Source organism: Dreissena polymorpha, chromosome 1 (assembly GCF_020536995.1).
Source record: "Dreissena polymorpha isolate Duluth1 chromosome 1, UMN_Dpol_1.0, whole genome shotgun sequence".
NCBI lineage: Eukaryota > Metazoa > Mollusca > Bivalvia > Myida > Dreissenidae > Dreissena > Dreissena polymorpha.
The window spans coordinates 190,518,285-190,590,373 of record NC_068355.1 but is presented as its reverse complement, the minus strand read 5'-3'; the positions used below and the strand labels follow the sequence as shown (position 1 = coordinate 190,590,373).

At 39.7% G+C, this 72,089-nt stretch overlaps 5 protein-coding genes and 3 pseudogenes across 5 annotated transcripts; all 8 read left to right on the top strand.

The window, feature by feature from the left end:
- LOC127864328 (uncharacterized) overlaps positions 1-1,149 on the top strand; it is a 2,616-nt pseudogene extending 1,467 nt beyond the window's left edge.
- A 774-nt stretch (positions 1,150-1,923) lies between these two features.
- LOC127864334 (histone H4-like) lies at positions 1,924-2,239 on the top strand (annotated as a pseudogene).
- Positions 2,240-2,935: 696 nt separating this feature from the next.
- Positions 2,936-13,164, top strand: LOC127864329 (histone H2A-like). The gene is made up of 3 exons (XM_052403981.1): positions 2,936-3,092; positions 8,625-8,634; positions 12,763-13,164. The coding sequence occupies exons 1-3, from the start codon at positions 2,936-2,938 to the stop codon at positions 13,148-13,150; spliced, it is 555 nt and encodes a 184-aa protein (XP_052259941.1). The 3' UTR covers positions 13,151-13,164.
- Positions 13,165-15,313: 2,149 nt separating this feature from the next.
- Positions 15,314-27,543, top strand: LOC127864336 (histone H1-delta-like; annotated as a pseudogene).
- A 692-nt stretch (positions 27,544-28,235) lies between these two features.
- Positions 28,236-28,547, top strand: LOC127865235 (histone H4). The gene has a single exon (XM_052405255.1). The coding sequence runs from the start codon at positions 28,236-28,238 to the stop codon at positions 28,545-28,547; it is 312 nt and encodes a 103-aa protein (XP_052261215.1).
- A 672-nt stretch (positions 28,548-29,219) lies between these two features.
- On the top strand, positions 29,220-29,672 carry LOC127864333 (histone H2B-like). Its single transcript, XM_052403988.1, has one exon. It carries the CDS (start codon positions 29,248-29,250, stop codon positions 29,620-29,622), a length of 375 nt encoding a protein of 124 aa, XP_052259948.1. The 5' UTR covers positions 29,220-29,247; the 3' UTR covers positions 29,623-29,672.
- A 570-nt stretch (positions 29,673-30,242) lies between these two features.
- LOC127864332 (histone H2A) lies at positions 30,243-30,666 on the top strand. Its single transcript, XM_052403987.1, has one exon. The coding sequence runs from the start codon at positions 30,266-30,268 to the stop codon at positions 30,644-30,646; it is 381 nt and encodes a 126-aa protein (XP_052259947.1). The 5' UTR covers positions 30,243-30,265; the 3' UTR covers positions 30,647-30,666.
- Positions 30,667-32,058: 1,392 nt separating this feature from the next.
- On the top strand, positions 32,059-32,458 carry LOC127864331 (histone H1-delta-like). Its single transcript, XM_052403985.1, has one exon. It carries the CDS (start codon positions 32,075-32,077, stop codon positions 32,456-32,458), a length of 384 nt encoding a protein of 127 aa, XP_052259945.1. The 5' UTR covers positions 32,059-32,074.
- The last annotated feature ends 39,631 nt before the right edge of the window (positions 32,459-72,089 follow it).

Genomic DNA, 72,089 nt, shown 5'->3' with positions numbered 1-72,089 from the left:
ATATTTCCTTATAGAGGGGAACTTCTGCGGGTGGCTCTGCTAATCCAGCAGAGTCCGTCACCCTCGAGCCGGACGTTCCCGTCTTCCACACTGCTGGGATTGCTGTCTGCTCTTCCCAAGATGCAGCGGACCTTGTTCACCCGTCTGTTTATCGTCGAGAGTTCGCCGCCCGAGGACCTCCTGCCGAGGTCCCGTCGGAAGAGGGCCGGGGGCAGGCGGACAGCGAGACCACCGTGTGGGGGACACGACGGGACGGACCTGGGTTTGACATACACCCAAAGAACATCGAGGGGGGGTGCTTTAAAGAGGAGACCCCGGGACAGCGGTACTCAGTACGCTGCAACGCACTGGGGAACTGTCTCGTGGATGAAGACGACAGCCGGTGACAGCGAGAGGGGCCATAAAGCAGGAGCTGCTTGCTTGCAACTCCTTTGGTGGAGCTGCGTACAGACAAGAATTTGTCTTTGAATTGTCCAAACTATACCAGTGCACAATAAGGTCTCATTGGCCACCGTGCACGGTATATTTGATCTAATATTATATCTTGGGCGAATACCCGGGAAACCGGGGTAAATTTGACCTACTTTGGCTCAAAATTAATCTTCTTCCCTGAAAGGTCACAGGGGAGGTCGGACCATAAAGACCTCATGAAGGGGCCGGTAGGACCTGGAAATAAACTCTGATCCAAAAAAAAAAAAAACAATGTCGAACATTACTGTCTTACAGCAGCAACGATGGCAAGAACAAAGCAGACCGCTCGTAAATCTACCGGTGGAAAGGCTCCACGCAAACAGCTGGCTACCAAGGCCGCTCGCAAGAGCGCACCAGCAACCGGCCGGGTGGTGTCAAGAAGCCTCACAGATACAGGCCAGGAACCGTCGCCCTTCGTGAAATCAGAAGGTACCAGAAGAGAACCGAGCTCCTCATCAGGAAACTGCCATTCCAGCGCCTGGTTCGTGAAATCGCTCAGGACTTCAAGACTGACCTCCGATTCCAGAGCTCCGCTGTCATGGCTCTCCAAGAGGCCAGCGAGGCTTACCTGGTCGGCCTTTTCGAGGACACAACTTGTGCGCCATCCACGCCAAGCGTGTTACCATCATGCCAAAGGACATCCAGCTCGCACGCCGTATTCGCGGCGAACGTGCGTAAGCTTTTGTACTTGGCTCTCACACAAACAACGGCCCTTTTTAGGGCCACATAAATATTGCGAGAGAATATCTTTCAGTTGTAAAAGTCAAGCAAACTTAGCCTTACCCAACAAATCATGTTGCTACACGTATCAGCAGTACCCCGCAACAGTACCCCGCTAACACATATATGCGTCAGGGACGCTATAGTGTACGTTCTTTCATGTCTGCATCTCAATTCATGTTCGTCAGATATGCAATGACCCTTCACGTTCAATCATCTCGTTATTACTCTTAAAGGTTCAATTACGAGCCGCGTCGTTTATAAGTCATTCACCAAAGTGACATAAAACACAACTAGATCATAGGTCTCGCGTATTATAACCAGCTCGGTGACAAACTCACGTGTGAAGTGGCCAAGATTGAGACTTTTTCAGACCAAAATCGCCCCAGACCTCAAACTTTACCGTTACGGTACACAGTCATGCACTCAAGGCAACACAACGTAAATGCACGCATCAAATAACGGGCCAGATATTCTACACATTTCAATCAAGAAACACCGTTCAGTATCTTATAAACGGACATAATTTACATCAAACTCGCAATGCACACGCAATCGGCGTTTCACTGATTTTCTTCGACCAATCAGATTCGACCACCGACCAATCAGCGTTAAGCAGCCCGAAAGTAGGTTAGCAGGTCACATCACAGTGCTCTAACTGCTCTTTGTGTTTAAATAGCCGCAAAAAGACCCAGTGAAAGCATTCTACAGCTAGTACCTGATAGATACAATATGTCTGGACGTGGTAAGGAGGAAAAGGACTCGGAAGGGAGGCGCCAAGCGTCACCGAAAGGTTCTGCGTGATAACATCCAGGGTATCACGAAGCCCGCAATCCGCCGTCTCGCTCGTCGTGGTGGTGTGAAACGGCATCTCTGGCCTCATCTACGAGGAGACCCGAGGTGTCCTCAAGGTGTTCCTTGAGAACGTCATCCGCGATGCCGTGACATACACTGAGCACGCCAAGAGGAAGACCGTCACTGCCATGGACGTCGTCTATGCCCTCAAGAGACAAGGCAGGACTCTGTACGGATTCGGCGGTTAATCGAACCTTCTGTACAGAAGCTACAAAACGGCCTTTTTAGGGCCACACACACATTTCGAAAGACTTTTCTTACAAATTGTCACAATATACTAGTGTTACGTTAAAGCGTCAGATTGTTAGGTTACTGCATTCATGCATTAGATACACACACTCTGGTATGAGTCGTATGGTTCATAAGACCTAACGCAATGTCCCGAATTCATTACTTCTTTACAGTGCGGTCACACGCTCAATTATCCAATATTAAGCCTAATTTTAGGGCATTATTTCGTTCAACCCATGTACCCAGTTTTATAAGGCGAAACTATCATCATTCGCATTTGAATGTTTCTGTTACCGGACATGCGGCCTGGCGGTGTTTGCGTTCATTTTTTTCTATTACAGACACCATTGACGTAAGCATGTGCATTAGGTTTCATATTGAACATTGTGAGGACTTATTAATAAGTAAACACATTACTTAGTCTTAATAGATCATTAATAATTTGCGATGCAAACATAGGGCTTCGACAGTATTGCTTTAGCCTTCGTAAACACGTTTAATACGAACGCGCATGCGTTATAAAACTGCAGCCAATCGCGACGAGCGCGCTGTACAACTGCATTGGAAGTAGGTCAATCCGTTTTCGAGAGTGAGTCGTTCATATAAATAGCAGTTGAAACGCGTTGCAACATTCATCTCTGCATCGATTTAGGAAATCATGCCGACCAGGGTGTTGTCAAGCAAGGGCTCTAAGAAGGCCGCCACTAAGGCTAAGACCGCGCGCTCCACTGACAAGAAGAAGCGCAGGAGGAGGAGGGAATCCTACGCCATCTACATCTACAAAGTCTTGAAGCAGGTGCACCCCGACACCGAGTGTCCAGCAAGGCCATGTCGATCATGAACAGCTTTGTCAACGACATCTTCGAGCGCATTGCTGCCGAGGCTTCACCGCCTGCCCACTACAACAAGCGATCCCCCATCACAAGCAGAGAGATCCGACCGCTGTGCGTCTCCTGCTGCCTGGTGAGCTCGCCAAGCCCGCCGTGTCCGAGGGCACAAAGGCTGTCACCCAAGTACAACCAGCAGCAAGTAAACAACTTCTGTGGTGCTTCAAAACAAACGGCCCTTTTTAGGGCCACCCAACTTTCTTACGAAAGAATTGTCGTTATTGTCACACGAACATAATATCATTGCTTAATATTAGTGACAAATCGTAAAAACAAACAATTTTAAGTATATGCAGAGGTTTGTTTTGATGCCCTTTACACTATTCACGCAATAGAACGTGTTCAGAAGTACAAACTCTACATAACATAAACGTTTCAATAAGGGCCAAATAGTGTTCCTCCGTGAGTGTGGTCAAGTGTATAATCAATAGTCGTACGTGTATCTTAGAAGTAACAAATGACGCGACGCATCAGACAAACTCTACCCCCTCAAAGGTCAATCAAACCCTCAATGACAAGCCGGAGAATGTACCTAATAAATCTCCCAGGCCTCAGTCCACTAGGCAATCCAACAACTATGACCCTGGACAGGCAATATGGCTCACCCCTCTGCCTTGGCACTGTCGCAGCGATCTTCCCGCGCAACAAGGCCAAGGCAATTGGTGATGCTTTTGTGAAGTTCGTTGGATCAGAACAAACCAAACCGCTTAAGGAAGTTAAAACCGGACTGCTATTTAAAATAAGAAAGACGCGATCAATAAAGCACATCAATTCTCCTTTGGTAACTACGACTTTAAACTGACCGAACAACCAAAACTAGGCAAAGGCATAATTCATGTCCCCCTAAATGCGAACATCGAGAAACTAAAAGAATGAACTAAAATCTAAACTAACGTAGAGCCGTCCATAGTGGAGCAAGAAACAAATTTATAACAGTTACGTTTAAATCCGAAAACGCGCCAACCAACATCCTAGGCCACAACGTTAAGCCCGCACTATTCGCCAGCCTACGGTGCTTTAAGTGTCAGATGTTCGGCCATGCATCGCACGTTTGCAAAAACAATGCGAAATGCCCACACTGCGCGGGTAACCACTCGCACGCGTCGTGCTCATCAAGGAACACTAGGAAGTGCGCAAAACTGTGGTGGAGGCCACAGCGCGGCGTATAAGGGGTGCCCAGTGTACCTCAAGTACCAAACCACTATTAACAACAAAAACCTTCAACTTACTAACAACTACCTTAATAACATGTCTACAACAATCAGCGCCCTAATCTAGAACAAATTGCTAAACAACTTGTAGGTAAATCTGAAGCTGAAATACTAACTATTCTCAAAAATAAATTCCCTGAAAAAGAGGCTGAGCAACTCATCATCAAACCAACACCGCCCGTGCAACCATCACCAACGCCCGTTCAACCCACAAAACCAAAACAGGTTATGAATCCTCCTCCCACAACAACAACAATCACAGCAAGCAAAAACCCACAACCAACCAGTTAACGCTAACAACCCGGTCACCCCCAAACAACAACAACAAACAACCACTACGCACACAAATCCAACGCCACAACTGGCAACCTAAAAAAACAATGAGAGCTCGCCTCTACACATCCATAGGAAAAAAACTTAATTGAACCGATACACGCCCGAATCCTATCATCATGCGACATAGCCAGCACAAAAGCAAGCGCTCGCGACCGCCGTTCCCGATATACCTTCCGTCACGCGTACGGTCTATATTAATAGAATAACTTAGCTTGTGCAATCTCCCAATACAAGCCCCTCAATGGCTACGACAAGCACCTAATATTACGTCAAATCTAACCGTATGTCGTGGAACGCCCGAGGGGTTGGCTGTCATGAGACAATAACAAATTGTATGCGCTCCAAAACTATGTAAATAATAAGTGAGATCCATGTTGTATGCATCCCAAGAAAAACAAATTTAGAAGCAAAAAAACAAACAAGTTCAATTAAAAGGATACCAAGAACCCGTGAGATCAATAGAAGGAAAAAGGCAACGGCCACGGGGTAGCTATATATGTAAAATTGGGAATCCCATTACTGAAATTAAGATTAACCAGGATTGCCCGATTGAATCGTGTGCTATCACACACTCTACCTCGAATAAAAACCTGTCCTTTCGTATCCAATGTGTCTACGCTCAAACTGTAGAAAATACTCTTAAAAAACTACTCAAAAAATTTTTAACTCACTAGACCATAGACAAAACAATATTATCATTGGCGATTTTAAACCTCAAACACCCCTGCTGGAACCCCGAGGGCGATCCGCGATGTGATGATCATGCGGAAACTATTACAAATTACTAAAATTACTAAATAACACAAGCCTCAATTCTTCAACGACGGGCAAGTCACGAGACTACCGACCGCGCCGGCCATTCCGACAGCGCGATCGATCTCGCCCTTATATCAGCTAAATTACAAGCGATAAGCGACTTTAATGTACTCGACAATTCATTTGGTAGCGACCATCTCCCTATCGTGGTGAATTTAAAACTGAAAATTGAACACACCCTTCCGTCAATACAACATAAGTGGAAAATCCATAAGGCTACACCTGATCAATGGAATAACTTTAAAGTTCAATGCAATAACGAATTTCTGCCCAACAAAGATAATACTGACTCTAACACTCACTTCCATTCCTATCTAAATAAACTCACGACAGCGCTAGACAATTCTATTCCTATAGCCACAAAAAACCTAAAAAAATTAAACGCTCAGTACCTTGGTGGAACGAGGAATGTGAAACCGCTATTAAATACCGAGAAAAATGCAGGAAAAAATGCATCAGAATCAGAACGGGCCCCAAATATGAAAAACTTAAAGAAGCCCGCGCTAAGGTAAAACAAGTAATTAAAAAAGCAAAACTAGATAGCTGGAACGAGTTCTGTAACAATCTCTCGTATAAAACCACTAGCAAAGAACTTTGGTCTCAAGTACACCGTATGCAGGCAGACCGCCTCCTATAACTCCGATATTCCGCATCAATAATGAAATACTTGTAACAAACGCAGATAAAGCTACGGCCTTAGTACGCCACTACCAAACGGTAAGCAGTGACAAAGGCTACTCGCGAGCCTTCATAGCGCGAAAACTTAAAACTAAAAACGAATTTCCAGAATGGCTCGAATCTCATACACAGACCAAAACTCACAAATACAATTCGCCTTTTAGCTTATTCGAACTAGAAACAAGCCTTACTGACTTGTAAAAACGGCGCGCCAGGCGATGATAATATACATTACAAAATACTGAAGCAACTCCCTCTCTCTGCAAAACAAGAGCTCCTTGCCTTATACAATAAATCATGGGCCGAAGGCACCCTCCCGGATGAATGGCATGAGGCAACAATTATTCCGATCCTCAAACCTAACAAACCCAAAGAATCTCCAGCCTCATACCGGCCGATCTCGTTAACATCACGTTTACAAAACTAATGCAAAAAATGATTAAACCTCGATTATGCGCTTATCTTGAAAAACACAACCTAATTTCGAAAAATCAATCAGGGTGTAGAGCCCACCACTCGTGCGAAGATCATATAGTGCGCCTCGAAGCCGACATCAGAAGAGCTCAAAATCTAGGCCAATCGGTAGCAGCTGTTTTCTTAGATCTCACTGCCGCGTTCGATAAATTATGGAATGAACATGCGATCTATATGTTACATACATTAGGTATAGAGGGCACCATGCTCAAATGGCTCGCAGCCTTCCTCACAACGCGGAAAATAAAAGTAAGACTACATGACGCGACCTCCGAAACGGTCGACACAACAAACGGCTGCCCCAGGGAAGTGTCCTCTCCCCCATAGTATTTTCCGTTACAATGAATTCGCTAGAACGCACGATTCATAAACATAATGCACAAAATAAAACAGACCTATTGATCTTTCCCTCTTTGTAGATGACAGTGCCATATGGACTACCTCATGGTCGCCTAAACTAGCAATTGATAAAATTCAAAACGCACTGACTGCTATAGAAACTTGGAGTGCATCATACGGCTTTCAAATTAATCCCTCAAAAACTCAAGCAATTGTTTTTTCTAACCGCGCATCCAAAGCAACTTCTAAAAAAATCTCAGAACTTCCGCAATTAAGACTATGTGGCGCTCCGCTTCCGTACCTCGACAAAATTACTTTCCTAGGAATGACATTTGATAAATACCTAACATGGGAAGAACACATCCTCAAATTAACAGTGCGCTGCCAGAAAGATCTTAATTTTCTCAAATGCATTCAAAAAAATAACTGGGGCACAGACAAGAAAGCACTGATGAGTATTTACAAGCCACTATCTGGGCAAAGATAAATTACGGAAGCATAGCATATAACTCAGCCAGCGATACACTACTAAAAAAACTACAAGTTATCCAAAACACGGCACTCAAAATAATCACGGGCACACGTAAAACCACAAGCACCGTCCTTATCCATCTCGAGTGTGGAATGCTTGACCTGGACCATCAAAGGCAAATAAATCAAATGAAGTATTACGCGCGCACTAATCCTATGGAAAACAACCTACCGATCAACTCAAAGGTCACCGAAGACCCGGCCTACCGTAAACCTAAAAGTCGCATTGAGTCCCGTACGCGCAAAATGTCCGAGCGCTTAATTTATACTATAAAATTAACGAAATTGAACTCCAACCACCTACCTACTACAGCCTTAGTGAAATAGTAAAACCCGACATCGACTTTCATCTATCAACACTGATTAAAAAATCCGAAATCGACTCCAATAGCGCAACCATAGCCTTAAATTACATAAATAATACATACGGCGGGTACACACAGATTTTCACAGACGGTAGTAAAAACGAGGATTTAAAATTAGCCGGCGCTGCGTACGTAGTATACAACCCTCAAAATGTCATTATCCACCACAACAGATTAAAACTTAAAAAAGAACTCTCCATATTTGCCTGCGAGCTAGCAATAATTAATGACGCAGTAAGTTGGCTTAACACGCTTAACACTCACGAACAGACTAACTACGCGATTCTAACCGACTCTCTTAGCGCATTGCAAGCACTACACGCAGGATCCTCGAAACGCGACCAGATTTGATATACGCAGCTCTAAAAGGTATCACAAAACTGACTAATAAAAAACATATCTCTTAAACTTATTTGGATACCTAGTCATGTAGGCATCCCGGGCAATGAATACGCAGATAAACTTGCCAAGTTAGGATCCCAAGACGGCCTACTCTCTGAGCTAAAACCCAGCACACGCGAAATTATAGCCATTATAAACCAAAAAGCGTACAATGAACAGGACTACAAATGGTCAAAATACTGCACTGAGCATGATTTACCACTTATCACTAACCCCAGCCATAAGATCCATATCTATAGCCCCATTAAGCAAGAAGATAGGGCATATACACGTATGCGCTTAGGGGTGACTAGGTTACACGGTGATAGCTACGAAACTGTTCTGTGCCCCAAATGCAGTGTCCCAGACACCTTCGAACATTTGTTCTTCATATGCCCTCAACACGCGGCCCAAAGACTAGAACTAAGTGCAGGTATAATAGCAGCATATAACAATATTTCTGTTATAATCGATCGCAAGCCTACTGTTAATGCCCCCGAACAAGGTCGGATCAGTTATACGACAACATGTTTTTAAATTTTTGCGGGATACGGGATATCTCAATAAAATATAAATACAATAATTACATCGCATATTAGACAAACAGTTAAAATACTCCGATAAGCGAGCTTCCACTGCGTATGCCTTATTAAAATAAAATATAAATATTACAAGTTAAATACACAAGATACATTTTTCCTTAGCAATCTAAATATTATAAATATTACAATATAAATACACTAGATAAATTGTTTCTCTAACAAACTAAGTATTAAACAGTAGACCCGAGTGGGACGCCGCGTTGGTGCGGGAGACGCCGCAGGGGAGTGGGGTTATAATAGTATATATATGTATTTGATTTATCCCAAGATATTATACAAACATCATATATCCGTAACAATATCTCTTCGTCCCCATACTAATAGTAACTTAAGGTTTAATTCCCATATATATTGCAAAACAAACAAAAATATGAACGGAAAGGACTATTTTTACGAACTTTGAGTATTTCTATTATCTCCCTTGCAAAAGCAAGATATAAGGAAAATCGCATTACAATCAAAATTAAGGTAAAACTAGATGCATACCTGCACTTAATCTATAAAATAAATCGATACAGTAGGGCATACTAACTATCCAGAGTCGTCTTGCATAAACTATCTTCCTTAGGCTTATCCGAAATAGCAAAAATATGCGTATAAACAAATCGCGTAACTTACAAAAGTGCGAATAAAGCGCGTACCGGTGCCGGACTAAAAACACATTTAGGTAACTACATAACATCTACCCTGTCTGCCGGACCCCGTCCGTGGACTATAGCCATAAGGGAACCCTCTGTGCGGGCACGGACGACGGTCACTTCCGTATGTCACTGGGGCTGCTCGCCCGGGCCCGCATTGAGTGAACCTACGGTATTATCACGGCCTGAGCATAACGCGGATATGACAACCGACCTATAGTTATTCGTCGCAGGGCATAGCCAACGGGTCACACCTGGTGTCAGTGGGGCCCCCTGGTCTGTGCCCTGTGACGACGCCACGGACGGGCAAGGGCTGACAAGCTAGCCAGTTAAAACATCAACAACACTCTCTTACTAAACGACGGAAGGGATTACGGTACCGAATATAACTGTCGACCAAATCATGTAATGTATCGGCCGCCTGCCTCGTTAACAACCGCGACCGTACAACATAAACGCATCTAACCCTAAGGGCACGCTACCAGAATCAATGACGGATAGGCAACGCTTGATAAAAATAAAACGAACATCTGTAACCACTATGTAAAGATATGGACAAATCTAAAATCCCCCCTTTGTAAACCAAAAAATCGGGCTAACAGTATCCGGGTTCCGCGAGACCCTCCCCCCCCCCCCTGTGCTGGTCCTCGTTATTTTAAATTTTTGCCGCTGCACCCGCACGCAGCAGCCGACGACGACTGTAGTGGGGTAAGCACGCAGACACTACACCTCCGCACAGAGACGGAAGCCGCATCAGGTGCGCACTAAGGTAACTCAATAGAGAAACCTTCAGTACAACCCCTTTAGATGTAGATATCACAACCATTTTATATATGCATTATATTTAAAAAAAAAAATGTTGGATGGAGCGTGTCGGCTGGGTGGTGAGGCGCCCCCTCTTCGCACTGCGGCTCTGTCGACACGACCCACCCAAGATTACCAAAAAAAGAAAAGTGATGATAGTTAGTATATATGTTTCTCAGTGTATAGATAAAATAACTCATTGCAGTCCATTTATTTACTAACCATTGAAATAGCCACAATAGCACATAGAACTGCTGCCTCTGATATCATACATAACCCGAACCAGTAAAGCGCGCACTCTCCTAATACCAAACTACCATAACCCACAGCCCATCTCTTCTATCATCAAATAAATGATCTATCAAAAACAAAGTCTGGCCCTCACAACACCACAGTGCCACAGGCAATCACCTCAGAAAGAAGAAAGAAAATCTCGAAATTGTCAAAGCCCACAAAACAAAATAGTCATCTTGGTCCATTTACACACACTCAGTCCCTCTCTTCTATCATCTAATACATGATCTGTCAAAAATCTAGTCTGACCCTCAAATCAACATACTACCATTACCCAAAAAAGCAACAGAGAGTGCCCAAGCTACTATCACATATGACACAAGGCAGCAGATCTCTATATGTACCTTACTAACACTATATACTAATATGTCCTCAGCGAGAGACGCTACATGCCGTCCCTCTTGAAAAATACTGAAAAGAATTACTGTTTGCAGTTCATTGGTACACTAACCTTTATATGTTCCTATGTAGCCGGCTCGAGCCCTTAGCTCGACATGCCCTAAACCAGACCACAATACTAAACCTGGCATATTACACAAACACATAGGAATGCTATCTTTGCTTTTATAACCAGTAACACTAACGTGTGCGCTCTCCATAATACCAAATACACTCAAACTCAGCCCCTCTCTTCTTTCATCAAATAAATGACCTATCAAAACTAGTCTGGCCCTTACAACACCACAGTCTCACAAGACACTTAACACATCAATAAGAAGAATTTACAAAAAGATTGTCTGCCCCCAACGAACTAGTCATCTCGGCCCAATCAAACAAACATAGTCCCCTTCTTCTATCATCGTATACATGATCTTTCAAAAACTAGCCTACCCTACGCAATAACATCCAAACTACATACCAAATAACAACAGAGAGAGCCCACGTTACCGCAAGCTATGGCACAAAACAGCAGAACTACACATGTATATAAACACCAATACTAACACTATGTACTAATATGTCCTCCGCGAGGGACGTTAAACGGGGGTGCAGTGTATCGGTGCTATACACCGGGCACTTAAAAGAACCAGGGGCGCCTCTGGAATCGGGGCGTTTCCTGTATCCTGCTCGAACCCCCACTAACACCTCTCATGGGGCGGAGAGCACAACAACCACACTTGGGTAAATGAAAGCTAGAGCACAGGACATAATCTATAATACCATGAGTTTTACAAATTAACATAAAACAAAAATAAATCATAAGATATATCAACGGAGATTTTAGATCATTTATTTACTTTACCTATCCAATTATAAAAGCAAATACAACATAACAGCAAAATTAATACATCCCAGCTTGATACACGGTCTGGATGTTTGGCAGGCGGGTGGGAGGAACGATGGTGACTCTGGATAGGGCTTTGGATGGCTCCATGGTTGGTTCTCGACTGATTTGTTGTCGCGCGCAGCAAGTGGGTGGATGAGGGTGCTTGTCTCGGGGGTCTTCAGCGGTTGGGTGCTCGGGCCGGGGCAGTATGCGGGGCGCGAGGGGGGGCTCGGGCTCGCTCGGCGTGGGTGCGCTTGTGCGGGGCGGCGGGTTCTGCGATCTGGGAACTGCAACAATATACAACCCTTCACGACTGACCGACAACCGTAAATTACTGACAGACACCTCCTCTTCCGCTCCAGACAAATGCACAACAATCACATACCACACACTATACACAACCATACACATCACCACCAAGGAACCCGGAACGCACGGGCGTGGCGCTCTCATACGCGCCACCCGTAATGAGTGGGTGTGTGAGAGCGATACGTGTGTGTGTTCCGGGTCCTATGTACCGGGTGGTGTTGGGTTGTGGATCGCGTTGAGTGTCTTGTACATTAGTAATGTGCGGGACACTCGGCGGGATTCCGCTCCTCATCACCACCTTTAGGTAGCTAGCACATTAAGGTCTCATTGGCCAACGTGCAACAAACTCTTTTAAAAATTATAGTATTTGGCGAATACCCGGGAAACCGGGGTAAATTTGACCTACTTTGACTCTAAAATTAATCTTTTTCTCCTGAGAGGTCACAGGGGCAGGTCGGGCTACCGTAACCTCGTGAAGAGGCCAGTAGGACCTGTAAATAAACTCTGAAACACACATTGCCGATGTATTTTCTGTTGCACTCACAACCGAAAGCACAATCATGTCTGGACGCGGAAAGGGAGGAAAGACAAAGGGGAAGGCAAAGAGCCGCTCATCCAGGGCTGGACTTCAGTTCCCAGTGGGCAGAATCCACCGTCTCCTGCGCAAGGGCAACTACGCCGAGCGTGTTGGAGCTGGTGCACCCGTGTACTTGGCTGCCGTTCTCGAGTACTTGGCCGCTGAAGTTCTCGAGCTGGCTGGCAACGCTGCCCGAGACAACAAGAAGTCAAGAATCATCCCTCGTCACCTGCAGCTCGCCATCCGCAACGACGAGGAGTTGAACAAACTTCTGTCTGGAGTCACCATCGCTCAGGGTGGTGTGCTGCCAAACATCCAGGCCGTTCTTCTGCCCAAGAAGACCAAGCAGGCTGGTGGCAAATAAGCACCTTCTCTGGCTTGAAAACGTTACGCAAACGGCCCTTTTTAGGGCCACCTAAACGATACTGAAAGAAATATCTCGTGACATTGTCAACAACTTATGCACTAACCAAACACTCATTAGCCGACTGACTCACTCACTCACTCACTCACTCACTCACTCACTCACTCACTCACTCACTCACTTGCCTGCCTGTCCGCCCGCTCGCTCGCTCCCTCCTTCATTCGCTTCCCTAACGATTGGGGAGTATAAATACATCGGTATAACATACAAAGAAATACCATTTTGGGTGCTTACCAGCCCTCTCTTCCAGACCACTGACGTAAACTAACGTAACGTAATAGGTCCACGCAGGCTTTAGGGGCCTTGAAGACAGAGTAAGTCACACGTGTATTCGCTTGTTTTAGGCCATGTTCGGAAACATTTTCATCCTTGCTCAGGCGGTTACCTACACCACCCAACCGGTCAGGCAACGCCGTGGATAGGGTGCGTGGGCTTCATAGCCAACCTCGTTCGGAAGACAGCAATGACCCATAAGCATCGCAGTATTACATTCCGGGTAGCTGGGAATGGGAGAGCAACCCACTGCTCGTACTTGGGGTCGAGTTATTGTGCAGTTTTCAAACACTGGCAAGGGCCCCACCGAAAATCCTGGTACGAGAATTTGCTAGAGCACTTGCCTTAAACAATAGCCTCTCATACGCACTGACTGACACTACCGAACGATAGCCGATGCCCTAACACTGGTATGAGCCAAAACCATGGCTAAATCACGATTGTGGAAAGCTTAAGGGCCCAGGCTCACACTATGTGAAGGTTACTGATGCTTAAAGAGTCGAGGGACGCACGCCGGGTAGTTTTGGGGACACGTACTGGTACTGCACGCATGGTGTTTAGTGCTTTCTTACTCTGTGTTTCTCGTGTGTTCGTTTTTATCAAGGACTTGGTGTTTCTCTGTACTAGGGACTTCCACAAATATACGTACTGTATGGGCAGGTCATATTGTGATGCGATTCAAGTATGAACAACGATAGGAAGAGGACTATGCAAGTGTATTGTCGCTGTTTTAACCCATAAATATCTGTCCACCGTGCTTTTGTGGCGACTTGTGTGACTTGTAATACTATTTTCGTCGTTATTTCCATGCCCAATCCTTATAAAACCTGGTAGTGCTTGAAGATCTATCTTTCATCTACGTACCTATGTTCATTCGCATCAATTTACACAAATGATACATTAGAAATATGCAATAATACAAGCACGAAGAAACACACGAACATAAAATTTCTGCGCGCACCTGCCGGTATCTCTATCACGTCCGCGCGATCAAATACCAACGCTGGTGACCTACTTTACATATAAAGACTTAGGCAGCCGGTTTTCTATCATTCTACTCGGTCAGCTGCTGGAGCGTGCGCGTCGCGACCGAGGCGAGAGTCGCCCGCAGAAGATTTTCTTACTATAGAGGGGAACTTCTGCGGGTGGCTCTGCTAATCCAGCAGAGTCCGTCACCCTCGAGCCGGACGTCTTCCACACTGCTGGGATTGCTGTCTTCTCCAAGATGCAGCGGACTTGTCACCCGCTGTTTATCGTCGAGAGTTCGCCGGCCCGGACCTGCCAGAGGTCCCGTCTGAAGAGGGCCGGGGGCGGCGGGACAGCGAGACCACCAGTGTGGGGGACATACGGGACGGACCTGGGTCTGACATACACCCAAGAACATCGAGGGGGTGGCTTTAAAGAGGGACCCCGGGACAGCGGTACTCAGTACGCTCAACGCACTGGGGAAACTGTCTCGGGGATGAAGACGACAGCCGGTGACAGCGAGAGGGGCCATAAAGGCAGAGCTGCTTGCTTGCACTCCTTTGGTGGAGCTGCGTACAGACAAGAATTTGTCTTTGAATTGTCAACTACCAGTGCACATTAAGGTCTCATTGGCCACCGTGCACTGGTATATTTGGATCTAAATTATATCTTTGGCGAATACCCGGGAAGCCGGGGTAAATTTGACCTACTTTGGCTCAAAATTAATCTTTTTCCCCTGAAAGGTCACAGGGGCAGGTCGGACCATAAAGACCTCATGAAGGGGCCGGTAGGACCTGGAAATAAACTCTGATCAAAAAAAAAAAAAAAAAAAAAAAAAAAAATTCTATCATTCTATCACTGAATACCACATCATCAAAATGGCTGATACCGCTGTCGCTGCTCCCGTCGCTGCCCCAACACCCGCCAAGGTGAAGAAGGCTGCCAAGCCCAAGAAGCCCGCAAGTCATCCCAAGTACAGCGAGATGATTGCCGCCGCACTTGGTGCCCTGAAAGAGAGGTCTGGCTCCTCAAGACAGGCTATCCTGAAGTACATCCAGGCCAACTACAAGGTCGGGGATAACGTCAGTGCCGTCAACGCCCACCTGAAACTGGCCCTCAAGGCTGGCGTCAAGAGTGGAGCCGTTAAGCAGTCCAAGGGCACCGGTGCCTCTGGATCCTTCAAGCTTGGAGAGGTGAAGAAGGCCGCAAAGAAGGCTGCCAAGCCTAAGGCTGCCAAGCCCAAGAAGGCAAAGGCCCCTAAGAAGGCCAAGACAACCCAAGAAGGCGGGCGCCAAGAAGCCTGTAGCCAAGAAAACCGCTGCCAAGAAGGCCCCAGCCAAGCCAAAGAAGGCCAAGACACCAAAGAAGGCTGCCGCTGCTAAGCCAAAGAAGGCTGCTGCCAAGCCTAAGAAGGCTGCTTCTAAGTCACCAAAGAAGCCCAAGGCACCCAAGAAGGCAAAGACACCAAAGAAGGCGTAAAAGTAAAAGGCTTCCCAAGTGTCTCACAGACTTCAACTCAAAGGTCCTTTTCAGGACCATTCATCCTATTTTGAAAGAATTGTCTTTGTCGGCTGTCGATTTGCCATTTGTATACCATACAAAATTACTCGCAGGCATAAAATTCAACATTTGTCTTTATGTTAAGCTATGAACCATACACGTGTAATGTTTTGGCATAGAGACAGACATAGTGGACAACGTGTACCTGTTAGCACAAAGGTAGGTCTGCAGATTTTGAGTTTCATGTTACACTAATATTAGCAAGCAGCTATTTTAACAAAATTCCCCAACTTGGAGACAAAAACAGTCACAGTGAATTAATTTGTTTTGGCTACTTTGCTAAGTTCATATGTGTCTTCTATATTTATGCATGTATGAGCTTCATAAACATCACATTGGACTTGATTTAACTCCAAAATATACATGTTTAGGTTTGTGTAGCTAGCCTTTCATAGGGCTATTTTACATGCAAAATACTCAAAGGTTTAACACGCCACGGCCTTGTCCATGTATATACTGTTTATATCAAAGACATAATTTTAAATTGTGCAGCTTGTTTCATACACATTGCTTTTTCAAAGCTATATTATCGCTTAACAAAACGTACATAACTCGCATATTTACAACAGTTATTCGCACCAGCCTAACCCGCGATACTATGAGCGTTTTGATTGGCTGACGCTGTTTGTCACGCTGGCGTTGATTTGTTAATTTACTATCCGTTTTCAGATACGAAATTTGCAACGCGGATTGTAGCCAATCGACTGTCACTCGCACACCGCTTGTTTCGTTATATTAGCCCGTTTTTTCAGTTGTCGAACATACTGCATTCGGATCGTTACTCTCGCGGCGAACGGACGTGCTTCTTGCTAAATCGGATTTTTGGATTATATTAATTAATTGCATTTCTTATCAGGCGTGTTTCTAGTCTAAGTCTATCTACCATTTCATACTGAATTCAGGGTCTATCTCTTGAAGTCGTACTTCGGGGAAAGAGCTCCGCTTGCAATAGGATCTAAGAGGAGTTGTTTAAGTGGGTTAGTTTTAGGAAAGGAAAAAAAAATAAGTTAAAGAATTTAAATCGCAAAGGTTAGCTTATCCCTACAAATTTACAGTGTCTTCTTAGGAATAAAAGCATTAATAATAATAAAATCATTGTCTCATTAATAAGTTCAGTGCTAAGTGGAACAGAAAGGAACTAAGATAGGGAACCCAATCGGATCATAATCAGGTGTAATACTATCTCTCTTAATTGTGCTATAGTGGGGGTGGATCTGTTTCACAGTGGGTGGATTTGGGAAAAGAAGGGCCGCGGAAAGTAGTAAGTCTTGTTAAGAGCTAACCCTAACATTATTTACCTTCCCCAACCCTTACAGCTAATCCTCTTACCAACTAGGGTTATTGTTTGTTGATAGGGTAGTGATTTTTCTCCTGATTTCAGTAATTTTTAAGTGAGCTCTTACCTACGTTATTCCTGAATACATATATTGGACTTACGATACTCAATCATTAAACTTAATATTAACAACTGGAAATAATATCTCGCGACAATTCGTAAAAACCAGGATTTTTTATTATCATATCGCTCTCTCTCTCAATTAGCGCTAGGTATCCTTAATTTCTGACTGAGACCGTGAACAAACACAAATTATTCGCCCTTATATTATATCACCAGTGTCAATTACACAAAGAATAGCTTAGCAAGGCAGTGCGAAGTGCTATAAACAACACCTTTCACCCGCCGCGAACAAAGATCCCTAATTAGTAAAACCGCCCTTCTCAATCACAAACTAATTTCAATTAGTAATAGGCAGATAATTGATTGAAACGCGAATATATTACAGACATTCATATTATCCGTTTTGATTCTCTAATAACGACCAAGTTAAACATACGGTATAGTACAATAGCGCACCTGCTGGTACCTCTATCACGTCCGCGCATTCTAAAATAGCGACACTGGTGATCTACTTAAGAGTTAAAGTTGTTTTTTGCTTTTTGCCACTGATAGTGCCCCGATTCAAAATAATATACTAAGCGTTAACAGTAATTAGCAAAGTTACAAATAAATACAATTAACATAGCAGAATCGCAATGGAAGACGCGAATCGGGTAACTAAACCCAGTAATCCAAAGACGTACGCAGACGCCACTGCGTCGATGTTGCAAACGCCAAAAATAAAGAGGGCAACTTTCCGAGTCCAGGACATATCCTTGGACTCGGAAACGTTCTCACCGTTCACTGTTCCACTAACCCCTCAGCAACTCCTTGACATGCTAAACAGTAAATCCCCTGAGGAACCGACGGTTAACGGAAGCCCGGATACTGCTCCAATCTCTCCGCTCTATACGGCCACTCGTATTCCAAACTACAACTTACTCTCTCAAACCTCTCCACCGGCAGAGAGAAATATCACTAGGCCATTAGAGACATCCCCTCCTAGGGATACTAACACTTCCGGTACTCAATCCGTCAGGCCACCCGCTCCCAAGCAACGTCCTACGCACGCAATATGGCTCACCCTTTGCCTGAGCACTGTCGCGGCGGTTTTTCCGCGGGACAAGGCTAAGGCAATTGGCGATGCCTTCGTTAAATTCGTAGGCGCGGAACAGGCGAAACCGTTCAAGGAGATTAGGTCTGGTCTGTTGTTTAAAATCCGCAAAGACGCGTTACCTAAGGCCCGACAATTCTCTTTTGGTACTTTTGACTTTAAACTCACAGAAAAACCCAAATACGGCAAAGGAATTATCCAAATACCGAAACACGCGAACGTTGAACAACTCAAAAACGAGCTGAAAGCCAAGCCTAATGTTGAAGCCGTACATAGTGGCACCAAAAACAGCTTTTTAACGGTCACTTTTAATACCGAAAACACTCATACCAACATCATAGGCCTCAACGTTAAACCGGCACTTCTCGCCACCCTCCGCTGTTTCAAATGTCAGATGTTCGGACATGCATCCAACATATGTAAAAATAATGCGAAATGTCCTCACTGCGCCGGCAATCACGCACACGCATCGTGCAAAACAAAGAACGTAAAGAAATGTGCCAATTGCGACGGAAAGCACAGCGCGGCGTACAAGGGGTGCCCCGAGTACCTTAAGTATCAAACCTTGATAAACAATAAAAACCTACGAGTGACCAACCAATATATCCATAACATAGAAGTAAGAAATAAGAGAACTAATCTAGAACAATTAGCTAAACAACTAGTCGGAAAGTCGGAAGCCGAAATTTTAACCATACTCCAATATAAATTTCCCGATAACGAGGCGGAACACCAAGCTACTACAACCACAACCAATCCTAAACAGCCCGTGCATCCAAAACCGGCCGATCAGTACATAACACTTGACAACAATAACACACAATCTACCAACAGACAACAACAATCCAGTCAGCCACCCAATAAAACAGCCTCCCTAGCACCTCCGAAACAACAACAACAACAACGTCAACCTCTACGCTCACAAGAACAACGAACAACAAAGCAACAACAACACAAACATAGCTCGCATGAAAAACCAGCGCGTTCAACCCAGCACATACCTAGGAACCGACCACGTATAGGTCGCTATTGCTCGACCCCCATTAAGCATTCTAGATACAACAATAGATTCTCGCTCGCGCCGCCTTTCCCGGCCTGCTTCCGGAACGCATATGGCTTTTACTAATCAACACCTATATATACCTATAGCTCGTACAACGTAACAACACACATCCTTCAATGTCTACGACAAATATCAACACTATTTCTAATCTTACCGTTTTGTCGTGGAACGCCCGAGGGGTTGGCAGTCATATTTCAAATCACAAAATGTATGAGCTACAGAACTATGTAAACAATCACGAAGTCCATGTGGTATGCCTCCAAGAAACAAACTTTAAGAGTAAAAACAAGCAAGTACATCTAAAAGGTTATCAAGACCCTGTAAGATCTAAAGAAAGGGATAAAGCCTCGGGCACTGGAGTAGCCATCTATGTAAAATTAGGCATCCCATTTACGGAAATTAGCATCAACCAAGATTGCCTTATCGAATCGTGTGCCATCACACTTCACCTTACTAAACATCTTTGTTTTCGTGTACAATGTGTCTATGCTCAACCCGCAGATAACACTGTCAAAAACTATTCCAAAATTTTCCACTCTATAGAACATAGAAACAATAATATTATCGTTGGGGACTTTAACCTTAAACACCCTTGCTGGAACCCCGAGGGCGATCCACGATGCGACGATCATGCAGAAAATTTGCTAAAATTTATGAATAACAACAGTCTCAACTTCCTAAACGACGGACAGGTGACGCGACTGTCCGACCGCGCCGACCACCTAGATAGCGCGATTGACCTCGCCCTTACGTCGGCTAACTTACAAGCTATTAGCGAGTTTAATGTTATTGACAATTCGTTTGGGAGTGACCATCTCCCTATAGTAATAAGTCTAAAACTAAAAATAGAGCACACCCTTCCGTCAATGCAACACAAGTGGAAAATCAATAAGGCTTCACCTGAGCAATGGAACAACTTTAAAGCGCAATGCGATAATGAATTTACCCCAAACCAAGACCCTACTGACTCTAACACCCACTTCCGATCATATCTAACTAAACTTAAAACAGCACTAGACAACTCAATCCCTGTAGTTAACAAAAAACCTAAAAAGATTAAACGCTCTGTCCCCTGGTGGAACCAGGAGTGCGAAGCAGCCATTAAATACCGTGAAAAATGTAGGAGAAAATGGAACAAAATAAAAACAGGCCCTAAATATGAAAAACTTAAAGAAGCTCGCGCAACGGTAAAACAAATAATCAAAAAAGCGAAACTCGACAGCTGGAATGATTTCTGTAACAATCTCTCGTACAAAACGACTAGCAAGGAACTTTGGGATCAGGTACACCGTATGCAAGGTAGGCCGCCCCCCATTACTCCTATATTCCGTATAAACGGCGAAATTCTTGTAACCAACGCCGATAAAGCTACGGCCCTAGTCCATCACTATCAAGCTGTAAGCAGCGACGAAGGCTACACCCAAGAATTCATAGAGCGTAAACTTAAAATCAAACAGGAATTCCCCGCCTGGCTCGAAACTCATAAACAAGATGCAAACCATAATTATAATGCCCCGTTCAGCCTCTTTGAATTAGAAACAGCCTTACTAACGTGTAAAAATGGCGCACCAGGCGATGATAACATCCATTATAAAATTCTCAAACAACTTCCTCTCTCCGCAAAACAAGATCTACTCGCTCTTTACAATAAATCATGGACCGAAGGCACGCTGCCGGAGGAATGGCACGAGGCCACAATTATTCCGATACTCAAACGTAATAAGCCTAAAGATGACCCAGCCTCATATAGACCAATATCCTTAACCTCAACATTTACAAAACTAATGCAGAAAATGATTAAACCACGTCTATGCGCTTTCCTCGAAAAAAACAACCTAATTTCAAATAATCAATCAGGGTGTAGAGCCCATCACTCATGTGAGGATCATTTAGTGCGCCTCGAAGCCGATATAAAGAGAGCTCAAACCCTCGGCCAATCTGTGGCAGCCGTATTCCTAGACCTAACGGCCGCGTTCGATAAATTATGGAACGAAAACGCGATTCAAATGCTAAATAAGCTAGGAATACAAGGTACTATGCTAAAATGGCTTGCAGCTTTCCTCACAACTCGCAAAATCAAAGTTCGACTGCAGGACGCGACCTCCGAAACGGTCGACACTATAAACGGCTGCCCCCAGGGAAGTGTTCTCTCACCGATTCTATTTTCCGCTACAATGAACACGCTAGACCGTGCAATCAACGAGCATAATGCTAAAAATGAAATCGATCTAATTAAACTCTCTCTTTTCGTTGACGACAGTGCTATATGGACTACATCTAAATCACCAAAAATAGCAATTTCCAAAATTCAAAAAGCTTTAACTACTATTGAAACTTGGAGTTCAACATACGGTTTTATAATTAATCCTACTAAAACTCAAGCAATCGTTTTCTCAAACGGCACCTCCAAAGCGACATCTAACAAAATTGCAGACCTTCCTCAATTAACGCTCTGTGGCACTATGCTTCCGTACCTTGAAAAAATTACCTTCCTTGGGATGATATTTGACAAATACTTAACTTGGAAAGACCACATCCTTAATTTACTAGTGCGATGCCAAAAAGACCTTAACTTTATAAAATGCATCCAGAAAAATAACTGGGGTACAGATAAGCAAGCGCTGATGCGTATTTACAAAGCCACTATATGGGCAAAAATAAACTACGGAAGCATAGCATACCACTCAGCCAACAACAATCTACTATACAAGCTTCAAGTAATACAAAATACAGCACTAAAAATTATCACGGGCACGCGTAAATCCACAAGAACCGTTCTCCTCCACATCGAATGTGGGATGCTTAAACTGGACCATCAAAGAGAAATTAATCAGCTTAAATACCACGCGCGCACAAAGGCTTTAGGAAATGATCTCCCCATCAACTTAAGCGTAACCAAGGACGACCCGGTCTACCTTAAAGGAAACAAGAAACCCTCGTACGCGATGAATGTTCAAAAGCTAAACGAGTATTATGCGATCGATAATATTAAAGTACAGCCACCTACTTATTATAGCCTGAGTGAAATATCCAAACCTAACATCGACTTTCACCTCTCAACACTAATTAAAAAATCCGAAATCGACTCCAACAGCGCAACCATCGCTCTAGACTATATTAATACCACATACGGCGAACACACTCAGATTTACACGGACGGTAGTAAAAATGAGGAATTAGAACTAGCCGGCGCTGCGTACGTAGTTTATAACCCGCAAAATGCCATTATCCATCACGGCAGAGTAAAACATCCAAAAGAATTGTCCATATTCACCTGTGAACTATCGATCATTAACGACGCAATAATATGGCTAAATACGATTGACACTCACGATCAAACATACTACGCGATTTTAACTGACTCTCTTAGCGCATTACAAGCACTAAACGCAGGTTCATCAAAAACGCGACCAGACTTAATATACGCAGTCTTAGAAGGTATCACGCAATTGACTAATAAAAACATATCTCTGAAATTAATATGGATACCGAGTCATGTAGGCATCCCGGGCAACGATTATGCCGACAAACTTGCAAAAATAGGATCACAAGAGGGTATACTCTCCGGGTTAAAACCCAGCGCACGCGAACTTATCGCCAATATTAACCAAAAAGCGTATACTGAACAAGATCACCACTATTCAATATACTGCGCTGATCATGATTTACCATTTATCACTAACCCCAGCCACAAGATTCATATCTATAGCGCCATTAAACAAGAAGACAGAGCATATACGCGCATGCGCCTAATGGTGTCTAGATTACATGGCGATTACCACACAACAGTTCTCTGCCCCCAATGCAACGTTCCAGACACCTTCGAACATTTATTCTTTATATGCCCTCATCATGCGGCCCAAAGACTAGAGCTAAGTGCAGGTGTAATAGCAGCATACAGCAATAACACGGTAAATATTGATCGCCGTCTACTGTTAATGCCTCCGAACAAGATCGGATCCGTTGTAAGGCAACATGTTTTCAAATTTTTGCGAGACACGGGATATCTGAGCAAAATATAAACGCTAATTACATCGCGCATGAAACGTACAGATAAACACTCCGATAGCGAGTTTCCAACGCGAATGCCTTATTAAAATAAATACTGCAATAGAGATATACAAGAAATACCGTGTTCTTTACAACCTAAATATTATAATGACTGTTGAAAGCAATGGTCCCGAGTGGGACGCCGCGGTGATGCGGGAGACGCCGCAGGAAGGAAAATACATTGGTAGAATGTATCGCCTCATCCCAAAATTATACAAACATTATATATCCGTAACAATACCTCTTTGTTCTCATACTTATAGTAATATAAGGTTTAATTCTCATATAACTTGCCAAATAAACACAAATATGTACAGAAAAGACTATTTTTGAGATTCTAACGTATTCTAATTATCTCCCCTGTAATAGCAAGTTATAAGGAAGATCGCATTATACGAACATTCGCAATCTTAAACCCTTATTGCTACAAATTCTGCTCGTTTATGCAGTATGTCCTGTCAAAATTCAATTCAAAACTAGATGTATACCTTCACTTAATCTTTAAAAAAAGCGATACAATAGGGCATACTAATCAATCTAGCGTCTTATGTATTAATTACCTCCCTTAGGCTTATCCGAAAAAGCAAAAATATGCATATAAGCAAATCGCGTAATAAATAAAATAAAGCGCGTACCGGTGCCAAAATAAAAAAAAAAATACACTTAGCTAATTTTATTACACCCTGTCTTCCGGACCCTGTCCGTGGACTATGGCTAATGAGGGCCTCCCCTGGGCGGGCACGGATGACGGGTCACTTCAGTATGTCACTGTGGCCACTCGCCCGAGCCCGCCCAGAGAAGGCCTACGGCAGTATCACGGCCCGAACGTGGCACGGATACGTCAGCCGACCTATAGTTTCCCCGTCGCAGGGCATAGCCAACGGATCACACCTGTGTGTCAGTGGGGCCCCCTGGTCTGTGCCCTGTGACGACACCGCGGACGGGCAAGGGCTGACAGGCTACACAAAGTAACAACAGTACAACAGCAACAACACTCTCTTATTACAATGACGGAAGGGTTTACGCTAACAAATATAACTGACACCCAAACCCACGAAATATATTGGTCACCTGCCTCGCTAACAACCACAACTTAGCAACATAGACGCAATTTAACGCCCCCCCCCCCCCCCCGTGAGAAACAGTTAGCAATTGAGATAACAGTATCCGGGTTCCGCGAGACCCCTCCCCGTGCTGGCTTTTTAACTCTCCTTTTTTCCGCTGCATGCAGCACGCAGCAACCGACGACAACGTAACAGGGGAAAGCACACAGACAACTCACTTCCACAAATTAGCGGAAGCCGCACTAAGTGCGCACGTAAGTAACTCATAACTGGAGATATCTACAGTGCAACCCCTAGGTGTATATAGCATAACAGTATCATACTACCATATTTTTGTCATTATTTACATATGTATATTATAAAACTATGTTGGTTGGAGCGTGCCGGACGGGATAGATTATCTATGACTCTGCCGACACGACCCATCCAAGATGACCAAAAAAAAGAAAGGTAAATGTATTTATTATTTGCTCACCATCCTATATCCCAGTAGTACACTAACCGTTGTATTTGAATACTCTTATGTACCTATATAGCCGGCGTCGCCACAGAACGTCAATTACGACGCAGGAAGTAGCTCCGCTACGGCCAATCAAAATAGTACATAGGGCTGCTGCCGATGTCACCATAGATAATATAACTATAACGTGCGTGCTCTCCTAATACCAAACTACTAAAACACAGCCCCTCTCTTCTATCATCGAGTAAATGACCTATCAAAACTAGTCTGGCCCCCACAACAACACAGAGCGGCAGACCACCACCTCAGCAAGAAGAAAGAAAAATCTTGATATTGTCTATGCCCACAATTACACTAGTCATCTCGGTCGAATAAAGCATAGTCAGGCCCCCTCTTCTATAGTTAAATAAATGATAAAAAAAAAAAAAAATTATAAAAAAAATAAAAAAATTAATAAATAAATAGTCTGGCCCATACTACCATTTTCATAAAAATAACAGTGAGAGCCCACGTCACCATAAAATATGACACAAGGCAGCATAGCGATACTTGAAAAATAACTAACACCATGTACTAACATGTCCTCCGCGAGGGACGTTAAAAGGGGGTGCAGTGTATCGGTGCTATACACCGGGCACTTAAAAGAACCAGGGACGCCTCTGGAATTGGGGCGTTGCCTGTATCCCGCTCGAACCCCCACTAACACCTCTCTTGGGGCGGAGAGCACAACAACCACACACAGTCAGACAAAAACGGGTTTACTACAACATAATAATAACGTCTAACTAAGCTCTAAAAACTCCTTATAACATAGTACATCACTTCACACCTAAATATAAACACAAACACTACGTAACAGTAAATATAATTTTAATTATAAAACTGATGCATGGTCTGTATGGGGGACAGGCGGGCGAAAAAAGACGATGGTGGCTCCGAGTGGAATGAGTGCTGCTCCTTGGTCGGCCTCTAGGACTGATCTACACACAACCGCACATACATAATCACCTAGAACTCAACTACATAACACCCATTTACCCAGCACCCCCAAACAAACTAGTACACCGAACACACCTATATAACGCCCACATACATACAACACTAACCTACACAACACCCTAAGCAAACCAATACACAGAAAACCCCTACATAACAAACAAATTCACACTACTCATGCACACAGCATTACACCTAATCACAAAATCATCACCAACAATACAGTACAGGGCACATTAAGGTCTCATTGGCCAGCGTGCACTGAACGCTACTAAAACTAAAAGTAAAAACCTTTGGCAAAACACCCGGACACCCGGGGTAAATCTGACCTACTCTGACTTAAAACAACTTTTATCTCCTGAAAGGTCACAGGGGCAGGTCGAACCTCAAAGACCTCGTGAAGAGGCCGGTAGGACCTGTAAATAAACTCTGATTCAAAAAAAAAAAAAATGCAAACATAATCACCTAGAACTCAACTACATAACACCCATTTACCCAGCACCCCCAAACAAACTAGTACACCGAACACACCTATATAACGCCCACATACACACAACACTAACCTACACAACACCCTAAGCAAACCAATATACAGAAAACCCCTACATAACAAACAAATTCACACTACTCATGCACACAGCATTACACCTAATCACAAAATCATCACCAACAATACAGTACAGGGCACATTAAGGTCTCATTGGCCAGCGTGCACTGAACGCTACTAAAACTAAAAGTAAAAACCTTTGGCAAAACACCCGGACACCCGGTGTAAATCTGACCTACTCTGACTTAAAACAACTTTTATCTCCTGAAAGGTCACAGGGGCAGGTCGAACCTCAAAGACCTCGTGAAGAGGCCGGTAGGACCTGTAAATAAACTCTGATTCAAAAAAAAAAAAAAAAAAATGTCGAACATACTGTCTTACAGCAGCAACGATGGCAAGAACAAAGCAGACCGCTCGTAAATCCACAGGTGGAAAGGCTCCACGCAAACAGCTGGCTACCAAGGCCGCTCGCAAGAGCGCACCAGCAACCGGCGGTGTCAAGAAGCCTCACAGATACAGGCCAGGAACCGTCGCCCTTCGTGAAATCAGAAGGTACCAGAAGTGCACCGAGCTCCTCATCAGGAAACTGCCATTCCAGCGCCTGGTTCGTGAAATCGCTCAGGACTTCAAGACTGACCTCCGATTCCAGAGCTCCGCTGTCATGGCTCTCCAAGAGGCCAGCGAGGCTTACCTGGTCGGCCTTTTCGAGGACACCAACTTGTGCGCCATCCACGCCAAGCGTGTCACCATCATGCCAAAGGACATCCAGCTCGCACGCCGTATTCGCGGTGAACGTGCGTAAGCTTTTGTACTTGGCTAAAACACAAACAACGGCCCTTTTTAGGGCCACATAAACATTGCGAGAGAATATCTTTCAGTTGTCAAAGTCAATCAAACTTAGCCTAAGCCGACTATTCACGTCCCAACATATATCAACAGTACCCCGCCAGCAAATATACGCGTCAGGAACGCTATAGTGTACACTCGCATCTCAATTCATGTTCGTCAGATATGCAATGACCCTTCACGTTCAATCATCTCGTTATTACTCTTGAAGGTTCAATTACGAGCCGTGTTGTTTATAAGTCATTCACAAAGTGGCATAAAACACAATGTAGATCATAGGTTTCGCGTATTATAACCAGCTCGGTGACAAACTCACGTGTGAAGTGGCCAAGATTGAGAGTTTTTCAGACCAAAATCGCCCCAGACCTCAACTTTACCGTTACGGTACACAGTCATGCACTCAAGGCAACACAAAGTGAATGCACGCATCAAATAACGGGCAGATATTCTACACATTTCAATCAAGAAAACACCGTTCAGTATCTTATGAACGGACATAATTCACATCAAACTCGCATGCACACGCAAATCGGCCGTTTTCACTGATTTTCTTCGACCAATCAGATTCGACCACCGACCAATCAGCGTTAAGCAGCCCGAAAGTAGGTTAGCAGGTCACATCACAGTGCTCTAACTGCTCTTTGTGTTTAAATAGCCGCAAAAAGACCCAGTTAAAGCATTCTACAGCTAGTACCTGATAGATACAATATGTCTGGACGTGGTAAGGGCGGAAAAGGACTCGGAAAGGGAGGCGCCAAGCGTCACCGAAAGGTTCTGCGTGATAACATCCAGGGTATCACGAAGCCCGCAATCCGCCGTCTCGCTCGTCGTGGTGGTGTGAAACGCATCTCTGGCCTCATCTACGAGGAGACCCGAGGTGTCCTCAAGGTGTTCCTTGAGAACGTCATCCGCGATGCCGTGACATACACTGAGCACGCCAAGAGGAAGACCGTCACTGCCATGGACGTCGTCTATGCCCTCAAGAGACAAGGCAGGACTCTGTACGGATTCGGCGGTTAATCGAACCTTCTGTACAGAAGCTACAAAACGGCCCTTTTTAGGGCCACACACACATTTCGAAAGACTTTTCTTACAAATTGTCACAATATACTAGTGTTACGTTAAAGCGTCAGATTGTTAGGTTACTTGCATTCATGCATTAGATACACACACTCTGGTATGAGTCGTATGGTTCATAAGACTAACGCAATGTCCCGAATTCATTACTTCTTTACAGTGCGGTCACACGCTCAATTACCAATATTAAGCCTAATTTTAGGGCATTATTTCGTTCAACCCATGTACCAGTGTTATAAGGCGAAACTATCATCATTCGCATTTGAATGTTTCGTTACCGGACATGCGGCCTGGCGGTGTTTGCGTTCATTTTTTTCTATTACAGACACCATTGACGTTAGCATGTGCATTAGGTTTCATATTGAACATTGTGGAGGACTTATTAATAAGTAAACACATTACTTAGTCTTAATAGATCATTAATAATTTGCGATGCAAACATAGGGCTTCGACAGTATTGCTTTAGCCTTCGTAAACACGTGTAAATACAAACGCGCATGCGTTAAAACTGCAGCCAATCACGAGCGAGCGCGGTGTACACTGCATTGGAAGTAGGTCAATCCGTTTTCGAGAGTGAGTCGTTCATATAAATAGCAGTTGAAACGCGTTGCACACATTCATTCTCTGCATCGATTTGGAAATCATGCCGACCAAGGGTGTTGCAAGCAAGGGCTCTAAGAAGGCCGCCACTAAGGCTAAGACCGCGCGCTCCACTGACAAGAAGAAGCGCAGGAGGAGGAGGGAATCCTACGCCATCTACATCTACAAAGTCTTGAAGCAGGTGCACCCCGACACCGGAGTGTCCAGCAAGGCCATGTCGATCATGAACAGCTTTGTCAACGACATCTTCGAGCGCATTGCTGCCGAGGCTTCCCGCCTTGCCCACTACAACAAGCGATCCACCATCACAAGCAGAGAGATCCAGACCGCTGTGCGTCTCCTGCTGCCTGGTGAGCTCGCCAAGCACGCCGTGTCCGAGGGCACAAAGGCTGTCACCAAGTACACCAGCAGCAAGTAAACAACTTCTGTGGTGCTTCAAAACAAACGGCCCTTTTTAGGGCCACCCAACTTTCTTACGAAAGAATTGTCTTATTGTCACACGAACATAAATATCATTGCTTAATATTAGTGCCAAATAGTAAAAACAAACAATTTTAAGTATATGGCAGAGGTTTGTTTTGATGCCCTTTACACTATTCACGTAATAGAACGTGTTCAGAGTACAAACTCTACATAACATAAACGTTGCAAATAAGGGCCAAATAGTGTTCCTCCGTGAGTGTGGTCAAGTGTATAATCAATAGTCGTACGTGTATCTTAGAAGTAACGATCTCGTATTACACACAGTTAGGGCATGTACCAACGGGTAGCATTTTATAGTCATATGTTTGTTAACAATTATTGAAAATTATCACCGAATGTTACGTTCCAACATACACGGAACAAGCACACAACGAAATGAACTTGCCGAACATGTCGAAATAAACTTCGCGCTGATTGGTTGACCTGCTTTTGTAACGAGGACGCTGATTGGCTGAAATTGCTTAACTTCGCAAAGCAAAGTAGGTCAATCCGTTTTCGAAACAAAAAAAATAATATATATACGGCAAAACGCGTTTGCCGATGTATTTTCTGTTGCACTCACAACCGAAAGCACAATCATGTCTGGACGCGGAAAGGGAGGAAAGACAAAGGGGAAGGCAAAGAGCCGCTCATCCAGGGCTGGACTTCAGTTCCCAGTGGGCAGAATCCACCGTCTCCTGCGCAAGGGCAACTACGCCGAGCGTGTTGGAGCTGGTGCACCCGTGTACTTGGCTGCCGTTCTCGAGTACTTGGCCGCTGAAGTTCTCGAGCTGGCTGGCAACGCTGCCCGAGACAACAAGAAGTCAAGAATCATCCCTCGTCACCTGCAGCTCGCCATCCGCAACGACGAGGAGTTGAACAAACTTCTGTCTGGAGTCACCATCGCTCAGGGTGGTGTGCTGCCAAACATCCAGGCCGTTCTTCTGCCCAAGAAGACCAAGCAGGCTGGTGGCAAATAAGCACCTTCTCTGGCTTGAAACGTTACGCAAACGGCCCTTTTTAGGGCCACCTAAACGATACTGAAAGAAATATCTCGTGACATTGTCAACAACTTATGCACTAACCAAACACTCATTAGCCGACTGACTGACTCACTCACTCACTCACTCACTCACTCACTCACTCACTCACTCACTCACTCACTCACTCACTCACTTGCCTGCCTGTCCGCCCGCTCGCTCGCTCCCTCCTTCATTCGCTTCCCTAACGATTGGGGAGTATAAATACATCGGTATAACATACAAAGAAATACCATTTTGGGTGCTTACCAGCCCTCTCTTCCAGACCACTGACGTAAACTAACGTAACGTAATAGGTCCACGCAGGCTTTAGGGGCCTTGAAGACAGAGTAAGTCACACGTGTATTCGCTTGTTTTAGGCCATGTTCGGAAACATTTTCATCCTTGCTCAGGCGGTTACCTACACCACCCAACCGGTCAGGCAACGCCGTGGATAGGGTGCGTGGGCTTCATAGCCAACCTCGTTCGGAAGACAGCAATGACCCATAAGCATCGCAGTATTACATTCCGGGTAGCTGGGAATGGGAGAGCAACCCACTGCTCGTACTTGGGGTCGAGTTATTGTGCAGTTTTCAAACACTGGCAAGGGCCCCACCGAAAATCCTGGTACGAGAATTTGCTAGAGCACTTGCCTTAAACAATAGCCTCTCATACGCACTGACTGACACTACCGAACGATAGCCGATGCCCTAACACTGGTATGAGCCAAAACCATGGCTAAATCACGATTATGGAAAGCTTAAGGGCCCAGGCTCACACTATGTGAAGGTTACTGATGCTTAAAGAGTCGAGGGACGCACGCCGGGTAGTTTTGGGGACACGTACTGGTACTGCACGCATGGTGTTTAGTGCTTTCTTACTCTGTGTTTCTCGTGTGTTCGTTTTTATCAAGGACTTGGTGTTTCTCTGTACTAGGGACTTCCACAAATATACGTACTGTATGGGCAGGTCATATTGTGATGCGATTCAAGTATGAACAACGATAGGAAGAGGACTAGGCAAGTGTATTGTCGCTGTTTTAACCCATAAATATCTGTCCACCGTGCTTTTGTGGCGACTTGTGTGACTTGTAATACTATTTTCGTCGTTATTTCCATGCCCAATCCTTATAAAACCTGGTAGTGCTTGAAGATCTATCTTTCATCTACGTACCTATGTTCATTCGCATCAATTTACACAAATGATACATTAGAAATATGCAATAATACAAGCACGAAGAAACACACGAACATAAAATTTCTGCGCGCACCTGCCGGTATCTCTATCACGTCCGCGCGATCAAATACCAACGCTGGTGACCTACTTTACATATAAAGACTTAGGCAGCCGGTTTTCTATCATTCTATCACTGAATACCACATCATCAAAATGGCTGATACCGCTGTCGCTGCTCCCGTCGCTGCCCCAACACCCGCCAAGGTGAAGAAAGCTGCCAAGCCCAAGAAGCCCGCAAGTCATCCCAAGTACAGCGAGATGATTGCCGCCGCACTTGGTGCCCTGAAAGAGAGGTCTGGCTCCTCAAGACAGGCTATCCTGAAGTACATCCAGGCCAACTACAAGGTCGGGGATAACGTCAGTGCCGTCAACGCCCACCTGAAACTGGCCCTCAAGGCTGGCGTCAAGAGTGGAGCCGTTAAGCCGTCCAAGGGCACCGGTGCCTCTGGATCCTTCAAGCTTGGAGAGGTGAAGAAGGCCGCAAAGAAGGCTGCCAAGCCTAAGGCTGCCATGCCCAAGAAGGCAAAGGCCCCTTAGAAGGCCAAGACACCCAAGAAGGCGGGCGCCAAGAAGCCTGCAGCCAAGTAAACCGCTGCCAAGAAGGCCCCAGCTGAGAACATAGAGACAATAATACTTCTGGCATGACGAAAGAACTGCTATACATGAAACAGGGCTTCGCATCAGCCTTCTAGCTCTCAAAGCTATTGAAATCGGTAACAATACATTCAAGAGAAACGCATTTCATGCTATTTTGATATAAAACTAATACAAGTGTTTCAACAAAAAAGAGTATTGTTAAAGCTTATAAATTCTAGTAAACAAAATAAATAAATAAGAAATATTATTAAAAAATATTAATGTGTGACATCACATATGGCCTGACCCAACGCCTCTTTCTGTTACAAACTTCACATTGTTTACGCCCCTTACATCCTCTCTGAAACTTGACGCACTTTATGGAAGGCCCCCAGCAGGACGTCTCCACTCATACACAGACCTGTCATAAACATGCTCGATTTGTGTGGGATTCACGGATTTATCAGAGATGGTGCATTCACACTTCAATATCGTTGACAGGCCTTAATGCAAATAAGGTACACATTTCATGATGATAGTTGGTTGTAAATTAATATTAAATGTCAATCACGAAGTTTCAATAAATTAAATATAAGCATCATGTTTGTACGTTGAAAATGGTATGGAATGATTAAACTTAAAACATTAAATTATGGAACACAACTAAAATGACAACATCAATTATTTACCAAAAGGCAAAGGCGCGATTTAAGGCTTTGCTATACAGTTTTCCAGAAGCACATACTTAACTTTCAAGTCGCTTAAGAAACGTTTTCGAACAGTTTATTTAGTAATAACAAAATCAGTTCAAACATATAATATATAAAGCGATGCTCATATTTCATCTTTAAAAATACTGTTATCGGTGCTTTGTACTTTTACAAATGATTGGTTTGACTTATTAATTGATTTTTACATATACCATCTATATTTACATCTCTTTATATACTTGTAAGATGGTAAATATAAAGTAACCATGTAAGAGTTTTGTCTACATATTGACTATATTGTATCTAGCATCAATAAAGGTATTAAGGTACCTCAATAATATTGCGTTTAGTCATTAAATTGTAACTTATTCAGCAAATGTGTTACGTATAACATTTGATTTGTTGTTTAATTCAATGGCAACAACACGTTACCATTTTCTATTGAAATAAAATAGTGTGATATTGACACAATACTTTGCGTTAATTTGCATTAAAGCCTTGTCTTAATGTAGGTTAAGAATTCTCGATTTAGGTAATAAACGTCGACTTTGAGTTCAAATTATGTTAGGATAAGGAGCAGTTTTTATTAAAACTTATAGAAATAAAGAGTTGCATTTAAAAGAAAATAAGCTGTTCAATATACATATACAATAGAAAAGAAGCAACTTGGAAAGCTATTTGTGATTTGTTATCTTAATGAACAGTATTGCTCTTAAAAGCATAAACACATTGCTATTTAATTGGGCAAATAGTAAATACAAACAAGATTGTGAGATCATTCTAAATTCACATATATAGTACATCATTATCGGATCTAATAAATAAAAACTGATTTTATAAGAAAGTGTGGGCCCATAGGATACAGACATTCAATCACATTCGCTGGTGTATTATTAGTTACACTTATGGTGTATGAGATATACACCATCAGTAATGTCATACCATACGAGAGCGAGAGCGAAGCTCGAGTATGGTATGAGAGTGCTGTGAAGGTATATCCCATACACCATCCGATTCTTACTGTGTAACAATTTTATCTCAACTGACTACTCAATTACTCGGGATGTATGGAAATTACTCGGGATGTATGATAAATACAACATCGTCACGTGACCGCTGTAAGCCAATCGGATTTGGTCATTTTTGTAAGTGGTAAGATGATAAAGCTTACTAAGTATTTATGTTGCAATCTGACTAACAAACACAGGAGCGCAGTGATTTTCAATATATGTAACAAGGACATAAATCTAGCGGAAATACGTTCAAATTTACTTTAGTCACGACTTTAACAATCAACCAAAGATAATTGTATATGACATGTGTTTCTGAACATAAATCAAAATTGCCTGATTTCACGGTTTACTTAATTATTCATATGTTTTAAGTTTTACCACCGTAACATTTTTTTTCAGTCTTCACTTAAAAACTTATCTACAGACGGTAAAATAGACACAAAATGAAAATCTACCGTAGAAAGCCCGCTAGAAGTGGAGTCATAAACAATGACCCTCTAAGTAAGCCTAAAATAAAGAATATGCATAATTGTGAGTGATAGTAGTGGTAAAATTAGGATTCTGGCTCATCTCGAGTTTTCAACCATATTCATGGTTAAAAACCAAATTCAACCACAAGATGGTTAAAACTAAATTCAACCACAAGATGGTTAAAACCAAATTCAACCACAAGATGGTTAAAACCAAATTCAACCACAAGATGGTTAAAACCAAATTCAACCACAAGATGGTTAAAACCGAGTTCAACCACAAGATGGTAAAAACCGAATTCAACCACAAGATGGTTAAAACCAAATTCAACCACAAGATGGTTAAAACTGAATTTAACCATATTCATGGTTAAAACCAAATTCAACCACAAGATGTTTAAAACCAAATTCAACCACACCTGAACCAGGAATCGCGAAATACATGAAAATTCAATTTTCTTATTACAGTGACGGGGCGGCTGGAGGACTTTCGACCGTTGAGGCATATGCAAAATATTCTCCTTTTATATGTTTAATTTCCAAGTCTTGGTAAACAATGTCGTTTGGTTTGATCATTCCGAGTAAGAATGCCGTGGTAATCTTGAAAAGATATTATTTATTCCAGTTCCACAGAAAGGTCAAGCTTTCCCTAAGATATTTGCCTATTGACTTTCGACCTTGAAGAAACGTGTTTAAACCCTCCCACCCTCCATTAGCTTCAACCCACGGAGTAACATTCTGTTTAAGCCATATCTCCGTAAACTCTGAAAACTCTGGGTCGTAGTTGGATTTTTCAACCATCTGCTGTTGAAAGGTATACAGAGTTAAGATTCTCTCCCAGTTAAGATCTGGTAGCATCTCATTCGCAATTAGTACAAATACTGTTTTGCATACCGGAACGGTATTAACCACATCAAAGATAGCCTCGCTGTACTTGTTATTCTGTAACTCTAAAAGACCTTTTTGTAAATAAGTATTCATGGTTTGTTTTGTATGTTATATTTTTTAATATTTAACCTTAACGATCACGGGGCTCTTGACAGGATAGGTCGCACGGTACGACGGGTTGGGAAGTTTTATATTACAAAAAAAAATTGAATAAACTTAAGTATTTTTTTACTATATATAAAATGGATAACACAACAGTACAAGAGATGGTTCAACGGCGTATTCAGCAAATTGAAAATCCACCACCACGAGTTGAGCATCTAAATACAAGACTTTTACAAGAAATAAAATTCTCACAAAAAGCTATGAATGGTAAATATGCAAAATCTCATAAACCTGGTAAAAACTGTTTTCTTTATAATCTTTCTATTATGGATTAAGTAGATTTTAAAAAGGATTAAGGTTCATTTTCAAACCCAAACTGGGTATGAAAATGTCTATTACAAGTCTATTAGGCTTTTATTGTTAACCCATGAATTAAACGATTCGGGATAACCGAGCCACTTGACTAACGACTTGTTTCCGCGTTTTCGAATAACTTTTTCAATTCTATATACTTCTTGACTTGTCTTTTGTAGTTCTTGTTCATAAAACGTACCTTGTATTTCCTCACCATTATAATCAGTAATTTTATTCGTTGGTGGATCCGTATATTGAACTTGTGACACTGTACACACTTCCTCAGTCCATCTAGGCGTATATCCTTTTTCAAATATTCCATTTTTCTTAGTGATTCTCACCTTATCACCGACTTCAAATATTGGCTTACCGTACTTTTAAGGGTGTTTGGAGTACAAATTAAACCAAACTACGCTTTCCTTTTTTATCACTAGCATCAACAGGTGTCACTTTGATGGATGAATGCTTTGTGTTGTTATAATAATTGACCATTTCATTTAAGACATCGATATATTTTCTGGTAGAGTTGGCTGAAAAATATTTGAACATCTTTTCCTTCATTGTTCTGTTCCACCGCTCTACCACGGAACTTTTCTCTTCGTTTTCTGTGGAATACAACTCGACTCCCAACACCATTACATTTTTATTGTAGAACTCTTTTCCTTTATCGACCCACAACTTTTGGGGTTGCCTTTCCTTAAATATTTTGTGAAATGCTTCTGCTACCTCAACTCCGGTTTTACTCTTTAATGGAACAATCCATCCATATTTTGAAAACACATCTATAAATGTTAGCAAGTATTTTACACCATTATTAAACTTTGCAAAAGCTTGCATGTCTACTAAATCAGCAGCCCATATTTTATCAATGCCATGGGCAACGACTATTCTTTTTCTAAAACGTTTTACAACGGGTCTATGCAGTTCGTCTGCGAGCTGATCAGTCCATTTTAGTTCTTTAGCCACGACTTTTTTTCCCCTTATAACCTAACCCAAACTTTGCCTTGGTAGATATTATTGGCTTTATTATACTACGCTCAATTCTTTCACGGATAATTGGGTCTTTAATAGCATCCATTTGTTCAAGCATAATTTTATCAGCTGCGTTTCTACTTGCTGTATCTGGAAAGTGTTGGTAAGCTAAATCATGATGGTAGGCAGCATTATCAACTCGATCAACTGGTTTACTCCAGTCTTTATAAGCACCAGTTGAAGTTAATCGTTCGTTTAAATGAGTTCCAGGTCCTGCAAAGTTCATTCCTGGAATATTCATTTCACCGGGAAATTTAACCCACGGAAGCTTTACTTTACTAGTTACCGAATTTAACGACGACACCAAGTCTCCTCCAGTCTTAGTATGCATTTTTACAAACTGTGTTTTAACACAACCGCAAACGACACACTTTCCGCGAAGCATAGGTTTATTGTTTTTACTTACAACATTTTGCACATCAACTGTCTCAGTTTTGCGTTTGCACTTTACGCAATACATTTTTAAATGAAAATATAATTTATATTTAAAATGGAAGTTACAGATCTTTCGTGGAATGATGATATTTCAAAACGATGCAACAGTAGACTTTTACCGAGATCAATACGAGGTCTTATTATTAGTAAAAGCGGATGCGGAAAAACTATACTATTGTTAAACCATTTACTACGACCAGGATGGTTAGACTACAACAACTTGCAAGTTTTTGGCAAGTCGCTATTTCAGCCGGAGTACAGAATTATTAAGAAAGCATTTGGAGAAAAGCTGCCTAAAGAAGAGATTCTGAAATTGTTTGCCGAACAAGACTATATAATAGAGAATGACGTTCCACCAGCTCTTTTAGTTGAAGAAATGGCTAAACGCTTAGATAAGCCAGCTGATATTGAATGTAATTTTTTTGAAACGTCTGATGATGTGCCTGATCCTAGAGACTTGAGTAGCTCTAAAAAGAATTTAATGATTTTTGACGACCTTCAGTTGGAAAAACAAAACAAATGTGAAACTTATTACATAAGAGGACGCCACAGCAATGTAGACTGCTTTTATCTCGCACAAAACTACTTTAAAACAAGACAAACAATACGTGAAAATGCAAACTTTATGTGTTTGTTCCCACAGGACATGAAAAATATTAATCACATCTACAACGATCAAGTTTCAACTGATATGTCAAAAGAAGAATTTAGACATTTTTGTAAAGTAGCCTGGGACCGTCCTCATGGATTTGCTGTTATAGATCTTACTAGTAAAAAGAATAATGGTAAGTATAGATCAGGATTTGACTACTTTTACATGCCTCACTAATTAAAAATTGCGTTTTCACTTACAAAAAGTACGTTTTAATTATTCCAAGCTCGCTTTTTGACGTTATCAATAAAGGCTTATCCTTTTCAATATAAACGTTTACTATTCTCGACGAATCTTGAGAAAATGAGACGATCTTTGTTATTCTGAAGAGCTGATCCGACTTATAGCAGTTGTGAACAAGCATGCTGTTTAAAACGTCTTCCTGTCCAAACGTGAACCTCTCGGTTACTAAATCAGGTGTAATGTAAGAAAACTTTGCCGTGCCGTGTTCTTTAGTTACGGTAAACTCGTGACAGAACGCGTTAGACTTAATAAGCTTGCACATATCACTAAACAGGGAAGTTGATATAGCGGTTGCGGAATCATCCGAATAGGTATACAACGGAGGGGAGGACACGTTTTGAACAATTTCTGTTATTACCAACAAATCATAAGAAAACGCCTCTTTATGCTTGGATTTAACTCCTATTATAAGCTCTCCCGGTTTTGTTATGGATAAGGTAACTATGTTTTTGTTTTTCATTATTTTAAACGACTTGCTTATGTAACTTTCTATTCCAACGTGAAGAGGCTCATCAAACTCAAACCGATACTCGTCAAAATTGCTAGCATGTAAGTCAACTTCAATCATTAGGTTAATAGTTGTAAGCGACTTCAAATGTATTCCATCCTTATCAATGGTAAAACACATCGTTTTTAGGTTGTTAAATAAGAGCTCAAACAAAGCTTTTATTCTATTTGCGTATTTAGTTTTAGCATAAAACATGTTCTTTAACAACCGACTTCTTATATGTTAATTGAAAACAACGTTTTTCTTAATAAAAATGCAAAGTGTTCTTGAATTTTTTTTAGAAGAAATAAAACAAGTTAGGTTTAATACAGGTCCGAAAAATTCTTTTCACATTATATCGAAAGGTAATAGCTCTCGAATTTGTACTTCTTTATGTCCAACAATTCAACTAAATGTAGGCAAAAAGTACGAAATGGCCATAGTTAATTTGGAGACCTACTATTCATTTCCAAATATAGACTCTTTAAACAATAATTTTCGCTATAGTCCTGATGGAAAAAAATGGTTTGATATAAATATTCCCGAAGGTTCATACGAATTTGATGATATTAACGATTACGTCCAACGAATAATGAGGAAAAATGAGCATTACAACTCTGTCTCGGACGAGTACGCAGTAAAGCTAGAGCCAAACGGCAGAACACTTAAAACAGTACTAAAAATAGCACCGAATTGTAAAATAGACCTGACACCTGCAAACTCTATCAGAACGGTATTGGGGTTTAATGCAGCAGTATACGCATCAGGATATCACGAGTCAGAAAATATTGTAAATTTATTAAGTATGAGTAGCTAGAGAGTAACTTGTGATATAATTAACTCATCCTATGTTAACAATTCGACTGACAACGTTATCTATAGTTTTTTCCATCAGTCGGACCCGGGTATAAAATTATGGAAGCACCAGTTAATTTGGTTTATTTACCTGTTAATTTATCGACAATTTCGTCAATTGAGACAAAACTCACTGATCAAAACGGGAAACTTGTAAATTTGCGTGGTGAAGATCTTTCGATAAGATTTCATACAAGAGAAAAGTAAAAATAAATTAAGTCCTATATAAAATGAGTCGTTACGAAAATGTAAAAGTAAATATTAGCGAAGGTCAGAGGGAAAAAATTTAAAAATGCTATTCAAGCAGGAGAGGCAGTTGCTATCCGTTTATCACATAAGGATATATCCGGAGAAGATGTGTTAGCCCTCACTCAAGCACAGATCAACAAAATAACAAAAGCGTACCAAAGTGGAAAAGGAGTGACGCTTAAAATGTCAAAAAACACAAATAGAACACAACGCAAAAGTGGAAGGGGGATTTATTGGAGCTATTTTGCCGATGTTGGCAACCGCGTGTAAATTTCTGATGTCAAGCGTTTTACCAGGACTTGCAACCGGCTTACTAACCGGCGTAGAAGCCGCAGCCGGTAGTAAAGTTGTTAACAAAATTAGTGGATCAGGTGTTATATATTTAAAGAAAAACGAAAGAGGTTGTAAAGTAACACAAGCAGGTAAAGGATTGTATTTAGCTCCGTGGAAGAAAGGTAGTTCGTTAGGAGAGGGGCTGTATCTTAAATCTGGAAAAGGAATGTACATGAGATATCGGGAAAAGGATTGCTACTAGGACCGAATTCACCATTTAGCAGTATTCCAATATTAGGGATGCTTCTATAAAAAATATTTTTTTAAATATAAAAATGGAGTACAAAGATTTTAAATGTAACGCATACGATACGTATGCTAGTGACGCTAAACAATATCCGTTTCTACCACCAGTTGTCGTTCCGTCGGCTCCCGAACTGATTAGAGTCGAAGGAAGTGCTCAGTCATACAGACTTCAAAAGAATAACGAAATTCAGAAAGAAATTGCCGCAGAAAGAGACAAGCGTGCAAACTTGTCTAAAAAGTATCACAGAGCAGTGAGAATTTTAGCAGGAATAGACAATGCTCTTGTTGTTTCTTCAATGATGTTAGGTGCAACGGGGATAGGAGTATTGAGTACAATCATTGCAGCGCCAGTTGCAATAGCAATGGAATGTGCTGCCTTAGGTTTAGGACTATTGTATATCGTTGGAGGTCAAACTAATAAAAAGCTATCCATGACAGCTGAAAAACACGAAAAAATTAAAACACTCGCAGATGCAAAGTTGAATACAATAAGTGATCTTATATCAAAGGCGTTAGCAGGCGATCAAATTTCTGATGAAGAATACTCATTGATTTTAGGTGAGCTAGATAAATTCAATCAAATGAAAGAGGAAATAAGATCTAAAATACGAGTAGGTATAGACGAGGAAACAAAACAGTCTCTTATTGCAAAAGGACGTGAAAATGCCATTTTATCGTTTCAAAACATTTTTAGTAAATCGAGAGAAAAACAGACGAACACCTCTTAATCAACGTATGACGACTAAAATCACGTCAAAAATTACGTTTAAAATCACGTCTAAAATCACGACTAAAATCACGTCAAAAATTACGTCTAAAATCACGCCTCAAATCACGTCGAAAATCACGTCAAAAATTACGTCTAAAATCACGTCGAAAATCACGTCGAAAATCACGTTGAAAATCACGTCAAAAATTACGTCTCAAATCACGTCTAAAAACATTATTATTTCTATTTAAAAATGTCGTTTTAAAGATAACAGATCCGGAAAAAAGGGACTCCATGGTGCATGAGTATCTTATGTTAAGAAATAAAATTCGTCAAGACTCTTTATCTGAAAAGCTAGGAGACATTGATCAACACAGAGAACTAACAAAACTTTACAAACCTATCACAAGTGCAATACAAGCACTGCCAGCAGCATTAGCAGCTACACCACCTAATGCCATTACTTTCCCTCAATACCCAAGCATTCAAGCAGAAGAGGATAAACGACCGAAAGAAACATTAATAGAACTAGGTTCAATAGCAACTGAATACTTGAGATCGATGGCAGGCAAACAATTAACCGATAAAACATTTTGACTGTATGATAAATGTTGCGCTTTTTATATTGGAGATTCAGAGGTTAAACTATATGGAGATGATATAATTGTTGGAGAAACAAAATATAATGGAACCCTAGGACTTTGGGAGCTAATAACATCGAGATATCCTGATTCCGATAAATATACTTCCCAAGACATTGTCTCCTACAAAACAATTTTTTACTAAACACCAATGCTATTGTGAATCCTGACACGGGAAAGGTTAAATCAAGTTCTGGAGAAAAGGACAGAAATATTATTAAACCAATCTATGAAACATATTTAAAACCTAAAAAGGCACGAAAAATAAGTTCATTATGCAAGAAGAAAGGAGAAGGAATAGCGTTAATGCCTTCTGATCCAAACAGACTCGTTGAAATGCTTACATTACGAGTTAATAGTTATAATGCAGGTAATACTGGAGAATGTCATGGTTTATGTCTCATATTTTACCTGCAGATATGGAAAAATGTCAGCTGTACAAATCCATTCAGGCAAAGGTAAGAGTACCCGTCCCTTTTAGGTCTAGACATTGTGAAAGTATTACAGTGCCACAATCTACGTCGTTCAACTGGAGACTAAGTGTTAGAACACCAACCGAAAAACCGCGATACATTTTGGTAGGATTCCAAACTGATCGCAGAAATAATCAAACAAGAAATACATCGATATTCGATCATTGCAATCTAAATAACATATATGTGACTGTTAACAATCAGCGATACCCTGAGGCTGACTACAACTTATCTTTTCCAGCCCAAAAGTTCTCACGAGCTTACTATGAAGCGACTGGATTTAGCGAAAAGTTTTATGGAATGGATCCGCTGGTAACACAGAGTAACATTACACCGGCGGATTTCAAAGACCTGTTTCCTATTATGGTGTTTGATGTCAGCAAACAAAGTGAGCGGTTAAAATATGCATCGGTAGAGATGCAAATCCAATCTACATTCCACCAGAATGTGCCAGCGGGAACAGAAGCGTACGCAGTTGTTATTTCCGACCAAATGATAAAATTTACCTCTGACGGATCTAAAATGTATAAAGTGATGAATTAGAAAAAATAAGTTTTACTGTATAAATTATGAAAAATGAAAATGACTTAAAGATTTTTTTGTATATATATAAAATGAATCTGGAATCGCAAAAACGTTTAGACGATAATGTGATATTAATAAGGGAACGTATGAATGATGCAAAACGTATGAATCGAAAACGTAAGTTTGAAAATTCGGAAAGGAAGCATAAAAGTAAACTTGATGAAATAAAACGTAGGGAGTTGACTAAGTATGAGCAAGAGGAAAAGGAAGTTCGAGAGTATTTAAAAGATGAACGTATTCGGTGGGAGCAGTTCTGTCATGATAAATATATACAAAAACAATTAAACAAAACGTATAAAATAACTCATAAGAATAATCCATGGTTGGGTAAAAAGAATTTGGATGATGAGATATTCAATTTTGATGAGGATGATTATGATTCAGATGGTAATAATGAGGAAGATAGATTATATTTAGAATGCATGGGTATTGAACATGGTGATGATGATTATGATACTGATGAGTGTGATGATTCTGATGAGTGTGGTGATGATGATTCTGATGAGTGTGATGATTATTCTGATGATGATGCTACGGATTTTATGAAGTTAATGATATTCCTGTTGTTGATGATAATGTTAAGGATTTTCATGAGGATGATGATATTAATGATATTATTGATAAATTTAAAGGTGTTCTTAATAATAAGGAGGTTGATTGAAAAGCTAGGGAATTTTTGGATATTGGCCCTGATGAAGAATATGATGATTCTGAGAATATGACATCATTTGATGTTTCTTAGAATATGACATCATTTGATGTTTCTGAGATGAAAAGATCATTAATAGATCCTGAGGATATGTCATCATCTGATGATTCTGAGATGAAACGATCATTAATAGATCCTGAGGATATGACATCATCTGAGGATGAGTATGAACCACCTTGTAAAAAAATGAAATTTAATTAAGGATATTCATATAATTTAAAAATGATCTAAGTATTTTATTTTTTATATAAAAAAAATTAAGTACACGAAAAAAGTAATGCTTAAAAAGCTACATGACATTAACGTCGAGGCAAATTCTAATCAAAGTTTGATGACGTTAGTCTTACTTGCAAAGGAGAACAATATTGATTGGGGGAAGGATGATGTAGTTATACATGAAAGTAAAGAAGTAAAGCCGCGAGGTAGACCTTAACAGTTCGAACGAGTAATTATTACATTAACAAATGTTGCAACAGGGGAGGTAAAAACTTATACTTCTAAGTACCAAGCAATAAAAGCACTTGGTAGTAATATTAAAAAGAGCACCGAAGGAGAGATTGTAAATGGAATGCAGTATAAGGTGACATTTTTATAAGCAAATATATGCTTATGAAAAAATTGAATTGACTTAAGTATTTTTTACTATATATAAAATGAATACCAAAACTGTGAAAGAGTTTTAAAAAGCCGCAAAAGATCAAGGTCTGCGCAGATATTCGCGGCTTAGAAAGCATGAGCTTATTACGTTGCTAAGCGGCAATGCAGTGCAGACTGTTAGCAACACACTTCTCGACGATCCTGTTCCATTTATTGAAGTACCTGTTTTCAGAGGCGTATTAAGGTGGGGGGCTAGGGGGCTAAAGCCCCCCCAGCTGGCTGGCTAGACACGACTTTTAATAAAAATGAGCCCCTTACAGTTTCAATCCACTTGTGTATTTCCTGTCATATGTCCCTTATAAAGCCATAAACAGCTGTCGTTTTGTGTGATTAGCCCCCAGGCATGTGTACAGACGATCTAACCTTCGTCAGCTAAAGTGAACGCTTCATTGACTGTAAGTAATAAACTGCGCTATTTGATTGGCTGAAGAAGATACATTCAACTAATGAAATTCATCCATACATTTAGCTATAGATAAATGCTTACAAGTGGCTGCCGCATAAGACTTGTGAAAAACAATATTTCAATTTGTAGCAATTAAAGAGTTTAGACGAACACAATGGACAATCATTATTTTTTCGGTAATTTCTTTGATGAATTTAGTTGGTATTAGCTCTTTAGAGTGATAATCCTTTTGAGTAACAAGTTATTGCCAGTGAAATTAAACTGCACACTCAAAGCGGGTATATACGATTTTGTCAAATATTTATGAATTTATATAAAATGTGTAAAAAACTTATTATATATATATTTCAATATAAATTAAAATAAAAGTTAAGAAGAACATGTGTCGATGTGAATCTAAACTTAGTTTAACAGTTTATTTGAGTTCCTGCAAAGATATCTATTCATACGACACACGAACACTAACTCCAATCCTAATACAAAGACGAATGCTTCGGTTATTGTAGGAAAATATGTACGTCACAATCGGCTCGGGGCGCTAATTTGTCTTTGCTGCATTTTATGAAATTCGGCTTTAATGTATAATTGTTCTTGCCTATTTTGTGTTATTGTAACATATTTTATAAATATATTACAATTAAACACATATAAAAGATCGTATATACCTGCTTTAATGAATGGCATTTTTTTTTGTTTTGATTTGGTTATTTTACAAATCGGGCTAACTGCTTTGATGTTCATCCATAGTTTTTAAAATTAAAAAAGACTCAAAAATGAAGAATTACTTTGCTATAGGAAACTAAATCATTTTCTTAAAGCGTGACAACATCGAGGCAGCAACACCCGAATTAAACTTCACAAGAAACCTAACGACTCGCTTTGTTGACACTTTTGTGAACGAAATGGACACCCAATTCAGTGATTGGCAGACTAAGGCAGCCATGGGATTGAAGTTTATACCTGAACAAATGTGCTCCTCACCCGTCAGTGCTGGTGACCTTGAATGGTTCAATGATGATCTCCCTTCCCCTCAGTCCCTCCCTGCCGAGTTGCACTTTATAGGGCAGGTCAGGTGGAAAGGTGTACCCAACCCACCTACTTCCCTTCAGGGCTCTGTTGCACATTGTGATTCCCAGCTGTACCCCACCATTTACACTGTTTTGTCCATATCATGTGTGTTCCCTGTCACATCATGCGAGTGTGAAAGGAGTATCAGTGCCCAAGGACTTGTTAAGACAAAACTAAGATCATCAATGGGTCAGGACAGGTTGTCCGCTGTGTGCCTGCTTTCCATTCATAGGGACATGGACATAAACATTTTAATGTTGTACCTAAGTTGACCTAGTAGGATATCCAACAAGGTTAAATAGGAGGTCCACCCATCTAACTCCGTTAAAAAAGTTATTGATAAAGATAATGTCTCCCACCACTTTAGTGGTTTGAGAGACATTTGATTTACCCCTGTGTGTCTGTCTGTCCGTGTGTCTGTCACACTTGGTGTGTGAACTCAAGTTTTTATTTGTTTCACATGCACTTTTATCATGCAAAATGCGGATTAGATAGCAGGAAATCGCATCATTTCAAGGTGCCATTTCAAAAAAAAATTCGACGACGGAAGGCGACACCCCTCCCGCACCCTCCCCTGTTGAGCCCCCCTCTGAAAATTTTCTGGATACGCCTCTGGTTTTACAGCCTGTTAAGGCTACAAAGCCTGTTAAGGCTAAAAAGCCTAGTAGGATAAAGAGAGCGATACAAAGTTGCTTTGATTGGATTCTTAATCATACGCCAAAGCCTGTAAAGAAAGCGATAACAAAAAGGTGGACGCTCTTAAATCGCAAGTCAAATTTATTTATAATAAATATTACAAAAACAAGTTGCGAATTATAAAAAAGCAATTCCGCAATAAGAGGTTTTGCGAAGCAATACGTTGTTGATGGAGTTGAAGGAACTGATGCAATGACATTCTTAAAGTGGTGCAAGTCAGAAATTGTAAATTTCCTAAGCAACACTCGTCAAATAAAAATGAATCTAGTGCTCGTGTGTGAAATGGAGCAAGTAGATATAAAAAGTGGAGAAGTAATTAAAGACCAAGTGACGTTTATATCAAAAACTGAAATAGTATTGGAGGGAACTGATGTAAACGAATTGTACAATAAAGCATCAGACAAGATTTTGGAATTCATTTCCATGTTTCAAATAAAGGGAAGCAATTGGAGACTAAAGTCCGTCATTAGACTGGAAATTAACACAGCTAAGTATAAACCATTACAGGGTAAATCATACATTCCCCTACCTGAAAAGCTATCCGCTGAAAAGGCAATTGTTAACATGAAAAATGAAGATAACGAGTGTTTTAAGTGGTGTATTACAAGGGCATTAAATCCAGTGGATAAAAATTCGGAACGAATAACGGAAAAGTTAAAAGCTCAGTCAAAGTTGCTTAATTGGGAGGGTATTGAATTTCCTGTTGTAGTAAAGGAAACTGTTATAAATAGGTTCGAAAGAAACAATAATTAAGGTATTAATATATTTGGTTATGATTCTGAAGAAAGGGATGTTTACCCACTAATTATTAGTAAAAGCCAAAGTAAAACTATCATCGATTTATTGTTAATTTCAGATGGTTAAACAAACCACTATTGCTGGATTAAAAACTTTAACAAATTAGCATCGGGACGAACTGAAACAGGTCACAATCAAATGTATTATTGTAAAAGGTGCTTAACAGGACATCGAACAGTTGAGGGTCTTCAAAGACACAGCGAATATTGTTCATTACATGATATTCAAAGAGTTATTCTTCCTAATAAGGGATCCGTTCAGTCTTTCCAACATTACTGCCGCTTTATGAAAGTACCCTTTGTGGTGTATGCTGATTTTGAATCATTTATAAAGCCTATTAGTAATTGCTCAATGAATCCATTAGAGTCATATACGCTTAAGTATCAAGTGCATCAACCAAGCTCCTTCTGTTATTACATAGTATGTTTTGATGCTACGATATATAAACAAGATCCTGTATTGTTTACTGCTACCAAGGAATCCGATGATGTAGCACAAATATTTGTTGACACTCTTGAACGAAACATTAAGGATATTTATACAAAGTTTAAAAACCCTAAGAACATGACTTTTACTGAAAATGATCAGAAGGTATACAATAACTCTACTATATGCTACATATGTGAAAACGCAAAAGGGGAGTTTAATAGTAAAGAAGATGATACTGATAGCTATACTAAGGTTCAAGATCACTGTCATTTTACGGGAACGTTTAGAGGTGCAGCTCATAAAAAATGTGCGAGTGAGTGCAAAAACCCTAGCTTTTATCCTGTATTATTACATAATCTTTCAGGGTATGACTGTCACTTGTTTATTAAAAAGCTAAGAAGCGCTAACGGTGAAAAAATTAAATGCATTCCCACTACTGAGTAAAAGTACATATCCTTTAGTAAGATATTGGTTGTTGATAAGTATATTAATGAAAACGGAAAGGGGGTTGATATTACACGTGAAATACGTTTTTTGGACAGCTTTAGGTTTATGCCCTCAAGCTTAGACGCCTTATCGAAAAACCTTCAAAATAACCAGTGCATTCATTTGAAAACCCCCTTTCCTGAGGAAACCCAGTTTAATCTTATGCGCTTAAAGGGGTTTTGTGTTACGATTGCGTCAATTCTGTTGAAAAACTTTCAGAAACAACACTACTTCCAAAGGAAGCCTTTTATTCAAAGCTAACTGGAGCTACAATTTCAGATGCGGATTACGCACGTGCACTGAAGGTATGGACTGCTTTCAACTGTCAAACATTGCGGGACTATCAGGACGTGTACATTACCTCAGATGTTATGCTATTAGCCGATGTATTCGAAAACTTTAGAAATACCAGTTTTAAAAATTATAAACTTGATCCTGCTTGGTATTTTACCGCACCTGGTTTAGCTATGGATGCTGCTTTTAAGATGACACAAATTCACCTTGAGCTTATAAGCGACTATGATATGTTGCTAATGTTTAAACAGGGTATTAGAGGAGGTGTAAGTTCAATTTTAACCCGATAAGCTCAAGCTAACAACAAGTACATGCCTGAATCGTATGACCCTAGTAAACCTTCTTCATACATCGTTTATTTAGACGCAAACAATCTATACGGCTGGGCTATGAGTAAACCACTTCCAGTAGGGGTTTTTTGCTGGATGAATGAAACTGAGCTCAATAATTGGAAAAATATATCAAGTCAAGAAGGTAAGGGATGTATATTGGAAGTTGACTTACAGTATCCTGATTAACTACATGATCTTTACAACGATTACCCCCTAGCCCCTGAAAGTATTATTCCTGAGGGATTCGCAGTTAAAAAGCTTATTCCGAACCTAAACAACAACACAAGGTATGTACTGCATTATAAAAACTTGCAACAGTATGAAGAGCTTGGACTTATAGCTACAAAAATTCACAGAGGAGTTGTGTTTAATGAACATGACTGGTTAAAGAAATACATTGACCTTAATACCAAACTACGTACTGAAGCATCCAACGACTTTGAAAAAGACTTTTTTAAGTTAATGAACAACAGTGTGTTCGGAAAAACCATGGAAAACATTGAAAGCAGGGTGGATGTCCGCTTGGTTACAACAAAAAAGGAGGCATTTAAACTATCGTCAAAGGTTAATTATGATAGGTGCACCATATTTGATAAAAACTTAATAGCTATTCATATGAGAAAAACAAAATTGTACTACAACAAGCCCATTTATCTAGGTCTGTCTATTTTGGACATACACAAAACTTTAATGTATGATTTTCACTACAATTATATTAAAAATAAATATGCTAATAAAGCACAGCTGTTGTTTACGGATACAGACAGTCTGGCCTATGATATCAAAACTGAAGACTTTTATGATGATATTGCAGGTGATGTTAACCGTCTATTTGATACAAGTGACTATCCTAAAAATCACCCCTCAAATAAAGGAGTTTGTTGATCTTAGAGAAAAGCTGTATCCATATAAAATGGATCTTGGAAAGGAGAACAAAAAATGTAAAGGAATTAAAAAGAACGTGGTTGAAAGCAGCATTACACATGAAGACTATAAAACACATTGTTTTCACGTCAAGAATTAATTAGATCAATGAACGTTTTCAGATCACACGCGCATGAAATATATACTGAAACGGTCAACAAGGTAGCTCTTAGCGCAAATGATGATAAGCGTGTTATACTAAAAGACGGTATTCATACAATGGCTTATTACCTCCTAAGAAAAAATCAAGATGAGCAATTATCTCACAGACGATCAGAAGATAATGAAGAAGTTTAAGAACGTGGGTGGGCGTGTCGTACCCAACATCCCCATATACAGCACGTTCTCAAGCACATCACAACTTATTGACGTCGCAAAGCAACTAAAAAGCTCAAACGTTAGAGTAAGGTATGTGCGTGACAACTATCCACGTCATCCCAATATGCCGGGGACACACTGGACGGCATGGATCAAAAACGGTAATGAAAAAATATACTTTGACACTTGTAGTTTAGAGCCACCACTTGAACTTGTAACATATCTAAACAATCAAATGAAAACAAAACATTGATAGCACTATATAAAATGAGTTTTAATACCGAAAAGTACATTAATGTTGAAGGAGTTGTCTAACCAAACGAACCTCTATCCAATTTCCAGTTGATAGATGCTGCTAAAAAGTTAAAAATTAACAACTTTAGGGGTGTCTATGTTCGCGATGAACTTCCGAAAAGCCCTAAAAAGGTAGAATGTGGAATTCTAAATCTATGCGACTCGCGAGGAAATGGTACACACTGGACGGCATGGATCAAAAACGGTCATGAAAAACTGTACTTTGACAGTTATGGGTTAGTACCGCCAGTTGAACTCGTTAGCTATATAAGGAATCCTGTGTATTATAATAGCGAAAGAGTACAGACGGATGGTGAGGTGTTTTGCGGGCACCTGTGTCTTTACATTCTTAAACAATGTGAGAGCGTAAGCTTACAATATGTAATAAATACATGTTATATTAAAAAAATGTGTATATAAAAATGTCTGTAAACATATTTGGTAAAACAAACGTCGGATCGTCGCAAAGAGTGATTTCAGGAGGCGTCACATTATCACAAGCCATTAATACGTTCTTAAGACGAGATGGTAAAAATGCAGCTGCTGAAAATATTAATATGGATTCTCACAAAATAATCAATGTATTGGATCCTTCAGACGATCAAGACGCTGCAACTAAACATTATGTTGATAATCGAACAGTTTCAAAGTCTGGAGATACTATGACTGGCGATTTAAAAATGAGTTCTAACAAAATAAGAAGTGTTGGTAATCCAATTAATGCTCAAGATGCTGCAACTAAAAGTTATGTTGATAAGCATCTTCCATTAGCAGGTGGTACTTTAACTGGTATACTTAATATGGGTTCTAATAAAATAAGCGGTGTTGGTGTTCCTTCTACTGATCAAGACGCTGCAACTAAACATTATGTTGATAAGCTTATTAGTGAAGCTAAAGAAAACATAAGTGTTCCATGTTTAAGTGGATATATTCCTATTTTGGAAGGAAATATTAGTGTAACTGGGTTTAATATTACTTCAAGCGCAGTAAATGGTCAAGCTTTTAAACCATATCATGATTTTTCTCAACTTAGTGATAATGCTTGGGTTATTACTGGTTCAGGATCGATTACAATTGAGTGTCCTGAATCAGTAAGAATTTGGAGAATTGCGCTAATGGCGGTAAAAGATAAATCTATTACAAAATGTCTTTTTCAAGGAAGCAAAACTTATAAAGACTGGGCTACTTTTATTGAATCTAAGACTAAGCTGCTTGGTTCTAGTTCGGCTGTTACGTTTTTTCCTGTTCCACCTCTTCCACCTTCTACAACTATTGATGATTATAAAGTTTATAGACTTACTATAAGCTCAGGTGCACCTGAAAAGGAAATCGGTATTTTATATATAAGCAAATGTATGCTTTATCAAACTAATTTAACTAAAGCATCCTTAATATAAAAAATGAGATTTTATCCGTTTTTTGTAGAATGTAGTAAGCGTGAAACTGATAAGGAAAATAAGGGGTTTTTGGAGCTTCTAGGGTTTGGAAAATGTGGTATGATTATTGACAATGACGATGGAACGTCAACACTCGTTAAAGAAAAGGGAAAATTCAAAATCCCAATAACATACAGCGTCCAAATGCATGATGAACTTAATCAAATGCTCAGGACTAAAAACAATGAGTTTGAAAAGATGGAAGCAACCATTAAATTGTCAATAAAACAGTGGAACAACGTTATAAAACGGGATCAGCTTAGGTTGATTGACAAATACGTGTTAAAATTAGAGTGTGATATGAAAGAGAAAAAATATCGCAAAGGTACTATTACCACGGCATTCTTACTCGGAATGATCAAACCAAACGACATGGTTTACAAAGACTTGGAAATTAAACATATAAAAGGAGAATATTTTGCATAGGCCTCAACGGTCGAAAGTCCTCCAGCCGCCCCGTCACTGTAATAAGAAAATTGAATTTTCATGTATTTCGCGATTCCTGGTTCAGGTGTGGTTGAATTTGGTTTTAACCATCTTTTGGTTGAATTTGGTTTTAACCATGAATATGGTTGAATTCGGTTTTAACCATCTTGTGGTTGAATTTGGTTTTTACCATCTTGTGGTTGAATTCGGTTTTAACCATCTTGTGGTTGAATTCGGTTTTAACCATCTTGTGGTTGAATTCGGTTTTAACCATCTTGTGGTTGAATTCGGTTTTAACCATCTTGTGGTTGAATTTGGTTTTAACCATCTTGTGGTTGAATTTGGTTTTAACCATCTTGTGGTTGAATTTGGTTTTAACCATCTTGTGGTTGAATTCGGTTTTAACCATCTTGTGGTTGAATTCGGTTTTAACCATCTTGTGGTTGAATTTGGTTTAAACCATCTTGTGGTTGAATTTGGTTTTAACCATCTTGTGGTTGAATCTGGTGTTAACCATCTTGTGGTTGAATTTAGTTTTAACCATCTTGTGGTTGAATTTGGTTTTAACCATGAATATGGTTGAAAACTCGAGATGAGCCAGAAGCCTAATTTTACCACTACTAGTGATCGGTAAGTGAATCAAAAACGTTTCGATCAAGCGAAGTCGTTTGCGCTCGACCTCCTAATAACGTACATGTGCCGCTCTATACTGAACTATCCTCCAGGCGTTGACATAGTTTACCAACTATCGATACGCAATCTGCTTAGTTCAGTCAATAACATATGATATTGACATCAACATGTTTAGGAAAGAAACATAACGACAACAACTTTTTAAACATGGGATTATCCCACTTAAAAGTATTAAAAATTCCCCATTTACTAAGCGGAAAATTGGTACACTTAGTTTTCCGGCCGGTGATTAGCTTTAGAAAAGACAAGTATTTTAAGGGTCATCATTTTGCAATAATTAAGTAGGTTTTTAAATAAATTGATGTAATATGTGTTTTTAAGCTGGCAATTTTGTAGGACTCTCGTGATGTTTGTTTTGAAATGTTCCACCCTCGAAATATTCCGAACCAGTTAGCGGGATTAAGTACAAAACTAAACGGTCTTTATAATAATGCTCGATTGGTAGAAATATAACATAATACAGCTGATTAAGCCTAAACTACATTATAACAATTAAGCTCCGTTGATGAAACACAATACGGGCATAAATAAGCTACCCGATAATGGTTAGATACCCATGAATATAATTTGGACCAACGTTTAAATATATGATGATCATAAAAATATCTAAGAACCAGGTCAATTAAAACGATGTCCGTTAAAGGATTAGTGCTTAAACATTCACATTGGACTAATGTGCTTTTCTTGATGTCATGTTTATTACGTACAGACCCATTGGCGAAGTCAAATGATACGAAAAATATCGCCACATATATTTCACATTACAGCGCATTCACATTCAATTGCATATGTCATAGAACGCAAAGCACACAATATGTATCATACTGTGTTATTACTATTTGCATGCTGTGAAAGTGTTCACAGTGAATTATAATCACGTTCTAAGTACAAACTAAGAGTAATAGAGATTCATAGAGCAATCTTATGAACGTGTAAAATGTTAAATTTCTACCTTTTATGCCACGTTGCAAAAGTAAACATGATGAAAGTTGCTTAAGCTTATTGCAATAATTAATATAGTGCTGTTTCATACCGCATAGTTTTGCACTAGGCAATATGTACCCAGAATTTTCGCTCGGATATAATACGTATTGTAACTCTAATTTCCCGGAGATTAAATATTTCAAGCTTAGTTACCTGTAATGCAGTTTATAAATATGGGAACAATGTACACTAAGTGTTCACAGTGAATTCAAACAGCGCATTATGGTTGCTTACAGTGCATCTTGCACAACGCGTCATCGTATTATACATGTACATTAACCGGTTTACTTTGCGTTTTGAAAGTTTATTGTTTGGTAACTCGTAGTGCGTAGAGTGACGAGTCATAGTGCATATAGCTCGAGTTCTCAACGCGTACTTTGTTTTCCGATTCAACATAATTTCAATGAAATAACGTCATTTAGTTAACATGTTCACACTTTCTTGCGGGAAGGTGTTTAACCACTTATGCATGTACATTTATGTATGCTGCTGAAAACTGGCCAAAATAAATAAGAGGTAAGGTACGGTGGGTTCGCCTCTTTCAACAGTATTTGCCTCTTTAACGACTAAACCTTTCCAGAATAAAGTAGGTTTTAATAGTGTAAAAACCTATGCCAGGAACGGACAACTATTCTACTTGGGAAAGACTGAGAATGTCTTGAATTTCATAACATCAGTTAAGTTTCAGATCTGGGGCTCAGATTTGTAGTCTCGTGTCTTAAACAGGATACTCAGTTTAATCGCGCGCTTCATTGTGACACTTCTTTTTAAAGAGAGAAGGTGAGGTGGCCGTATCCTTTACGCACTTTACATGAGACGCAGTTGTATCGCGTGGCGCGTTCGCTTTCAGACATGCGTGTTAAATTAAAAAAAAACTGATACTGTCATATATTTTCAATAATTTTGCGAGATAAATCATTCGGTACGTAAGACGTTAGGGCAATCGTGGTAACACATTAACACTAAAGGGCGACAATGCGATAGTGCGATTGTACGATGGCGACAATTCGACAGTACGACGGCGACAACGCGATAGTACGATGTCGACAATGCGATGGTACGATGGCGACAATGCGACAACGCGATAGTTTAATGGCGACAATGCGATAGCACGATGGCGACAGTGCGACAATGTGATAGTGCGTTAATGCAATGACGACAGTGCGACAATACGATGTCGACAGTGCGATAGTACGATGGCGACAATGCGATAGTGCGATAATACGATGACGACAATACGACAATATGATGGCGACAGTGCGATAGGATGATGGCGACAATGCAATTATACGATGACAACAGAACGACAACGCAACAGTACAAAGGCGACACTGCGACAGCACGATGGCAACAATGCGATGATACGATGGCAACAGTACGATATGACTATCGCATTGTCGTCATCATACTATCGCGTTTTCGCATTGTCGCCATCGTACTATCGCAATTTCGCAATCGTACTATCGCGTTGTCGCATTGTCGCTATTGTACTATCGCATTGTCGCCATCGTATTATCGTATCGTCGCCATCGTACTATCGCACTATCGCATTGTCGCCCTCTGGATTTCAATATGTAACCACGATTGCCCTAACGGTATTCCGTATTCGGAAATAGAAACATTACTTCATTAAAGAACATGTGCCTAACAAATATTGGCAAATATTTTGGTTTATGAAATCGGAAACCTATGTCGGATCTCTTGCAAGTCATTGAATTTGACAGTTCGGTAATGACATTGTTGAAAGAAAACGAACAAAAAAGCGCATAGCAAACAAAGCAGTAGTTTGGCCAATATCAGTGAACAAGTCAGAAAGCATACTTTAAATTATTATGTTATGGCTTCGCTCTGTGAAAAGGGGGTTAAACACATGTGCCAAAAGTGTCATCCCATATCAGCCTATGCAGTCCGCACAGGCTCAGTGAAAAGGGGGTTTAATACATGTGCCAAAAGTGTCATCCCATATCAGCCTGTGCAGTCCGCACATGCTACTAAAAGACGGCACTTTCCGCCTAAACTTGATTTTTGCGAAAAAGAACTTTCACAGGCTAAACTAAGATGACACTTAACGCACATGCATTAATTTCACCGACCACCCCATATAATTGTGTAAATTAAGCCTGTCAAGGGACAATATAGGTATGGATAATTACATCACCAAAATACTATTGTTTTAGGTCATTATTGACGATGCTGCTTCAGCAAAGCGGCTCGTCTAAGTTATCATACCATGAACACATTATTTACAATGGCGACCTATGTAAAAGACCGAGCCAGTCCGATTGATTTAGCTAAATTTTCTCAATCGGCATACCTCGCTGATTATCATTGATAAAGGTAAAGGCAGCTTGGTTCCTGTCCTCTTTCAAAGTTATCGAGAGGTTCGAGACAGGAACCAGACACGAAACTGCCACTCAATCAACTCGGCGGAAGTACGGGTTGGAAGTTGTCCGCCCACATTATGCCAGCATGTAAACAACAATGGCCGTGCCCATGAGAGAATGTTGACACTCTTTTCAAAACTTTCTTACAACATAAATCGGCTTGTTTGGGTATTTAGAAACTGTCATTTAGGATATATGAGTAATTTATTAACTAAATCTCCGCTAATGACAACAATGGATCGAAATCGAAGGATACATTCGATGCCAATGAAGGACTTTCTGGATGCCAACTTGACATGGCTAAACTGGCATTTTTAGTTATCAATTTAAGTCACAGGTGCTTTTTACGTTTTATTCGAGCATTTTGTAACTTATTGAATGACTATGATACCCAATATCAACATATCATATGGTATTTGCTGATCAAGCTGTCCTGAAATTCAACATTGATAACAAACTCTTTAATGGTTTGTATTCTTTCTTCTTTCTATTTTAGTACTTGATATTATTTTAAAGTTAAATGAAGTGGTGTCACAGTTAAAGAGACATTAAAGCAATTATGGCCAGTTTGGATTAAGATCAGCATGCGGTCGCTTGAAAGCTGTTTGCTTAAAAGCGGTATTCTGACAATAACAAATAGTTCAATTGGATACTGATAAGAAGTTGCGCCTTTCCTGTGACCTGCCTCAATAATATAATTGTCATTAATCAAATGATTTTATTTCGAACCTTAAGTTTTTTTCTGGTCTTCGACATCAATGACTCCAGCACTTTCGTGTTGATAATTGAATATCGCTTAAGGGGCTGCTAGGGGGCGCAAGAGATGTTGCACCTTCCAGTTTCTCTCATGAACCGACTCAATATAACCGAGTCGGCAATATTTGACTTAATTTTTGATTTGGTTGCTCTCGAGTGATCGACAATTGTCATAATCTTCCTTAAAGCCTAGTGTGAGAGTGTCGACGTTGATTGCAGGAGGTTGCGCTGCGGGTTTAATCCCCAGAAGCGAAATTGAAAACTAGCTAACTTTGTTATTTTAAAGGCTTCTAAACATGATAAAACTAAGATAATGTGAATTTTCTCTCACATGATGGTCATCGGTTATATTATATAAAAACTCACAGCAGTAGCAAATGGGACAATAATTAATGAACGCATCATTCATTTGTCTTTGAAACTTTGAGTTTGACATGGCCTAGATTTAAATATGTGACGTGGCTATACCAGCACTCTTGTGACAGAGCTTAAGCGTAAATGTACCATTAAAGATCACCTAAATACCGATTTCTATTATGGAAGTGTGGAAAGTTTTAAGGGCGTGACAAGTAAGCAAAATTAGGTCATTACCGAGAGGCCACAACTGATCTATGACTGTTTTAGAACAAGAACAATCAGTGCCTGATTTAGATTTCCTTACCTAATTCAATAAAAACTAATTTAAGAAGCCTGGTTACAGTTAAACATTAATGTTACCAATTTGTCAGTATGCTGTTTTACCAAGGGGCGAGCGGCGTCCTCCTTGCTTTATCTTCTTTGTGGTTTTTAGGTGTCTTTTTTGTCGCTTTGGTGTCGATGGTGTAGTAAGACGTATTTTACCTCGCGCGATGGGCGCCATGTTAATTTACATCGATATTTTCAATCTTTTCAACCCTTTATCCCCCACATATTGTAAGTTACAGGTTTTGTATTTCATGTATTTTATATAAGCCATGCAACTATTGCTGTACAACATTTATTGGTAGTCTTTTTGCATCTGTAATTACTCTCGAACCTTTTCGCCCCCATCAATGTATTCGTACCCAATATTTTTGTCCTAAACGATTGTTATAGATTAAAGGTAAATTGAACTTGTTTTAATGCCTTTATGTATGTTAAACTATTCCATCAATAGATTAAACAATATTAATGTATATTTTCAGGCTTTTACCGCATTGCCATTGGAATATCAACATTAATAAAGAAATGGCTGATGGTTATACTAGCTGTTGTCATTTTACCCTAGACAGCATAGTAAAAGCAATATCTTCAAGATAGGATTGGAAGTCGTAGGGAGAAAGTGAAGGTTCTTACATGTACTCATGAAAACTAGGAAAACAAGAACTTTAACAGAAAAAGCTATGGAACTCTTTAAGGAAAAGGTTTGTGAATTTGAGAAGAGACTTGATATAAAAAACTAAGGTTTTATCTTATTTGTCACATGACATAGCGTCTGCTAATATTGGTTATATTAAAGAAATTGAAACTTCCTTAAAATCTTAATTAGCGTCTTATGAAGCAACTGCTGCTATTTACATACAATATTTAAATGCATCCAAGATTCATGAAAGTGAACAGTATATATCTTCTTTTCAAGAACACCTGAACAAACTTTAGTCTGAGGTAGCCACTTACTTAAATCAGATAGATATAAGGAAACAGACTATTTTTGAAGACATTGTATTCACATCTATTCATTCTTCTAGAGGTGATAAAGTTGCATCTATGAAACAGAGTCTTATAAAGTAAGATGATCTGAAAAAAGAGAAAACTAGACTAGAATTAGCTCTTAAAGAAATAAATGCCGGTTTGAATGTTCTTCACCTTGGAAAGAATAAAGGTTCTCAAAATTGTGAAAGTGAAAGAACGGCAACTGTTGATGGAATCAGTCTGCCGGATCTAACTCAAGAAGAAATGATCAACACATTTTTCGATACATGTGATCGCCCTGCCACAGTAGTTTCAACAAATGTCCACCAAGAATTATCAAACTATAATTTTTTAAAAAAACTATTATTTTCAAGAATAACACATTTTACTGACAATCCCACTCAATACCAGGCATGGAAGGTCCGTTTAAAACAAGTCGTTCAAGAAATCCACTTGAATACCACTGAAGAAGTTGACCTTGGGATTAAATATTTGGGTCCAGAATCCAAAAGACAAGCTTTAACATTAAAAACTGTATATAGAAAGGATCCTAATCTGTGTTAATTAAATATAAAAGTACATCAATGGCATAATACGACTCATCCTTGGGGATCTCTAGTATTCTGGCAAAGTTACCACCGTCTATTTAAGAACGTTGGGCAACAAGAGCGAGTCGATTCAAAGCCTTAAATGAAACATATTTCCCACCTTTCGCTGAATTTGCGACGTTAATACACGAGCAGGCAAAATTGCACAATGACCCAGCTTATATGTAGGTTTACTACAAAATCACAAACTTCAAAACCAAGGTCAACCACCTAGAAAACCACCATTTGTGAACGCCAAGAAAACTGATATTTCTTCTGTAGCAAAATCAAGTGGAAGATTCTGTGCACTTCATAATTCATCACATAGTCTGAATAAATGCAGAGCCATCAGGATGAAAAGTCTTAGTGATAGGAAGCAATTTTTAAGAGAAAAAACTATTTGTTTTAGATGTTGTGAATTGGATAATCACAGAGCTAGTGAGTGTAGAGTATCTATAAAATGTTGTGTTAGTGGAAATCCGAACCAAACAGGAGCTCTACATGTGGAACCAGCTCATTTTGGCGTGCCAGCAACTCAAGGCGGGGAGAGAGAGCAGGCTGCTTACAGAGACAGACAACCAAACCAGCGTGCTGATGTGTCAAACAAATGTACTCAAATTTGTGGTTCAAATGAGTCAAACTCAAAGTCATGTTCTAAACTTGTTTTAGTTAATGTTGTTCATTCTAATTATCCTGATAGAATTGTACAATGTTATGCCATGTTGGTTGATCAAAGTAATAGGTCATTAGCTAGACCAAAACTGTTTGATTTGTTAAAAATTGATAGCAAAGATATTGAATACACTATAAATTCATGTACCGGCACCGATGTTACACATGGGCGTCAGGCTTGTGATTTCTCAGTGTCGTCCGTGGATTGGAGCGTGACTTATTCTCTGCCCACGCTCTTAGAATGTTCCGAAATTTCCAACAACCGTAACGAGATTTGTGTCCCTTATGAAGTAAGTTGCCATCCCCACCTTGCTCATATAGCTAGCCTTATCCCTGAACTCAATGAGCAGGCTGATATTTTGCTGCTTATTGGTAGAGACCTTGTTGATGCTCATCATATTGGAGATCAAGTTTTGGGACCCCGGGAGCACCATTTGCCAAGAGGTAAGTCTTGGTTGGGTCGTCATTGGTGAGATGTGCCTTGGTCATGCACATGCCCCAGATGTAGTCAATGTTAACAAGATTAATGTCTTGAGCGGAGGTCGTCCCTCCTTTTGTGGACCTTGCACTAGTCAGTTTCATGTTGAGGACAGGTCTGATGGTTTGTATGACCCTGTTTTGTTAAGCATGTTGATGATGACAAACCAGCTTTGTCTGTTGAGGATCGGGAGTTTCTAGAGGTCATGGATCATGGTTTCAAAAAGACCCCAGTAGGTTGTTGGACAGCTCCACTCCCTTTTAAGTCTCATCGACAGCGCATGCCCAACAACAGGTCAGAAGCACTGAGACGTGCTAGCTCACTTCATACCAGCCTGCAGAGAAACCCAGAAAAGAAAGGTCACATGGTATAATTCATGGGTAAGATTCTCATAAATGGTCATGCTGAGGTTGCCCAAGGACTTTCTGAACATGATGAACGTTGGTACTTACCAATATTTGGTTTATACAATTCCAAGAAACCTGGTCAAATACGAGCCGTATTTGATTCATCAGCCACATTCCGAGGGGTTTCTTTAAATTCTGTACTATTAAGTGGTCCAGATCTTACCAATAGTCTCCTTTGTTTACTTTTGAGGTTCAGAAAAGAAATGGTCGCCATTTCTGCTTGCATAGAACAGATGTTCTATTGTTTTGAGGTGGATGAGGTCCATAGAAACGTCTTGAGGTTCTTCTGGTATCAGGACATTGATACAGAAAAGCCGTTGATCGAGCATCGGATGTCAAGGCATGTATTTGGTAATAGCCCATTTTCGGCAGTCAGTTGAGGAATCCGAGGAAGATGTCAAGGCCTTTGTAAATCAGGACTTTTACGTAGATGATGGGTTAACGTCTTTCCCTTCAGTAAAACAGGCAGTAGATTTACCTACCCGTACCCATGTTGCCCTTAGTCATAGTTCATTGAGACTCCACAAAATAGTGTCTAATGATGTGGAGCTTAACTGCTTATGAGGTATTTTCCTGTATATGATCTTGGCAAAGATTTGACAAGCGTAGAATTAGGTGAAAGGCTACCTTTGCAGCGTAGTTTTGGTCTAGGATGGGATTTAAACTCGGATAGTTTCGTGTTTAAAGTCGATGTATCTCGCAAACTCCCTTCAAGGAGAGGTTTTCTTTCAACAGTTAACACTGTGTTCGACCCCCTAGGCTTCCTTTCACCATTGACCATACTAGGCAAATTGCTTCTCAGCGACATAGTCTAAGAACAGTGTGATTGGGACGACCCTGTTTCCCCCCAAATTGAGGTGAAGTGGCAGACATGGGAGAATTCGCTTGGGGATCTAAGTTATTTTGAAGTGCCTAGGAGTTTCTTTAAGGTACCTCTTGGAGAAGTTACTCATTTGACCATTCATGTGTTTTGCGACGCTTCTGAAGCAACAATCTCAGCTGTTGCATATTTGGCAGGTATAACTAGTAGTGGTGATATTCACACAGGGTTTGTGATAGGAAAATCCAAGGTAGCCCCTAAAAAAGGTCACACCATCCCTAGGCTTGAGCTCTGTGGAGCGTTACTTGGTGTTGAAATTGCTCAGACTGCTGTAGAACAATTAAAGGTGAACCTTCATGAGATTAAGTTTTATACTAATAGTAAGGTTGTGTTAGGTTACATCCATAATCAGTTGAGGTGTTTTTACACCTATGTAGCAAATCGTGTCCAAAAGATAAGAAGTTTTAGTCAGCCAAACCAATGGAATTATGTACCCTCTGGTCTGAACCCTGCAGATGTAGGTAGTAGAGGTGTTAACCCTAAGCAGTTACAAAATAGTACCTGGCTCACTGGTCCATACTTTTTTAGCAATCCTTTAGTGCCCATCCCAGAATTCTTTCCTGTGGTTAGTCCCGAACAGGACAATGAGATACGCCCTGTTGTGACTGTTGTTGCCTCCCGTGTTCAAACTGAGAAAACCCTTGGTAGCCAAAGGTTCGAGAAGTTTTCATCTTGGTCTAGTATAGCGTCAGCCATCTCACTCCTAAGGCATAGGATTATCTTTTATACTGACAACCAGCGGTCTGATTGTCAAGGTAACAATAGTTGCTCCCTTACCAAAAACCCTGATTTTCAGTTGTAATCAGAAATTATGATCTTTAAAATTGTTCAAGGTGAATTTTACAAGAAAGAGGTCAGTTGCAATAAAGGTCAACGTGAGGTTTCAAGAGATTCGTTCATTTTACCCCTTGATCTCTTTCTAGATGAAATTGTTTATTTGCGTGTAGGTGGTCGTTTGAGTAGGAGTGATCTTAATCATAATCAGAAACACCAAATTATTGTCCCGAGTAAACATCATGTAGCCAAACTCCTTGATAGACACTTCCATGGTCTTGTCCAACATCAAGGCCGCAAGTTTACTGAGGGCGCCATCCGTGATTCAGGTTATTGGATAACGGGTGGCAAGCGGTTAATCACATCCATTATATTCAATTGTGTTACATGTAAGAGGTTGCGTGGGAGATTTCAGGAGCAGAAAATGTCTGATCTCCCGCAGAATAGAGTTACTCAAGCCGCTCCATTTACCTATGTAGGAGTGGATGTGTTCGAGCCATGGTCTGTTGTTTCAAGACGCACTAGAGGTGGTCAAGCTTCGTCAAAACGTTGGGCAGTCTTATTTAAATGTTTGACTGTAAGGGCCATTCATATTGAAGTAATTGATGAGATGTCATCTTCTGCATTTGTTAATGCAGTGAGACGGTTTATTTCCATTCGGGGTTCATTTAAGCAGTTTCGTTCAGATCGTGGCACCAATTTTGTTGGCGCCACTGATCATCTCAATGTCCAGGCGATAAATGTTGAGGTTGACAAGTCTCGGTCTTTCTTTCAATCTCATAAATGTCAATGGGTTTTCAATGTTCCACATAGCTCCCATATAGGAGGTTCTTGGGAGAGAATGATTGGAGTTGCTCGCAGGATACTAGAGTCCATGTTACGTTGGTCTCGAATCTAACTCACGATGTTTTGGTTACCCTAATGGCCGAAGTTACAGCCATTGTCAATTCAAGACCCATTGTTTCTGTATCAAGTGACCCTGATAACCCTGAAATACTAAGCCCTTCCCTATTACTTACCTCTAAAACCCCATGTGAATTTGATTACCATGACAACCTAGATTTTAAAGACCTATATAAGGCTCAGTGGCGTCGTGTTCAGTACTTGGCTGAACAATTTTGGTCTAAACGGCTGAGCGAATACTTGAATACATTGCAAAAACGCAAAAAATGGAACTATGAGCAAGTTCCTCTAGAGGTTGATGATGTTGGGTTGTTAAAAGACAGAGAAGTTCATAGAAACTGTTGGCCACTTGGTATTGTGTCTAGAACATTTCCTAGTGAGGATAATAAAATACGCAAAGTGGAAGTGAAAATTGTGAAGGACGATAAAATTACTTATTACACAAGACGATAAAATTACTTATTACATAAGACCGGTGGTAGAACTTGTGCTCCTTGTGAAAAAGTAATAAGTACTATGGAATGTGTTATAAACACTTGAACTTTATTGACTGTCGTTGTAGAACTTTATTGAGTTTAATTGTGCATTTCAATGTGTTTTTGTTATAGGTAAAACACAATGTTTTTGTAATAAGGTTTAACACTAAGATAGTTTTTTAACAAATAATTGAGTGCCTATAGGTAGTTAAACTCTATCTTTTGATCTGCATTAGGATTTTGTTTGAAGACCCCAGATAATTTTGTGGTGCAGAACTCTAGATACTGTGAGGTTTTGTTTTTTATATATTATTAATTTTTGCAAGATTTTTTATTGAAATAGTTTTCAAATCCTGTGAACATTTCAATTACTTATAAATAAGTTTGCATTTAAGTTGTTGCCCTTTAATATGTTGTGTATATAAGTTGATAGTGTGATATATTGTATAAGTTGATAGAGTTATATCTTGCATAGATATCAGACGGGGAGTATGCTGTTTCACCAAGGGGCGAGCGGCGTCCTCCTTGCTTTATCTTCTTTGTGGTTTTTAGGTGTCTTTTTTTTTGCTTTTGTGTCGTTGGTGTAGTAAGACGGATTTTACCTCGCGCGATGGGCGGCATGTTAATTTTCATCGATATTTTCAATCTGTTCAACCCTTTATCTCCCACATATTGTAAGTTACAGGTTTTGTATTTCATGTATTTTATATAAGCCATGAAACTATTGCTGTACAACATTTCTTGGTAGTCTTTTTGCATCTGTAATTACTCTCGAACCTTTTCGCCCCCATCAATGTATTCGTACCCAATATTTTCGTCCTAAACGATTGTTATAGATTAAAGGTAAATTGAACTTGTTTTAATGCCTTTATGTATGTTAAACTATTCCATCAGTAGATTAAACAATATTAATGTATATTTTCAGGCCTTTACCACATTGCCATTGGAATATCAACATTAATAAGGAAATGGCTAATGGTTATACTAGCTGTTGTCATTTTTACCCTAGACAGCATAGTCAGACCAGGTCATTGATTTTGAAATCTAGGACATGCATGGTCAGATAATGTTATTAAAGAAAATACATTTTTCAAACACATACAAATATAAACATGTATCTGTATCTAATGTAGATGTACAAGGCATTTGACTTTTCTGCTTGTGCGTTGGTACACCAGGTGGCTCGGTTGCAATGGTTTGATGGACTGCTTGGATGTGTAGTTACATTCTATACAGTATATCAAACTGTATTATTTTAAATATGTTTGCCATCTAGTATACTTATATTGATTATATTTTACAAAATCAATGTATATGAATGATAAAACTGAATGAAATCATTTAAATAATACGCCAATCATAACAGTAATTTATACTGATTATTATTTAATATATGTCGCTTGATACACTCATGTACGTCTATATCAAATGAGATCATACTGCAACTTAAATGATGAATTTCAGTCATTTAAATTTAATCCAAAATGTAAGTTAATCCCATCTCTCTCCAGCAGCGCGCATACCGAAAAGTCCCGCTGTGTACCTATCCAGATCCAGATCCAGATCCGAAATTATTATACATAATTATGTAACATTTTGTTTAGAGGGGATGATTATCCCTTTGTTATATCAATGTATTGGTTAACTTCTTTAATCAATGTGTTTAAAGATATAAAAAACATATCTCAAGGATCAGAGCTTCGGAATATTTCACCCCCTGAATTTTATTCTACTGAATATTTTAGCTAGTTCCTACATTCATAACAGTCAAATATATATTCTAAGTAGTATTTGTACACATTGGTAGATTCAATTTGTACATAAAATGTTTATTTTTAATGTGTACATTAAATGTTATAAGTGTTAAAAAGATATAGTACAAATGTTCATGCTAGATGAATTAAGAGCCTTAGTCAAGGGGTATTTAAACATGTTAAATGGTAACATTTTCTGAAATGTAAAACTAACATATATCATGTGTTTCAATTTTTTTTTAAGTATTTATAAAAAAATTATAAAGCAAAAATATCAAATATTTTTTAATTGTGTAGGCAATTATTTTTTAAATTTTTTGTAAGCTTCTAAAACAACCCTATGATCCAGCTGGACTACAAAAGAGTTGAAATTTAATGTCCCTGTCCAACCAGATTGGTTTAACCTGGAAGGAAATTAGTTAAGTTACTGTTATTCAGTACATCTCTAATACTTCAGTCACAAATAGACACCGATCACCGCCCGATCAGCGGCCGACGTATTTTTCCGCTCAACGGGCTGGCTACCGGCCGATGATCGCACGGAAACCGGGCCAATTTGTAGCATCGGGCGGGGTCCGGATTAATTTTAAGTCTCACTTAAAATTTTACCCGACGTCGGGCCCGGGATGGAATCGAGTTGAGATCGAAACAAGATCGGACGATCTACGCACGGAGATCGCCCGACATCGGATTCATTCAACGTGTATCGGCAAAAGTAAAGGTATTTCCCAGAGGCATATACTTTGGCCGGCGACCGTTTGATTGCCGGAGGGCCTCCGCACGATGCCCGACGGACGCCGAACGATGCTCGTTATGAAACACGTTCAATTTATCCGACGTCGGGCGCATGCCGGGCGATAACCGTTCGTTGATCGTCCGATCTTTTTTTGATCTCAACTCGATTCCTTCCCGGGCCCGTAGTCGCGTAAAACAAACTGTGAAATAAAAAAATCAATCCGGACACCGCCCGATGCTACAAAATGACCCGATGTGCGTGCTATCATCGGCCGGCGCCAGCCCGATGAGCGAAAAAAAAACGTCGGCCGCTCATCGGACGGTGATCGGTTTCTATTTGTGACTGAGGTTTTAAACTTCGTCACTCATCGGACGGCGGACGGCTTCGACGTGTCCAGTCTTCCCGATGCCTGGAGATCGGGCACATCGGCCGGCGACCGGATTATTTGTGACTGAGGCATTAGTCTTATTATTAGTAGTATTAATGAAAAAAGCAAAGAATTTAGGATATTTTTACAAGACTTATTCTTTAGAACCAATTATTGCCCATTGCAAATCAGCTGACTCACTATTTAATTGTGAGTAAATCACTTATTCCCTTATCTACCTGGTAAATTGCTTCAAAAAACAAAAACGAACAACAACAAAACATATAGGTATAAGGCATGTTATTGGCAGCAAAACACAACTTCAGTGAAATCTTGATTAAGCGGACTTCATCCAACTGTAATGACCCAGGGCGTGTTTGCTCATGGAACGAAATACTGATGATTAACTCTTTGAAGTAAGCGGAAACCCAAAATGTATAGGCCATCTTTGTAACTGAAAATATACTAAATAATGTTATAGCAAAGGAGTCAACAAGTAAGTAATACTGAAATATCAATAAAAACAATACCGTTGGGTGCATCTAATAATAAAATCTGAAACAAACTCCCTTTACTATATTAACAACACTAGTATATACAAACTTCTCTTAAAACCGTCATAGACGTAAATTCTGAAAATAAAAATTAATAAAACCAAAGCAAAATATGAACATATATCATACATATGATATAGCAAATTTAGCCAAGTAAGGGGCGGGGGCATGAAAAACGACCTTTCTTTGCTGCCAATAAAACCTCGAGTGACAAAAAATGCCTCTATACATCTTCATAACGCCACTAAACCTTGCAATGCACGAGCTAATTTCCTGCTAAATCAAATCGTCAAACGAACACGTACGATCAATACCGAAAACTATAAATAGAACCAATTAAGAAACGTGAATAATTTCATTCAATATAGGTGGAGTGTTAACAAATTGGTTTATCTAATAATACAACCCCAACTAAGATATTGTTTAATCAAATTTAATAGAAACTTAGCATACATGTACATTTAGCTACAATGACAAACCATTTTCATATTACTCCTCATAGCAAAATTTGTCAAAGAATGTATCAGTACAAAGGAAAACACTTGATTACATTTACTTTCTTTTGATAGAGTGTCACTTACTAGTAAGTTGAACTAACATGTGATATTTGTACTGATCCGAGAATTAAAATGTGAAAACCAGCAAAATTATATGAGTAAAAAACAGTCGCTATTTTTATTTTATTTTTTCCTTTAAAACTTTGAGTTAATAAATGTTACACTGAGTTACTAAATTAGTCTTAAAGGTATTTGATATTATCTCAGTGAAAATATTAATGCAATATTTTGTGTTCTATGTTTAAAACTTTAAGGAAAGCCGCCCAGGAGATGTAAAAGCAATACTATGGAGGAAAACAGCTTTTTTAGTATAAATATGTAATATATTCTCTAAAATCTAAGAATTAATTTACAAAGGGTATTTAATTTGCTATTAATTTTATAATGACATTTGGACTTCAAATAACAAATTTATCAGCCTCTGTTCACTATTGAAAAATCCAGACAGAATTAAATATATAATTATATTATATATTATAATTATTTTTCCACACTTTACGCACATACATTATGCCCAGTTTTCCCAGAACGCGACACAATTGTTGTCCGCATCTTAAGTTCTGGTGCGTCTAACATGTGTACAAAACTTTAAAAATTAGTAACACATTTTTTCATGCTTTAAGTACGAATTGCATACATGAGCGAGTGATATTTATTACTGTTGTTTATTGCTTACTTTTATTAAAACTGAAATTAATTACTAACTACTTTACGAATAGTATTATTGTAGTAAGTGTGCCGCCTCAAACGTAATTGGTAAATTAAATATAATACAAAAACAAAATACTACTGAAGACAGACGTAGTCGTCCGATCAATTTATTTAAAGATTTGAATTTAAGATTTACCTAAAACATGACAATTTATTATTACTCATAACAAAATACAAAAAACCGATCACATGTATCATGCAGCTGAAAAAACAAACTTATTTAACTTGGTGGCTTTCGGTCAAGGAATTTAAAAAATATTTTAGTCACTTTCAATATCCGTTACTGTTAACGTGGTAGATATTAAATAGACCCAAGGCAATACCAGTTATGATGCGAACGGTTGTCAATCGGTCATGCGTGAATAACTCCATGACACTATAAATCGACAATATCAGTGGTTTATATAGATGATACCGATAGAAATTGTCAAAACCTAAGGCGAATTACTGAATGGTGTACTGCATTTATCCTGGGAAAAGTTAAGAATTTACGAAAATAGAACAAGGCTCGTCCCATTAAAGCAGTCAACAAATTCTCATGTTCATGACCAACAAAACACATAAATACTTTTCTTTTTTGTGCCATGTTCATGATGTAGAGATGCATTAATGATATCAAATTAAATGAACAAATATAGCCAAAATTACCGAATTACGACTCGCAATTCACTTTCCACTGCATCAAAATGTACGCATCATAGTATTCTATATGTAATATCGTAGTATAATTATTGATATGAGATAGTTTCCTTATGAATGATGTTAGAAAGCTTTCATGTATCATACACACAGAAGATTCACTATTGCTTTTGAAAATACCATCATTTACTTGTATGTTATGTCTTTAATAACACACATGTAAATGGTGGTATTTTCAAAAGCAATTTTGACTCTTCTGTTTTTATGATACATGAAATCTTTCTAACATCATTAATAAGGAAAATATATCATATCCATAATTATACTGCGATATTACATATAGAATACTATGATGCCTAAATAGTGAAACATATGCACGTTCATAGTTCAACCTATACTTTATTATAATCTATTAACGTCCATGATATTTCGATTTGAATGTTATGGAACGTTGTGAATGTAAACTATATGCAGTTTTTAAAGCTCATAATGATAGTACATATGATGTAAGTTCATAGTGAATGTTGTGCTACTTTATTTTGTAAATAAAACTACCTAGACACAGTCTTTAGTGTGGATATGATGCGCAATTTAGAACTTATTTCAAGACGTAAATTCAGTATTTCCAGGCGTTTTTTCCGAAAATCCAAATTGATTACAAAGTGCGGATTCATGACAGATGTACACTTCATAGTGTTCAACGTTAGTTCATAGAGCACATTGTTTTTTATTATAATTCTTGTTCTGCTAAGTATTGCACAGTGGTTAGTTTGTATTACATAAAGTACATACAATATTGGTTCATACTGTTCACAGGGCGTACTGTGTTTGCTGAATCCACAATAATTAAGTAATGTCATGCCATGCAGTGTACATATTTGCAGCTTTTAAGAGGATGTGTTTAATCAATATTAGGTGAATATATATGTAAGAATGTAAATGACAATTTCCTTTACTGTATCAGAGATTAGTTATGTTTCGCCAATATCCGTATGTTTCTGTTTTTACAGACATTTTCGCGCCATTCAAGGTTAAATTGGTTAAACAGTGTTCAAAACTATGCCTGGAACTGTCCTAGTTGATCAGGACTAGAAAAAGAATGGCCGTGAATTACAGTACATGTGTTATATTTCATGTCTGTTAATCAAACCCGAAATCCTGATCTGTAGTATCGCGCTATAGCAGGCATGTGCGCTTATTAGTTGCGCGTGCATATGACGAGATAAGGGAAAATGTGCCGTTTCCTTTAAGCATATAACATCAAACTCTAAGAGCACATAACGTGAGACGCCTTAAGTTCTTGATTCTGTTGTCATGTTTTGCAACACTTTTAGTATACAAAAAAACATGTGAATTGTGTAACGATCTCCACATTTAAAAACCTTTGCATACGTCATACTTGCACAAATTGAGTAACCTAAATCTTAAACACATGCCGGGCCTCTAGCATGTGCTACTTTTTGAATGTCCGATAATTTTATGGTTGAAAGGAAACGATAAAATATGGCAAAATGACCACCTTCATTACTTCTGATAATATAATGAGTACCCCCGAGCTAAGGTCGGGGTAGCTATATCTTGGGAACCTTTAACCCGTTTTTATCACTCTTGGCCGAGACTTGACACCACCACCATGAAGGCTACTTTGGCAATTTTGGGACTCGCACTGTTCGGACTTTCGGAAAATCTTGCTGCACGAGGTAAGGCGCCGTTTCTTGTTCATTTATATAAAGCGATATGCTGATGTTTCATCGTAATCGGGTTTATGAGTTTATTATAACAAAACAAACATATGAACAATTAAATTAAAATAAATATATTTTAAATTTAATTTTTACACTTGATTGGCATATTCAAAATTTAACAGAATCGGTAGTTTTAATTGCGCGTTTTAAATAGTTTAATTTAATTTATGTGCGGTTACATTTACTTGGGATAATACAAGGGAGGATTGGGAAAATAAACCGTATGAAACACAATAAACATAATAAGACATTTGATACAAACATAGGTGTGTGTAAATATACGCAATTACATCGATTTCTCGTTTTTATCAATGACAGACCATGAAAAAAGGCAACCGTACATATTCTGGTGCCGAAAAAACAACAACATACAAATCTTTTATTTATGTTATATTGACAGGTTAGTTTTCGATAGGTGACTATAATTCCATTGAAACGAAATTCAGGTCAACTTCGATTGTGTTGTACACCATTTAACAGAAGTATACAATTTTTTACTTTTTTTATAAAAATTTCATATCCAAAGCATGGTCATGAAACTTCAGATTCTGTCTTGTGTTGTGTATTAATAAGGAGCATCGTTCATAGTTAATATAAAGAGCATCAATAAATTTGTTTTAATTTCTTACACTAAATATATAGGGTAAAATCAATACAAGTTGATTATCTGTAAAATACTCGCTGTAATTTTAACAAGTTGTCTTTGCATCGGATTTTGTTACTTGATTTACGCTAAAAGTAATGCAAAACATAAACGTTTAAAAAAACACTTAATCTGTCTGCATCATATGTTTAATGTACTACTGTTGCGACATCTTAAGGGTTACGCGTGATGGAATGAGTTGGGACTAAAAATTGTGAAAACGTAAATATTGGGTAAGAAAAATGTGTATGAAAATAGTTGGTACGAAAAAAATGTTGGTACAAAAAGTTTGGGTACGAATAAATTGTGGGTACGAAAATTTTGGGTACGTTAAAGTTAAGCCAAAAACAAATTGGGTACGAAACAAATTTGGGTATGAAAAAAAATTTGGTAAGACAAATTTGGGTACGAAAACAATGTGGGTACGAAAAGTTTTGGTATGAACAATAAAAAAAAAGTGTACGAAAATTTTTTTGAGTATGACCATTG

Bases quoted from the DNA above. Each gene is read 5' to 3' on its own strand.
- LOC127864329 (XM_052403981.1), top strand. From the start codon at position 2,936: ATGCCGACCAGGGTGTTGTCAAGCAAGGGCTCTAAGAAGGCCGCCACT.
- LOC127865235 (XM_052405255.1), top strand. From the start codon at position 28,236: ATGTCTGGACGTGGTAAGGGCGGAAAAGGACTCGGAAAGGGAGGCGCC.
- LOC127864333 (XM_052403988.1), top strand. From the start codon at position 29,248: ATGCCGACCAAGGGTGTTGCAAGCAAGGGCTCTAAGAAGGCCGCCACT.
- LOC127864332 (XM_052403987.1), top strand. From the start codon at position 30,266: ATGTCTGGACGCGGAAAGGGAGGAAAGACAAAGGGGAAGGCAAAGAGC.
- LOC127864331 (XM_052403985.1), top strand. From the start codon at position 32,075: ATGGCTGATACCGCTGTCGCTGCTCCCGTCGCTGCCCCAACACCCGCC.